This window comes from Camellia sinensis, chromosome 3 (genome assembly GCF_055761805.1).
Source record: "Camellia sinensis isolate YWXY chromosome 3, ASM5576180v1, whole genome shotgun sequence".
Classification (NCBI taxonomy): Eukaryota; Viridiplantae; Streptophyta; class Magnoliopsida; order Ericales; family Theaceae; genus Camellia; species Camellia sinensis.
In genome coordinates, this window is record NC_138963.1 from 110,978,574 (window position 1) to 111,048,297 (window position 69,724).

General features: G+C 35.6%; 3 protein-coding genes across 8 annotated transcripts; 1 reads left to right on the forward strand and 2 right to left on the reverse strand.

Annotated features, from left to right (window-relative positions):
- Positions 1-2,344: 2,344 nt before the first annotated feature.
- Positions 2,345-16,386, forward strand: LOC114280376 (RNA-binding (RRM/RBD/RNP motifs) family protein). 5 transcript variants are annotated; one of them, XR_014364407.1, is made up of 13 exons: positions 2,467-2,838; positions 4,174-4,245; positions 4,589-4,816; positions 5,992-6,073; positions 6,217-6,405; positions 7,826-8,017; positions 8,100-8,270; positions 13,993-14,080; positions 14,280-14,338; positions 14,402-14,486; positions 14,925-14,990; positions 15,643-15,776; positions 15,870-16,386. XR_014364407.1 is itself a non-coding variant. In XM_028222731.2 (12 exons), exons 1-11 carry the CDS (start codon positions 2,627-2,629, stop codon positions 15,727-15,729), a joined length of 1,446 nt encoding a protein of 481 aa, XP_028078532.2. In that variant the 5' UTR covers positions 2,345-2,626; the 3' UTR covers positions 15,730-15,776; positions 15,870-16,386. The 5 variants fall into 5 exon arrangements, 4 of the variants coding, with proteins under 4 accessions (XP_028078532.2, XP_028078533.2, XP_028078534.1 ...); XM_028222731.2 differs by lacking the exon at positions 14,402-14,486 and having other exon boundaries at positions 2,345-2,838; XM_028222732.2 differs by lacking the exon at positions 14,402-14,486 and having other exon boundaries at positions 2,472-2,838; positions 5,992-6,034.
- A 1,940-nt stretch (positions 16,387-18,326) lies between these two features.
- Positions 18,327-53,024, reverse strand: RANBPM (SPla/RYanodine receptor (SPRY) domain-containing protein). 2 transcript variants are annotated; one of them, XM_082920542.1, is made up of 10 exons: positions 52,410-53,024; positions 43,417-43,563; positions 43,123-43,209; positions 41,817-41,862; positions 40,958-41,034; positions 29,926-30,088; positions 28,371-28,439; positions 20,428-20,487; positions 20,093-20,179; positions 18,327-18,855 (listed from the first exon to the last, which is right to left on the reverse strand). In XM_082920542.1, the coding sequence occupies exons 1-10, from the start codon at positions 52,763-52,765 to the stop codon at positions 18,580-18,582; spliced, it is 1,368 nt and encodes a 455-aa protein (XP_082776668.1). In that variant the 5' UTR covers positions 52,766-53,024; the 3' UTR covers positions 18,327-18,579. The 2 variants fall into 2 exon arrangements, with proteins under 2 accessions (XP_082776668.1, XP_082776669.1); XM_082920543.1 differs by lacking the exon at positions 28,371-28,439.
- Positions 53,025-61,494: 8,470 nt separating this feature from the next.
- On the reverse strand, positions 61,495-65,068 carry LOC114297093 (uncharacterized). The gene is made up of 3 exons (XM_082918318.1): positions 64,873-65,068; positions 62,017-62,204; positions 61,495-61,920 (listed from the first exon to the last, which is right to left on the reverse strand). The coding sequence occupies exons 1-3, from the start codon at positions 65,066-65,068 to the stop codon at positions 61,495-61,497; spliced, it is 810 nt and encodes a 269-aa protein (XP_082774444.1).
- Positions 65,069-69,724: the final 4,656 nt, after the last annotated feature.

The window sequence follows — 69,724 nt, forward strand, 5'->3', positions numbered from 1 at the left end:
ACAAAAAACCCTTCTCGCACACAGTCTTAATATAGGAACTCACCAACACTCAACCCAACTTCCTTACACAACAAGGGCTAGCTAAAAACCTGCATAACAAACTGTGAGATAAAGTTTAAATTGCTACAGTCACTCAACCCACAAACTCACAATCTCACTCAATCATTTGTGGAGTAACCTCACATATACTCAACGCACATCCCTAAATAAAGGACTAGCACACCAACCAAAGAGACTTGCAATTAACACCCAGTCAGTAACCACACAAATAAAAGCAGACCACCCCTAGCTAACCTTGACCCGATTTCAGGACAGAGTTTGGAAGAGACCACTTCACCAAAAACCAAGCATTTGTCACCTTCTTTTTGAAACTTGAGATGGACAAGATCCTGTTTCTCAAAAATGCTCTCCTTCTCCACATAAATTTTCAAAAAAAATATTTGTCCCCTAGTTTTTTTGGGAGATCCAAGACATTAGTTAAGGTCTCATTATTGTTGATTGGCGACAACGTATACTTCCTTCTACATGGGAGTCTACATTTAAATCTTCAATTGCATATTTTTCCCATACCTAGCGATTTTGGGCACCATCATAGCCTCCAGCTCGCCCAATGTTATCCCCCTTTGCACATTATACAACCCTTGGCTTCGGTGTGGTATGGCACACCTTCCTGGGAATTTCGCAAAATGTTTTCCCCCTAATAGAATATAATGCCCACAACTTCCATACCTAACCTTGACATTCAAAATAACTCATTTTTTCAAAATCACAAACAAAGAACATATGAAAATTTGATTTAGATGATTGAATTGTTAGTATTTTAAAGAAGAACTATATGGCATTTGAGTAATAGGCTAGGATGTGATTACAATGTCTGATACAAATTAATATAAGATATTTCAAGTGAGCGCCATGTATGGAAGCTAATATCATCAAATCCCAAAACCACAACATTGTTATTTAGATCTTAATCTCACAACCGGGGGAGGGGGGCGACGCATTTCAAAGGCAAAAATCACAAGGAAAAAAAATGAGGCGCTTTTAGCTAATCTTAAGTTTAAAACCTAATCGTATATAAGGATAGACTTCATAAAATATTTCATCACTTTCTATACTAACAAACTAACAAAAATTGGACTACACAATTACAAAATAAATAAATAAATAAATAAAACAAAACAAAACAATGTATCCAATGAGAAAAGTTTAACTCAATAAAAGAAGAAACTTCCAATAAGAACCAAATATAAGAAAAAAAAATAGTAATTGCACAGCTAGAAGATCCAAATGCTAATTCATCATTTCAAAAACAAAAAATATGGATGGAGAAACCCATACATTGACACGCACAAAGAACATTTTACATGAGTAAGTCAATGCGCAAGGGAAATTTTACAAATATAAAATGAATAAGAACTATCAATGAATCAAGGGAATGTAATTATGCTTATTAGATATCCTTTGAAGTGCTGAACGGAACATTCTTGGTCTGTTTGATTGGGTTTTGTTTTGTTCTCATTTCAATTATCACATACCAATCAAATATTGAACCACTGATTATAAAAATTATGTATATGTGCATATTTTACTCTATTCATGAGATATTTGCTGCAGTTTTGAGCATTTGTCAAAGTTCCAATGCCACATTGTACTGTTAATATTCATCATCTCATTCTATAGTTATCAAATTGTTTACCAATGTTAGGTACACATATTCTCAATCAAAATTAAAACCCTAATTTTAAAAATGTGGGTCACTTGAAATCCAAAACAAATGAAAAAAAAAGAAAGTAAAAAACGAGTTTCATAAAATCGTTTTATACGGTCTTTGTAAAGATGTCTTTAGAAAACGATTTTTTGTATAAAAAATATTTTTGCTAAAAAAAAATATTTATATTGAAAATTAATTTTTTTAAAAAAATTAGTGTAAAAATGTATTTATAAAAAAAATTAATTAATTAAGTTTTAAAGATAATTTAATTAAAATTAATTTTTCAAAAGCCCACTTCTGTATTAAATTTTTATTATTATTTTAATCAATTTTGTAAGGTAGATAATGACTTTTAAAAAACTATTTTCCAAAAAATGGTTTTACAAAAATCAATTTATCTTATAATATAAAAAAAAAAAAAAAAACCAACCTAAAATGAAAATAAAGTTTTGGCAGTGTCTTACTTTGATTAATTTTTTTTTTTAGGTTGTGACTTTTTTAATTTGAAATTAAAAAAATCGTTTGATAATTTTTTTTTTAATTTTAACATTAAAAAAAAATAATCATAATTTAAATGTCACATTTCAACATCTTAACTTATTTAATCTATTCTACTTTGGTTTTTTACCAACCATAACTGGCAAACGAAGCCGGAGCTGCTACAGGGCCGAATTTTTCGAGCTCAAACTTGTTGTAATACATCTTACCGATAAAAAAATTTTATTACATATTATCGATAGGAGGAATCCAAAACCACGTCGTTTCGAGTTGGAGCGAATTTCAAGCCGGGGGGCTCAAACATTTTTCCAAACGAAGCCTAGTCGGTGAAATTGGCTTCCCCTCCCCCAACCCTTCAACATACCTCACTGTCTGCCTGTGTATGTTGCTTCCATTCCAACCTTGCAATCGTCATTGATGAATCCTCAAACGACTCCTCCTGGATATGTTGCATATCAAGGAGTACCCACTGAACAACTTTCAGAGGAATCAGCAGCAGCAGCATCAACAACAACAACAGCTTCTACCCTCTTGATTCGTCACCTTCCTGAAGCTATTCCTTCTGACACCCTTTCTCGCCTCTTCTCCCACTATGGTGCTTCCTCTGTCCGTCCTTTCTCTGCTGGAAGGTATTTCTAATTGCAACCATCTCATTCATTCATTTGTGTTTTAGGGTTTTTTTTTTTTTTTTTAATTCTATCATATGATTTTTCTGCTTCAATTTTAACTCTTTTTTTCAATTATTTGTCTGCTTTTCAATTTGACTTGAAGAGCTCAATCAAATTTATTTTCTTAAAAGCTAGGGACTTTACTCATAGAAATTGTTCACTAAACTTTTAGTTTCATATTTGGACTACCACAAACATATTTATGAAACAAATCTCACACTTTTTGAATGAGTGGTGATCTAACATTGTCCATACTTGATTCTAGGTCATATTGATAGCTTCTACCCAGCAAATTCTATACCAATTTGATATTTGAAACTATTCTGGAAGCTCCTTTTGCACCATTAGCTACCCAACACTAAAGGCTTCGTTTGTTTCAATGTAAAATGTTTTTGTCAAAAATATTTTACATTCGATTAAACAATCATTTCCCCAAAAATGATTTACATTTAAAAATTCCGTAAGTCAAATTTTGCAAAGTTCTCACTTACTACCTTTTTAACACATTTAGTTTTTTCAAATAAATATCTTAGCTCACTAAAAAGTCATAAATGACACTTTTTTAAATCAAAATTTACTTTTAGGCAATCAAATATGTTTCAAGTATCAACCAAACACCAAAATACAGTTTTTCAGTGTAAAATATTTTATGCCGAAACAAACAGAGCCTAATTGTTAAGCCTCTTTTTTTATTTATTTATTTTTTTTATATATTAACCTCAATTCAAATTCATCCATCCAAATGCAACCTTAACTCTGTAAAACTTAACCTCATTGCAATTATATATGTAGGCAATATTTTCCATACTTCTGGCAGGATTAAGAGTCCAAAAATAAGAAATTAGGAAATGATAATTATTATTAACATTCCAGATTTCAAATTTCAATAAAGACCACATATATTGACTCCATGATTAACTTGACCCATAATATAACCTAGTGATATTTCAGCAACCATGTCCAGCAAATCTTGTAATTACTAAGGTACCCTAACTACTAAAATCTAAGAAAAACATTGCTATACTAGCTGCAACTGTTTTAAAAAGATATATATAAAATAAGACTTAAAATTTGGCCTAGAAATGATATGATGAAGTTCTAAGCAATGCCCGTGCTAAATTTTTGTTTGCCCTTCTTTATTTTTAGAGTGATTTGCATCACTCACCTTTTCTTTGCATTCTTATTTTGGGAATTGGGGATGTGTGTTTTACATTTAGTAAGCATATTCAAGTGATTTTTTTTACTAATCCTATTAATATGTGTTTATTTACTTGACATATTTTTGGTCGTATACAGGGTGAGAAACTGTGCGTTTGTTGACTTCAAGAGTGAAGCTTTGGCATCTCAAGCACATCGTCAGTTAAATGGGTATTTTTTGCTTATTTTATATCTCATTTGTGCCCTATTTTGTTAATTTATTTATTTATTGTTCACATCTCATTGTGCTGTTTTTTATTTCACATCATATTTTGCCAGAAATGGGTATTCGTTTATTTGGTATCCCAATTATTCATATGAAACTGCAATACGGTTTGATGGTATATCTAAGTAGTATTTCCTGCATATTTAATATCTCATCATGATCTAATTTTTTAATTTTTTTAATTTTTTTTGTTTAATCCGTCTCTTGATCTTTTCATATGCTTCACTTATTCATATTAAACTGATATGAAAAAAGTCACAGAATTGTTTTCTTAATATGGTTGGTCAGGTTGTGTTTTCTGGGGAAAGTCTTGTCAGTGGAAAGAGCTAATAAACCAACAGAGAATAATAAAAATCAACAAGGTGCAGGTCAATCAGGGAAACACTCTTCATCTTTGACGAAGGATTCTACTCCAAACAGAGACCTCAATGAAGGATCCAAATTGGGGTCCTTTTCTGCTAGTGAACCTATTGCTGAAAGACTTGGTGTTGACTATCCCTTTCCTCCTCACCTTGAGTATGTTTTCCTTTTGCCCTTTTTGAATTTTCACATTTAGTAGGGTTATAACGGGGACATCCACTTATTTCTATCATGAGCTTTCCCTTCATGTCCAACATTTGTGTTATGTGATATGTCTATCTAGGCATGTGATAGAAGTGGATTGTTGAGCCTAAATTTGGGATATGGCATGTGAAGTTTCATTACGGAATTCAAGGTAGGTCATATGTGCAATTGAGCCAAACAAAGTTATAGAGACCAAACTTGTCAATTTTATACCATTGCATATTTAGTTGGAATTTGTAGTTGATGTGAATGTGCAACACAAACTCGGCTCATGTGTGTATTGGTACATGAACCATAGACATGCGAAATGAGGGGAGATCTCTTTTCCCCTTCATTTGTAGTATTTAAATCTATTTGCATGCATCCAAGATTTCACCCTAGTGCTGAGGGCCTATGCACCCTTGAGGATTAGTTGGGCTTTGATCCGGACATCCCAATGCCAATTAAAAAAAATGTTTATGTCATTGTGTGTGCGCTCATGTCTCTTTTGCGAGACATTAAGTTCAAAAAGTTATGTGAAAAGAACGCAAGCTTTAAACTAATGTTGCACAAGAAGTGATAGACTTCCTTGTATAAGCACTCACAATGTGTTGCGTGCTTTAAAAGGTTTTACCTGCACAAAGTGTTTCTTTATTGGAAGTTACAGTATCAATATCTGTTGGTTATGCTATAAACATCCGTTCTATTGCATTGATTATTAGCAGTGTATTTGTTGCTAAAATTGAACTTTGAGTGATTTAGCATGAAAATTTGAATCTTTGCATTGTAATATTTAGCTTTGATTAAAAATATTGTGCTTTTTAGACCGTGGTTGTTTGTGTTAGAGTTCTCTCGTCTTCTCTTCCCTTACAGTGCGCTTCATCAATGCCTCTTCTATATATATGTATAACTGAAAATAACTTGAAAGGTTATGTCCCTTAATTATATGCTACAATTTGACTTGTTAAAGGTTATACCCAAGTTGGTTATATGATAATTTCTCTTTGGAAGTCGTTCCACATTTGTAGACAGATGTTTATTGATCAGTTTTGCTTTTAAATAACCTGCTTTAGAAGAAAGTTGTTCCATATTTGTAGACAGATGTTTATTGATCAGTTTTGCTTTTAAATAACCTGCTTGTGATGCAGGTACGCTTACCCTCCACCAGATGGAAATATTCTTACCAACATTGTAAATGCTCTTATTGCTGTTCCTCGATTCTATACACAGGTTATTTATGGACTCATGCAAGGACTTGGGGAAAAAAAATATTCTCTCTTATTCAGCTTCCATAGTTATTTTATGGATCTCAATTCATTTACCCCTAAACATATTGGGCTCTATTTGCTAAAGATTTATTCATTCTATTGCAGGTATTACACTTGATGAATAAAATGAATATTCCTGCTCCATTTCGTATGGCACTTCCCACCCCACCTCTACCGACTTCAGTAGTAGTACCAACTCCACCTCCGCCACCCCCTCTGCCCCCTCCAATAGCTACTAAGCCTCCTACGGCTGATCTGTCTAGTGGTGAGTCAGAATTGGAGTCTTCAGATGAGGTAATCTTCAAATGCTAATTTAATATAATCCTTGAATTATTTTATGTGTGCGTAAATGTATACATTTCTTAATTATATTATCGCTGAAATTCTATAACTTTAAATTGAAATCACTTATTACATACATATTTCAAAAAGTGGTACTTTTTATTCTGAAAGCAGATTTTATATACATATCAAACACACAAACACATACAAAATGCACATAAAAATCATGAGAAAAACATATAAACATGTAAAAGTAGAAAGAGGAATTTGTATGAAAAGAGGCGAACATGAGGACCTTGTGTAATCAAGCTTGGGATAAACTTTTGTGGATGATAGCTGCTGAACTGGTTGGAGGTTTCCTGGAAAAACGGTGGACAATGTAATTGCGGGGAACAACAGAGGAGGAGAGAGAGAGAGAGAGATTGGTTGTAAGTTCGATGCCTTTAGTGTGCATAGGGTCTTCCTTATACTCACTCTTGGATAGATGGTTGGCCCTAATTAGTTATCTTAATCACCGCTGCATTTGTGGATCATACTTTAGGGTTCTGTATCATAAGATGTGTTGAGGCAGGTATGATATTTCGAGAAGAGTATAATGGGAAGGCTCCAGTTGTTAGGTATGATATGTCTTCCAAAATGTTACATGTTCTTGGTCAATGCACCTTAATCCTTTTGACTAGTCAAGTTGGGGTTGGTCCCAAGGAGGGGCAAGCCAAGCAATCTTGTTGAACCCTTAACTCTACTTCCAAAAGGCCACAATCCTCCAATGGTCGTAAGTGATAAGGTTCTTAGGCCTTACTCCTAGCCTAGGTGGCTATGATGATAGTCTTGAATCATATCAGCTATCCTTAGTGGAGGGAGATGGGAGAGATAGGTATGATATCCAAAGCTGAGTATAATGGGAAGGCTGTAGTTGTTAAGTATGATATGTCTTCCAAAATGTCACTTGTTCTTAGTCAATGCCCCTTAATCCTTATGACTAGCCAAGTTAGGGTTCTTTCCACACGGGGGGGGGGGGGGGGGGGGGAACAAGCACACTTGTTGAACCCTTAACTCTACCTCCAAAAAGCCACAATCCTCCGATGATTATGAGTGATAAGGTTCTTAGGCCTTGTTTCTAGCCTAAGTGGCTATGATGATGCCAGTCTTGAATCATATGAGCCATCCTTACTGAAGGGAGAGGGCATTGGGGAGTCGTGATCTAGCAAAGAATGTGTAGTAGTGCAACTTTACCCCACTACTCTTCCCACATTGCTTCTTGGCGAAAAACTAGCATTTTGAATATGCATTTGCCATCAATGTTAAAGATTCATTTCTGTGCAGTATTCTTTTCTTTGTTAACTTTTGCATGTCTTTTTCATTTTTCTTTTTTTTTTTTTCTTTTTTTTTTTTAACCAGATTCTAATTGTTTTGATATTAAATTGTCTTTTAGGAAGTTGATGGCAAGACCCATCCCATTGGAGTTCCACAGGTAGCAAGACCTAAACGAAAGCGCATCAAGCGAGAAGCTATTGTAGGGCCTGCAGTGGATAAATATGTGGCTCACGAGGCTGTTGGATTGAAACCTGCCAACTTGGTCCCAAAAGAGATCCCAATGATAAAAAAGAAGAACCCTGTGTTACAGGTCACTGCTGTTCTTTCTGGATGAACAGTCATAGGATTTTTCTCTCTATTGAAACTAATTGATGTGTGGATTTTGATTGCAGATCAAAATTATGCCTAAACAAGTCCAAAGTGAGCAAACAGAAATTGACATGGAGAAAGAATCAATGGAGCCAGATAAAGAGAATTTAGATTTTAGACCTTATGCAACACCAGAAGAATTGAAGAGTGGAAAGTTGCCTCCAGAGGAAATCTTATCACTTCCAATGTTTAAGGTAGGCAAGAATCAAATTTAATGATTCAATAAACCTAACTCATTTCATGTGCTGGCTTGTTAATCATGTTTATCCACAAGTTGTCATGTTAACACATGCATGTATTGACAAACCTATATGTATGTGTGATGGTAAGATCTTGATATAGTTTGTTGTGACATTAATATTTTGATATAGTTTCTCCTTTTATATTATTTTCTAAGAAGGAAATTGATAACATTGTTGTGTTTCGTACTTCAGTTGTAATGTATTTTTCTGATTAGAAGGTTTTCATGTTAAACTTTTTTTCTTCATCAGTATTCGGTATCTACATGTTGACCTGTTACTTCTTTTATGAGAATCTGTACCATTGTAATTTACTTTTAACTGAATATAAAATTTTCTATCTCACATTTTTATATGATAACAGTTATCCTAATAGGATAGATATATTTTAGAGGGAGGTTATATGAAATTGGAAGACTTGTGCTCCCTTGAAAATACTGGCTGTTTTGGGGTAAATAAGATTATTATATTTTGTTAAATTATCTCTAGGAATATGTCAATTTATGGTAATGTCATAAATATCACTTAAATGTCACCCAATTTAAAGGTTGCCTTAGATCATGGAAGTTTATTGAAATCCTATTCTATTATGCCTTTTTTTTTTTTTTGGCTACAGTGGGGGCCTAAGCCAGCATAACACTTATTCAGGAATAGAAGGGTCTAAGACTCCATGCTAAGAAAGTAGGTTTTAAGCTGTGTAGTCTTATAAAATAATGTTGTTAACTAAGACATCCCTTCCTAACCTAAACATATCCAAGCCAAAATAGGCATACCATTTGGTCCTAAAGCCTTACCTAATTTCATCTTCTCTAGTGCAATTTCCACCTCAAACTTCCTCATTCTATGATAAAAATAGTATTATCTAATTCCATCAAGGCTACTGTATTCCTCTCCTCCTAAACTTTCTAAATATTCTTAATTTAACAGTTTCTCAAAACAAGTCTTAAATAACGCCATCATATCCTCACACTTCATACAATTAACCTAATTAAAATCTCTTGTTTTTCTCTCTCAACTTAGCAACTTAGAAACTTTGTAAATATTCTTTTCTCAACCTTTACTATCTAATCTGGTAAACAGATCAGCATAGGTTTTCAACTTAGCATCTCTCAACTGTCCTTTTAACCTCCTTGTTAGCTCATTTATATCTTTCAATTTTTTTGATCTTTTTTTTTTCTTTTTTTTGGTCATTTTGTCACTTCTCAAAGTTTTATAATTATTTTTCACATGTTAAATGGTGTGCTTTTAATACAATTAAATAGTCTATTTTACCCACTTCATGTAAGTGCTCCTCTCTCTTTTTAAAGGAAGTGTCGATTATATTAAGATTGAATGGTACTGCAAATCCTAAAATACCCTCTTCAACCTTGTTTTGGTCAAAAGAACTGTATCCATCATACATGCTCTCTTACATCTTACCCTTGCGTATCTTTTCTTACATGACAATCGAAATCTTTATCTATAATTATCTTCGCTCCTATAGGTATCTCTTGTATTAACTTATCTATTTAATCCCATCATTTTCCTTTAATATGTTCATCCAATCTTGTTTGCCTACATTGGCACTAACCACATTAATTATATTTTCTCCAACTACGAGTTTCATTAGCATTACTATATTTCCTTTCCTCATATTGTTAGCAATATCTTTAAGGTGTTTAGCTACTATTGTTCCTACACTATTTCTATGTCTATCTTTTCCAGTATAATAAGTTTATAAGAGTCCCTGCGCTTCTCTTGATGCACGTAAGTAAAGATGCTAGGTTTAGATTAGCAACTTGGAATACAGGAAAAACAATGGAATTAGTAGGAATGTTAACTATTCCATGTCAAGGTATCAAATGTTTTGTACTTCGGGGAGAAAAGCACTTACAAGTTACAATGTGGCAAGTTGGCAACTAAAGAGGAATATTTATTGCAATTGAAGTTTTGCATGTGTTACGAAGATAAAGAGGCAGTCACCTAGTGATTTGCTGTAGTGTGGTTAGTGATCTAGTCATTATCTTAGATTTTTGTTGGGGTTTGTTGGGTGTCTACAAGGTTAGCGGTTAATTTATTCAATGCTTGAAGAGGGGGCAGGCAGTTGGAAGGTGGCATAAAATGTGGAAAGGGGCCTGCTTTGTGCATTCAAAAGGAGAGCAATGGTCATTCTTTCTTTTGAGGGCCTGGAAATGCCAGCTCATGACTCGAAGCAAGAATTACTAAGTTGGTTCTTTGGCAGAGAATAAAGGCAGAGAATAAAGTCATCCCTTGACACTATTTTCAACATTGTGGATATAATTTGGATACTCGTGTTGGTTCTTAGCTCCTTGTGTGGATGGTGCTGTTATATTACTACACTCGTACTAGAATGTGTGTCAACTTGCACAACTGAGTCTTGTTCTTTCATTGCCATTGTTCCTGTATGGTTTGAGTAGGCAACTATATCTTCTCTTTCCAAGTCCTTAAATTTATTATTTTTATCATTATCTTGTCTTCCTCTTTTGCTTTTTGATCTTGTCCCTAAAAATCTGCTTCTTTTAGATCTATGTTGAAGGGATGCGACTGATGGGGAATTTTAGGGTCAGAAATGGTGGAACATTAGAATATCATGGTTATAGGATGTGGATGGGGTAGGAGTTTTGTCCCATGGAGGGCCAGGTCAGGATAGGGGGGCTAATGTAGCACCAAGAAGAGAAGAAGAGAACAAAGGAGTGGAAACAGGGAACCAATCACAAGTTAATATCTGACTATTCAAAACCATATCATACTCTAGTGATTTAAGTATGATAAATTAAAGACCTATTTTTAGACTACTAAACTAAATAGCGATCCCACAAGGAAAAAAAATTCCCAACGTTACTAAAATTCCTTAAATAACTAAAATTCCTAAATAAATAAAATTAACAAAATCATCAATTTTCTGTTTATCAAAGCCACTCACGGAGAACACGAACACGAATGCGAACGCGAACACGAGAGAGAGAGAGAGAGAGAGAGAAAGAGAGAGAGAGAGAGAGAGAAGCAGAGAGCAAGAGCAACCTTGCTCGTTCGCAGCTGCGTACCGCCATTGCCAAGGAGTGAAGTGAAGAGCAACCTTGCCTCTCTCTCACATTCGCGATTTCTTCAGTCGTCTTTGATCTCTGTTCACCGATCCGGCGAAGTTCTCCGCAGTACCCACTCTGCTCCCGATCTCCCCTCTCATCTTCTAAGTTAATGGTGCATTAAGGTGGAGAGTTTCCTGTGCAACCGGAGCAAAACCTGAGTGTTTGCTGGCCTTGCCTTCCACCTATTCGACAAAATGCCTAAGTGGACTTCTGTTATTGAGAAGTCATAAGATGATTAAGGAGAAAGAGAGAGAGAGAGACAGGGGGACAAAGAGAGAGACAGGGAGGGCAACAAGCAATCAATGAAGAAGGGCAAACTAGCTAAGAGCAAATTAGCCAAGAGTAAATCAAAATGTAAATCTGTTAAGTGCAAATCAACCAAGGTCTCCTTGAAGAAGTTTGATAATCAGGTGGATGCTCAAATATCTATCGATGAGATGCCTGCTGTACTCCCCCGTAGGTCTACACGCATCCGAGTAGCCCCCAAATCTCTCATATTTGAAGATTTTGTGGGACCATGGCAAGAGCCCTCGAATGAAAACAAAAGGGGATTAAGGGATGTAGAATCGGAGGATAGCTCAATCGAGTGTGATTATATCGATCTATGTTTGTGTGGAAATCTTGGTACACCACGGTTGCAAATGAATGTGGAAATGCAAGTCTCAACTAAACAATCATCAAAGTAGCACCAAACACCTAATGCATGGAACACACCAACTAGAGTGCTAATTGATCTTGAGCAGTGGCCAAAATTGGCCATTGTTTCCCCACTGGCGACAAATGAAATGATAATGTCAAATAAACTTGGCTTACCCAGTGCTGATAATTTGGCTCACCCAGTGCTGATCAAAGGAGAGAAGTAATTGGTACCAAGCACTGGAAGAGTGTTGAAAATGTGCAAGCTTGTAGTAATGAAGATTTCATTGAACTACATATGGAAGACACACAATCTGGCAAGGGTGAATGTCTTGATGGTGATACAACTGCTATATCAGGTAAGCCTCTACAAGCTTGGAGCTCTTTACTTAAAGAAGAGATTAACAAGGTGTCAAAAATGAAGTATAAAGAGATTGAGAACCTAGTCAAAAATGAAGATTTCAAAAATGAAGTATAAAATAGGTGCCCATAAGATTGAGAACCTAATAGATGGCATGTCCAATGTCCATATAGAGATCTCAAAAAAAGGCTTCTCACATTGGGAAAATGCCTTGGTTGGATACTTCATTGATAAAAGATTCTCTTTCCATTATGTGAAAACTTGGGCAGAGAAACTTTGGAAAAATTTGCTTGAGGATGTTGTCTCCATTGATAATGGGTTTTTTTATTTTTAAAGTAAAAAGTGAAGAGGCTATAGACAAAATTTTGGAAAATGGCCCCTATTACGTTGGAGTTAGATTGATTGTTGTTAAAAAATGGCAACCTGGACTAAAACTAACAAAGTGTGAATTTTCAAGTGTGCCGCTGTGGGTGAAGTTGTGTAATGTTCCTTTGGAGCTTTGGACTGAAGAAGGTTTGGGTTATATTGCTAGCATCATGGGAACTCCTCTTTATTTGGATGAGCCCATGTTCAAGAGAAGCAGACTTACGTTTGCGAGAATGTGTATTGAAGTGCCAGCAAATAAAGAGATTCCTGAGTCTTTCAAAATAAATCTTGGTTATGGTGACCCATATGAGATTCAAGTTGAGGTTCCATGGAAGCCTCAAAGGTGTAATGGTTGTAAGACTTTTGGTCATACCACTAATTTGTGTCCTCAGAAGCCAAAGACCTTGAACCCGCCATTTTCCAAACAAGAGTGGAGAGTCAAGGAGACTAACATACAAGTTCCAACTAAATGGGAAGTGGTGAAGAAAAAAGCGAGAGATGGTGGGCAAGGTTCAACGACAGTGATAAACAAAGAGGAAGAGACGCAGCGTTTCACCCCATCAACATCTAATGCTTTTGATGTCCTTGAATCATGTGATATGGGAGAGTTGGGAAATGGAGAATTAAATCAAGAGGAGTTGTGTCAAACAAAGAGCCTACAAAGTAGAGGGGGTCCATCTCCAAGTGATCCCATTAATGAGGAGACTGCAAAGGAGGATAACAGAAAAAAAATCAAAGCGAAACTTCATTACTTGAAGAGTGCTAGAAGAAAATTTTGAATCCTTTGTTGTGTTTGGTGTGTTTGTCGTCTATAGGCTTAGTTTGTTTCTTTTGAGAGAGTAGTTTATTTCTTTGTTTATGTTTGTTCTCCCTACAAAAGATGTGTATTGAACTTCATTGTATATCTATCTTTTTTGGTTATAATGACTTACTTAACCAAAAAAAAACTTCTTTACGTTTCCCATCAGGGGCCCTGTCTTATAAATGCCTGTTGCCATCCCTAGTTTGTGTAGGCAATAAAATTTCATTTTCACAACACTTTTCATACTCCATGCATCTGTGATGGGGTGGCTTGATTTACTTCTTGAGTTTGTATAAATATGCCTTTACCAGCTAATTCATATGCATCCACAGAATTATGAATCATAAAGGACGTATATTTTAAACATGATTCAGTAAGATGCAAATAATATACACTCAATTACTAGTACTCTTAAAATTTATGCAGAATTATATGGCTGGGAATCCTGCTTCTGTGTTGTACGTAAAGAACTTGGCAAAAGATGTGGTTGTTGACGACTTTTATTTCATATTCGGTGAGCTGAAAACCTGCTCTTTATCAATCTCTCTGCTAATCCAGTAACTTCTGTGCGTCAACTTTTATGCTTATCAAAGTGCTTTTTACATTTTACTTATTTAGAGAACTGTTCTTGTTTCTGAAGTACCGACTTTTCTCTTAACATGTTTATCCTGATGACAATTTTGTTTTATCTTATCTCGCTGATTGTGTTGTAGGATCGCTATTCGAAAGCATTGATGCAGCTAAATCTAGTCTAAGTGTTAAACTGATGCAGGTTAGAATTCTTGTTTATTTTCTTGATTCTAAATCCTTGCTTAATAAGAATTCTCTTTTGAAGTTCTTAAGAGGAATTAGACATGGAAAAGATGGAAAGAGCGGAAGAGGAAACATGGAGAAGCTAGGGAAGGGCAGTCTGATCATATGTACTTGCCTAAGTTTGCTTTGTGGTGTTTTGCAAATAATTTAATGGGATTATATTATGTGACAATCCATGTACATTACCATCCTGAGATAGAAAATTTTTTGTTAATTAAATTTTGTTGTTATTAAAAATGGAAAAATCTAAAAAGGTTTCGAACATTCTCTCTAGATGGTATTCTGGGTGGCTTGATTTACGTAGTGAGTTTACTGTCAAAATTATCATTTTTTAGCGCGTCTCTGTAAATATTAAGAAAGATTTCTTCTCTGGGGAAAATTCTTTTAATCAACCTGAACTTAAGGGCATGATCTGATCATGTTGACTTTTGATTATAGTTCCTTGATTGTTCCTCATTTGCATCCAGAATTTCTGATTGAAGTGCCATGGTGGCTTCAGTTTGAATCATGAAAGTAATTATAATTTGTAACCTTTTGGATTCCAGGAGGGACGAATGAGGGGACAAGCTTTTGTGACATTTCCATCCATTGAACTTGCTCATCATGCGTTGGTATGTTTTTCATATGATGATTTTGGGTTAAAATCCCTCAGAGCCAGTGAACAATGCATCTTAATAACTATTTGAAAGCTGCAATATCTGTGTCCTCCCGACAAATGTGTTGTGATGAACTGCACTGCTTTTATGTTATTATATCTGTCATTTAATATTCAGTTTGGTTTTGGATTTCTCAGGGAAACATGAAGGAAAGGAAAAGGGAATGAGAATATAAAAAATTCTTGTTTTTGTTTGGTTGGGTGGGGAAAATGAAAGGAAATTATAGGCATTTCTTAAAGAATTTATCTTTGTTTTTGGCTACCCATAGAAAATAGAATAGTCATGAGTAATTTCTTTTCCCTATTTGTTTCTTCTCCCTCCACAAATCTTTGATCCGAAGTATTTGGGTAGGCTACATTTTTAAGCTGGCAAGATCTTATCGTTGCAATAAGTGATGGCATGCAGTTCACTGGCAAATACATGAGCACAAACATAAAATTTCTTAGCTCCCAACTATTTGGTGCTATGTCTCCATCATATCTTTTTCTCTTTTCCTTGAGTTGATCCGCATTCTTTTATTTTCCTCTTACCTGAAATTTTCCCCTCCAATGTGCTGAATTAGCGCTATAGAGCTCATTGTTTATGTTAGCAAAATTCTTGTTTGCAGAATCTAGTGAATGGGTACGTGTTCAAAGGGAAGCCAATGATCATCCAGTTTGGCCGGAATACCACAACTACTGCCAAAACAAACTAAACAGAATTGATTCGACAACTGGATCTATTTGCCCTATGGCTGCCATGGTTAGTCACTTCCTGTTATTTCCTTACGGTAAATCAGCAAAATTGGATGACAATAATTACATCATTTTGAAATTTGATTTCTTTGGCTTACAGGACCTGACATATAGGACTCGTGCGCTTGCCAGACATGGTTGGCAATTGCTTTTTTGGAGTCTTGTTAACTAACAAGACGCTACGGGATTAGTATGACATTGTTTTGGCCAATGTGTCATTGCTTTCATCTTCCATGTATTTTGAGTAAGACAGTATAGAGCATGCATAATCAGGCGGCAGGCTGCAGAGACACTTGGGGATAATTTTGTTCAATATAGGGCTTACCTTAGCAGTGTCATGCATATCTTGAACTAGTCATTTTTTATTTTTTTTAGTTTCTTATTTTTCCGTTTCATGTGTTAATATTATGTTTTTCTTTTCTTTTCTTTTCTTTCCTTTTATTTTTGGCCTTCATAGCTATAGAGATTGTATTTGGTGCTAGTAGTTGGAATGAAAAGATGTAGAAACAAGAGTCAATAGATTCAATTGTATGTTTTGCAGTTCATTTGCTTCTACTGACATTTTGAGATTTCCGCCTGACTTAACTTTATGAATTGCATTACTCAACTTGCCCCAACTAGTTCACTAGTATCATCTAGTAAAACTTATTTATTTATTTATTTTTGGTTAAAATGAATTATTCATTTAGCTAGTTATATACTTGTAAATAAAGCATCAGGAACATGGCACTTGTTAAATAATTTATGTTGTTAAATAACTTGGTAAATTTTGTTTATGTTTGAATCTGTTGATTTTTTTGAGGAATACAAGAGATAAGGACGTCATTAACTTCGTTGATTCTGAAAAATAGCAAGTGGGTTGAAAGAAAAGAAAAACTTCATAGAAATTCTATTCAACGTGTTTGGTTTGAATTTTATGGATTAGTTTTTTGAGCATTGAGTTTTTTGTTTTTAGTGATTTTTTGTTTTTAGTGAATATTTTTAAAATTTTAAGTATTTTTTTACTTTTTTTAGTTGCACCTTACTTAAATGTATCTAAAAAATAAAAAATATTTTAAAAAATTAACAAATACGTAAAAATAAAAAAAAAATATATTAAATTTTTTTTTTAATTTTTTTTTTATATTTTTGGTATTTATTGAATTTTTAAAAGAGTTTTTCATTGAATATATATTTTTTATGTGTATTTATGTTAAGTGTGTTTAAAAATTAAAAAAAAAAATTGTTTAAAATATTAAAAAAATCAATAAAAACAAAAAAATACGAAAAACAAGAAAGTAGAATTTTTTGAAAATTATTTTCAAAAAAACGAAACCAAACAAGTTGATTAATACCCAAAATTGATTTGTTACAAAGCTTACAACATATTCATAATGGAAAGAAATCCTAATCCCAAATGTAGATCTAAACTAGGTTAAATTGTGAAGAAATTAAAGGCAAACAAAAAAAATTATAAAAATGGTTAAATTTGAGTTGAAAGTACAAAATTTGATATTTTAGAGAGGGGTAAAGGCTTGTCAAAATTAACTGACACTGAGTCGGCTTTAGGTCACGACAAAGGCCCTGTTTGGTACAGTTTAATTTCAACTTATTTCAGCTTTCAACTTAATTTAAATTATTTTAATGTGTTTGATTTAGCTTAACAATACAACTTATAACTTTTTATAAGTCAAAAATCAACTTATTCTTTGAGTGGAGCAGGAAAAACTTAATTTATAAGTCATAAATCAGCTTATGTTCATAATTATAAGCTATAAGTTGTTAAGGTATAAACTATAAGCACTTTTTCACAACTCTACCAAACAGGACCAAAGTGGCAAGTTTTTCACATTGAATTGTCTCTAATTGAACAAGGATCTTTCAAGTTGAATCTGCCAAAAGTAATAAAACAACAAATTTTGCCATCCAATGGTCCAATTATTTAAAATACTTTGGATATGAAGTATTTTCACTCTCACCACCAGTGAATCATCTAAAATATTATTTTCACTCCCAAAAGGTTGGCCAAATTGGTTGGAACATGAAGCTGCTCATGGCTCTTTCCCATTGACTTTCCCTTTCCTTCACTTAATTATTTAGTATAAAAAAAGTTGGCATTTGCCTAAATATATCCAAACCTACAAAAGATGGTCTTAGCACATCGATTCAAGTATTCATGATCAAAATCTCCATACAAAGAGATCAATTTATATGACCGTTGCAAGCACAACCAGCTAGCCAACCAAAGAGCCATACCAAAAGTAGAGATAATCAGTAATCAAGGATTGTTAAGTGCACGAGCTTTGCATGATAAAACTCCGTCAGTCGAAAGTTCATTACTTCAATAACGACGAAAACGAAAAACATCCATCCATCATACCAGTGCCAATGAAGCAGTTTTATCTCAAAAGCCATCTTATGGAGGAGCTAGATGCACTCTCATCAAAAAAGTGAATCATCATTCAGTTCAATATGTATCAAATCACTCTCCAACCCAATGGAATGAACTATGAGAGACAAAACAACTTAAGTACCAAACTAGTTGGTAAGATATAACCATATTATCTGTGCACTATGATTCAGTTCAACTACTAAATTTCATTCAAGGTTGAGTTCATGAGGTTACAATTTATACGAGAGAATAGAGAACACCCCAATTTACCAAAGGGAACAAATATCACGAACACCAATCAAGCAGGGGTCCTCTGCTCAGTATACGGAACAAGAAGAACAATCTCTTTATCACTTCTATGGGGTTCATGAAACACAGTAGGGCCGGACATATATGAACAAGGTGAGAGATGAGGGAGAAAATAATTTCTCAGCTAAAGCTAATCCTTCTTACCACTGTTAAGTACCTTGCGCAGATGGAAAGCCTCGCCTTGATCCCCATTCAAGGACCTCCTCTCCAAGTAGCAAGCAGTCAGTTGTCTGAGTAATCTCTCAAGATATGAATGCAAGCAACCCTGTGAATCTTTCACGTTAGGATTCGTTGACAAGACCATTGCATTGACAGTATCAGCCACCATCTCTCGTTGTGACTCCTCAAGGAGATAACCAACCGAGGAATTCTGTGGTTGTTCATATGCCAACAAAGCAGCACAGTCCTACAAAATAGAGTTCATTCTTCATAAGGATTTTGATCTAAACTTTTCACTGTTCAAAAAGATGCTAGCGTCGTTCAAAGATGAATTTAGAAAACATACTACACATCCCCACTAATTCCAAGGAGAGACAGACACGATAGAACTGCAATTCTAGGCAGAAACCTATTTTGCATTCTATCAAACAGTAGACATCAAGTTTTAAATTTGGAGGATCAGGGTGGGATTTGGATCCTCTATATTTTTGGTGGGAAATTGTGGGTTCCATTTCAAGATCAAATCCAGATCCTCTCCATTTCAACGATGGAGATTTGCATTTGATGATCAATGGTTGTGAAAGATCCATGTCATCAAAATCTTTAATTTTAAATTTTGATTGTGTTGCAATCTTATGAAATGAGATAAGAGATTTTCATTCCATCCTGGAAATGGAGAACAAAATATTCAAGATCAATGGTTGTAAAATAGTCACATCAACAAATATTTATTTTAAATTAAAAATATTGTTAAGGGAGGTTCTAAAATTTATAATGACATGGCAATTACGATTGAATTTGGGTTGTGATGATGTGTTACACAACTTACAACCTCATGCATTGAAATGGAGTTCTCCATTTCCTTCCAGAAATGAGAGGATCAAAATCCGGAAATTATAATCATAGTGACAAATTTAGGGTTCGCAATTTCCATAATTGAAGAGTTAAAAAGGGAAGTATCTTCAGGAAAGATCAAAATGCTAGGAAACAGAAGGGAATACTAGATATGAAAAGGATGAATTTGAGATTCATTCATTAGATAAATGCATAGGGATGAACTAATGAGAATTTAAAAAATTGGAGATTACCTTTTTCTATCAAGTTTGGGTACTTCCAAAAAAGCTAAAAAGCTAAAAAGCCAAAAAGTTACTCAAAAAGTTAAAAAGTTAACACTATTCACCAAAAGTCAACAATTACGGCTGCACAACTCCCAATTCAAATTTTTCCCTACAAATCAATTTTTACAATTTTTTATTACACATTTTTCAATAAAAAGTCAAAAAGTTAACCCAAACATCCATATTTTCAACCTCAATTTTTTAGTCTAAAAAGACAAAAAGTACACTTTTTTAGTCTTCCCAAACTTGGCCTTAGATATAATGAATTTCCTAGCAGTAATTAGCTAAAATTGTGATGTATGTAAATAACACTGAAACTGTAAAGCAGAAGACCTTTTGTGATGCAAACCAAGAAAAGTTCACTACCTTAACTAGCTCTTCATATTCTTTCAGTCTATAAAATTTATCAAATTTCATCCTTCCATATGCCACAGCTTCCTCAAGCCTTCCAGCCTGCAGATGAAATATGGATAAATCAAACTCTTATAATTGTTCCAAGCCTCTTATTTCTTTTCTTTTCTTTTTTTTATATTTGTATTTGTTATAAAATTATTCAATAGACATAGAGGCATGCCTCTTCATATTTATTGTTAATTCCTTCAAAAGAAAAGCAATAACCTTCAATACACAAAACTATTTAACTAGAAATTCTGCATATATTGCCACTGGTAAGCAAAATAAAACAGGAAAGAACCATTTACCCGAACCAATTCAATAAATTTTTGACAATGAAGCAGAAAGCAGGTAGCCGATGCATCATCCTGCATAGAGAAAATCTAATCATCAAAGCTTGGACACTATGAGCAGAGATCTTATACTCTAGTTTGTCGCATTTTAGGTAGATGGAGTACGAGTCATGGTGGGATCCATAATAAACAATCATTGTCGTACCAGGTAACAAAATTATTGTTGCTTTCTGATAGTACACATTACATGGAAAATGAAGTAGACATCATATACAGTGAATTTGACTGTTTTGCTCAACAAGAATCAAGTTAGAGCAAATTCAAAGCATTAGAGAGTATAAAGCAAAATAAAAGTTGTTGAATTTTCAATCACCACAAAATAATAACCTGGCCTAGATGCACAAATATAATGAGCAGCTGCAATATCAACCTAGCCAAGACATAATGAGAATAATGTGACGATGGACGAGCAGTTTTCCTAGTAAATTTGCAACAAAACCATGAAAGGATGGAGAAGATAGTAAAAGAAGGGGAGTCTAGGTGGTCGTTTTACATAGCAGTTTTGCAACTATATCACCATTGTTATTGACATAAATAACTACTAAGCGACACCTTTTTCTATCAGTGCAACAAGTTTTTAATCTAAGATCAGAAGAGATAGGATTTTTGCCTCTGGATTTAAAGAAAAAAGGAAGTTGAAATTCCAACCCCCCCCCCCCCCCCTCGATTTATCTTTTAACCTTTCACTTTTTTCTATAATCAATTAATCAATTAAAAATATGTACTGTAATTAAAGTAGCAAAAAATATAGTCAACGCATTTTCAGGTATCATATCACATGAATACATTTAAAAAAAATATATGCGCGTGAAGAAAACAAATACACAACATAACTCTTCATGATCTATTGTGCATATACAATACAATCCTACGAAGCATGCACACGAGACATGATAATTTCAAAAAAATGGAGACATGGACAATGCCCACAACAATAAAAAAATATATATTTTTATTCACTACACAGATTAATACTACATCCACAAACAATTAAAATTAGCAAAAACTAACACTAACTCAATATATAGAAACCACTCTTAAGTTAAGTTGTCAAAGATAACCAGGCTGGATTTGTGTGAGAGCTGGCCGAGCTGTGAATATTTGAATTTGTATTTAGATTAGTCATATCCCTGATTTATAGGAATTGTATTCTAGGAATCTCATTCCTGATTTGTAGGGATTAGCTAGCTATAATTTGTATATACAGTCTTTCCATGTATATTTCTAAGTAATGAATATTATTCCCATTGTTTATCATGGTATCAGAGCCTCTTGTGCTCTCTGGGAACTAAAACTTTTTGTGGCCTGCATTGCCATAGTTCGTTGTTCCTTCAACCTTTCGTTCTTAGGCCTTCATTGCCAATTGTAGAACCTCTTTGCCTAGAAATTCTTTTTTTTCATTCCATTTTTTATCTTCAACATCATCATGTCTGAAGTAACTCAAACTTCGAACCCATCTGAAATTGAGACAACCGAGACTCCTAGCATGGTTTCAATAGGAGACTTGCAGAATATTCAACCAAGTTACTGGTTGAATGGGAAAAAACTACCTTAAGTGGTCTCAATTTGTTCGAACCTTTCTTAAAGGAAAAGGCAAATTGAGTCATCTTCTCGGAACACGACCAAAACCCGGAGATCCAAAGTTTGATGCCTGGGATGAAGCTGATTCCATGGTAATGTCGTGGCTATGGAACTCGATGATACCTAAAGTGAGTGATACGTGCATGTTTTTGGAAATAGCAAAGGACATCTAGGACACATGTAAATAGACTTATTCGAAGGGTGATGCTGCACAAGTCTATGATATTAAGACCAGAATTTCAGCCACTAAACAGGGTAACCGTTCTATTACTGAATGCTCTAATATCTTGCAAAACTTATGGCAAGAGTTGGATCATTATCAACGTATTGAGATGAAGTGCAGTGAAGATTCTACCATTCTTAAGAGGTATTTTCCTTGCTGGATTGAACGCTGCGTTTGATGCTGTCAGAATTCAAGTTCTTGGAAAAGAAGAGTTTCCATCATTGAATGAGACTATTGGAATAATCTGAGGAGAAGAAAGTCGCAGAGGAGTTATGTTGGAGCCTCAATCTGTGGAAGGTTCTGCCATGGTTGTTAGGGGTGCTAATGCAAGGAATAGGGGAGCAGATCATCCACCAAGCTCTTACTCTGATGAATTGACAATTGAAAATGGAAACAAGGATTCGATTGCGTGTACTTTCTGCAAAAAGCCAAAACACACCAGAAAAAAATGCTGAAAACTTCATGGCAAGCCTGCAAATTTTCAAAATCCTCGAACAACCAACAGAAATTGGACAGTAAAGAGTGGACCAGCACGAGGACAAGGACAAGGACAAGCACATGTGACTACGGTCCAACCAAGAGGCGAAATAGATTCTGTCCACAATCGAGCAAAGTTCAACATGGATGAGATTGAAAAACTAAAAAATTTACTGGGCACTCTAGAAAAACCTACGGGCTCAGGTACTTGTTCCTTAATTTATCCAAGTAATGCCTCTCAATCCTTTACTCCCAATGTCTTGAATATGCCCATAAAAGATTCATGGGTAGTTGATTCCGGGGCTAGAGATCATATGACTAAGTCTTCTCATGAATTTGTCTCTTACAATCCTTGTCCTAGTAATAAAAAGATATCTACTACAGATGGTACTTTGATTACTGTTGCTGGTCAGGGAGATATTGTTATCAATTTGAAAATTGTTTTAAAGAATGTTTTACATGTGCCGAAATTATCCGTAAACCTTGTCTCAATTCATAAACTTGTAAAGGATTTGAATAGTACCATGACCTTCTCTTCTACACATTGTGAATTTCAGGACCAAGGCACGTGGAAGATGATTGGACTTGCTAGAAAGAAACATGGACTCTACTATCTTGAAGAATTCAATGCGCAAAACAGCACTATGAATAATTTTCCTGTCTCATTTCTTTCTGAGTCATCTCTTTCAAATAAAAACAAAATCTAGTTGTATCATCTTCATTTAGATCATCCCTCTTTCAGTGTTCTTAATATTATGTTTCCACATTTGTTTAACAGGATTGATATGGGTATATTTCATTGTGATGTTTGTGAGCTTGCAAAACACAAGCATACTTCTTTTCCAATAAATAATACAAGACTGCCCATTCCGTTTGCTCTTATCCATAGTGATGTCTGGGGGCCTTCTATGGTTTCAAATGTTTCTAGGACTTGCTGGTTTGTGTTGTTTCTTGATGATTGCACTCGTGTGTCATGGGTTTTCTTGTTAAAACATAAGTCTGATGTTAGCTCTACCTTCCAAGCATTCTTTCACATGATTAAAAATCAATTTGGGGCAGAACTTAAGAGGGTACGATCCGATAATGCTAGGGATTATTTCAATCAAACCTTGTCACCATTCTTTCAAGAGAGAAATAATTCATGAGTCTTCGTGTGTTAATACACCACAGCAAAACGGGGTGGTAGAAAGGAAAATTGGTCATCTTCTAGCAATTACTCGTGCCTTTCTATTCCAAACTAATCTTCCAAAACATTACTGGGGGGAAGCTGTTTTAACTGCTGCTCATCTTATAAATAGATCACCCTCTCAAGTCCTTGATCAGAAAACTCCTATGCAACTTTTTTCAACATTCTTCCCAGATTTTCGAACCACAAACCACCTACATCCTAAAGTTTTTGGTTGTGTCCTTTATTCATATTTATTCTCATCAAAGGGGTAAACTTGATCCTAGAGCTCTTAAGTGTCTCTTTGTTGGGTATTCTTCTACCCAAAAAGGATATAAATGTTACCGTCCTCCCACAAAAAAGTTTTTTTTGTCTCCACAGATGTTACATTTGCTGAACGTGAAATCTATTTTTCTAAACCTATCTTCAGGGGAAGACATCATTCATAGAAGATAAGGATAGAGATTTATTTTTACTTGATCTTTCATTCTCCCCATCCCCATCTGTGTCAAATGAGTCTTCTAATCAAACAGATCCAGCCACTCCAAGTCCTATAGGAAAGGATAAATATATTCAAAGTGCTACTCACCCACTGCAAGTCTATTGAAGGAGGAGAGAACCCATTATTCAACCTATGCAGGACCTTCAATCAGAACCAAACCCTGGCACTGATGATAGTATTGATGATGTTGAGGAAATTTTTGATGGTGAAGATAGAAATGATTATGATCTTCCTATTGCTATTAGGAAAGGTGTGAGAAAGTGTACCCAACGTCCACTATACCCATTATCCCACTTGGTGTCTTATGAGAGGTTTTCTAACAATCATAAAAGCTTCCTTACTCACCTAAACACCATAACCATCCCAAAAACTGTTTCTGAAGCATTAGGTCATAAAGAATAGATGGAAGCTATGAAAGTTGAGATGGATGCCCTTAAGAAAAATAAAACTTGGGAATTGGTTAAGTTACCTAAGGAAAAGCAAACAGTGGAATGTAGATGGGTCTTCACTGTAAAGCATAAGGCAGACGGGTCACTTGAAAGGTACAAGGCTAGGTTGGTGGCTCAAGGGTATACCCAAACCTACGGAATAGACTATATTGAAACCTTTGCCCCGGTTGTCAAAATGAACATTGTGAGGATCTTGTTATCTCTAGCTGCCAATCGTGAGTGGAGTATGCAACAATATGATGTCAAGAATGTCTTCTTACATGGCGATCTTGATGAGGAAATCTACATGGAAGTCCCTCCAGGTTTTGAGTCAAAAGGTAATAAGGTGTGTAAATTGAGAAGACCCTCTATGGGTTAAAACAATCCCCTAGAGCTTGGTCTGGTAGATTTACCGGAGTTATGAAAGCTTTGGGATATAAGCAAAGTCAAGATGATCACACACTATTTGTTAAACATTCGGCAATAGGGGGAGTCATTGCTTTGTTGGTTTATGTAGATGATATTATCGTAACAGGAGATGACTTGGAAGGAAGAGAAGCTTTGGAAAGATGCCTAGTTCAAGAGTTTGAAATAAATGAACTTGGCAGATTGAAATACTTTCTTGGCATTGAAGTTGCTCACTCTCAACATGGGATTTTTATATCCCAACAAAGGGATGCACTGGATTTGTTAGCTAAGATAGGGAAGCTTGGGTGTAAACTAGTGGAAACTCCTATCGAACAAAATCACAAGCTTTGTGAAGTTGTTGAAGGCGCGGTGGTAAATAAAGAGTCCTATCAAAAATTGGTTGGTAGATTGATTTACCTCTCACCCACTAGACCAGACATAGCCTATGCAACGGGAGTGGTAAGTCAGTTCATGCATAATCCCAAAGAGATCCATCTCCAAGCAGTACATCAGATTTTATAGTATCTCAAGGGAACTTTAGGAGGAGGGATATTGTTCAAGAAAGGAGGAAAGTTAACACTAGAAGCCTACACAAATGCAGACTATGCAGGATCTATTGATGACAGAAGATCAACATCGGGCTATTGTACATTCCTTGAAGGAAACCTTATAACATGGAGTAGCAAGAAGTAGAACGCGGTTGCTAGATCAAGTGCGGAAGCTAAATTCAGGGCAATGGCATTGGGAGTTTGTGAAATTCTGTGGTTGAAAATAATATTAGAAGATTTGAAAGTTGCGTGGGAAGGACCTATGAAGCTTTATTGTGATAACAAGTCAACAATCAATATTGCACATAATCCTGTGCAACATGATCGAACCAAACACATTGAAGTTGACAGGCACTTCATAAAAAAAAAGCTGGACAGTGGATTAATCTGCACACCGTTTGTACCTTCAGGCAGTCAAGTGGCTGATGTGCTAACTAAAGGGTTAAATGGTTCAGTCTTTTGGACTATTGTTGGCAAGCTGGGAATGGATAATATCCGCTTACCAGCTTGAGAGAAGGGGGGGGGGGGGGGGGGGGGTGTCAAAGATAACTAAGCTGGATCTGTGTGTCAAAGATAACCAAGCTGGATCTGTGCGTGAGTTGGCCAAGCTGTGAATATTTGAATTTGTATTTAGATTAGTCATATCCCTGATTTATAGGGATTGTATTCTAGGAATCTCATTCCTGATTTGTAAGGATTAGCTAGCTATAATTTGTATATGTAGTCTTTCCATGTATATTTCTAAGTAACGAATATTATTCCCATTGTTTATCATAAGTTTTATTGTTTGTCTTTTTTACGAATGAGCTATTAATTATTTAAATCTAAGCAAAAAAGTAATAAACATTCAACATCCAACACTCATAAAAAAACACTTAAGGATACGCGGACTCAACAAAAAAATGTCAAATTTTAAATCAAGTATGTGAGATAGAATGGTGCTATATGTAACTTATAGTGTCAAAAAGATATTTATAGCAATTATACAACAATATGTACATATAATAGTAGTGTTAAATACAATTATACAAGAAGCGTCCGATGAAAAGTATCCGATACATATCTTATACCCTTGTCCGAGTGTTGGGTGTCCGACACGGGTATTTGATTTATTTTGAAGAGTCCGTGTAAAATAAAGGGGAATTAGTTGGTGTGTCCATGTCTTTGTTACACGGTATTGAGTAAAACTCACCCCAAAAAGGTAGATACTAAGGTGAGGGTACTCTCTTATTTATATGCTTAATATTATTTTAGTACTCAGGCAATGTGAGACTTCACTTCACCCTTAAAAACAAATTAATTAAATAAGGGTGTGTCCCACATGTGTCCCCATGTCCGACACCACTACGACAACTATTTTGCAGGTCGGTGCTTCATAGATACAATCATATTCAAATTTGAATATAAAAGAGAGGGAGAGAGAGAGAGAGAGAGAGAGAGAGAATGTCAAATCTATAGGGGGCCATTGATTCAGTGGTTAAAACTCGGCATACTAACCTTGCGGTTGTGGGTTTAAACCTAAGAGCAGCCACTTTGTACAAATTATGTCGAAGGTTAGGGTTGTACCCAATCTACCTCCTCCCGGAGCCCCCGTCAAATGGGGACTAAACTATGTGTAGTTTTTTTTAGTGAATATTAAATCTATTTATTTAACTACCTTAAATTCAAAACAAATATGATTCTAGAACTAACCAGCATTAATAACTCGACACAATTTGTAGTGCAATAAAAAAATTTAAAAAACATATTTTGTCAAATTTTACTGTATACAAATCTTCAAGATGATATGAAAGATGCAAACTAACTTCAAGAATGACAACTCTTGATTTCCATAAAGCATATCCAGGTTACAACAAGAATCTAACCCCAATTGCATGAAAGGATTTTTCTACCACAATAATAATAACAATAACACGTGCAGCAGTAACAATAATAATAATTAGCTAACCAACTGTGAATCTCTTTGTTTATCAGCACTCAAAGCTTGAGTACAAGTTTTGCACTGAAATCTGCAATTTTTGTTGATAAATTTGATAAACTGAATCTAATTCCAAAATTTGTTCTTGAAGGATTTAAAGGGGAAGAAGGAATAATGGAATTTGATTTAAAAAGGAGATTTTTTTATTAACATTCTGGTACATGAGCTATCAGGCTGTTGTGAGTACTACAGATGTGAGATTGCTGGCCTGACAAATCCTTGCCTGTAGCACTTGCGATAAGAATCGTAAGCATTACATTGTGGTTGTGTATGCATAGCAAGTGCTATCCGCCTCAACGTTGTGGAGTAGGTATGAGTCACCGAAACAGCCTCTCCACAAAAGTAGGGGAAAGGCTGCCTACCTACTACTGTTTCCAGACCTTGTTGTAAACAGGAGTGCTATGTGCTAGGTACAGTACAACCTTTTAAAACACCTATCAAGTAATATATATGTTCCTAATCAATAAGTACCAAACACAACTAAAAGCACGATCAAGAGAAAACCTATTTCCATCATACAAGAATGGCTGGATAAGAGATGAATTTTAGAAGTAATAGGAAACCATGTAAAATGGTGAGACTGTCAACCTGAACAATTTGAGGATACCAATCGCGAAGTTTGTCAAATGCATCTTCAATTTTGCCATTCTTGATTAGCTTCATGGGCAGAAAAAAATACATCAGTCAAATTCGTGTCTATTGTCGCAGAAAAAAAAAATGAAGTGCCAGTATTTCAATTTTGTTATGAACAAAAATTGAAGGATGAAATATTCCAGAGCTGCAGTGGTGGTTTCAAATTCATCAATAAATACTACATTGCAAAATATCTGTTTTAGCAAAGCTTCACAAGGAATTCGCCGTAAAGAAATTAGACCCAAAATGTCAAAAATCATTAATTTTATGATGAAACAGCAGTCCGTATGCAATATTAAGCTGCCGTATCTTTAGAACAGGACAAATATAAAGAAAGCATTTTGTGTTGTCATTATTAAAGAAGAAAACTTGTCCCTGAAACCTACTTCAGCCATGTAAAACAAGCAGCTCCTAGCCAATCTATGCCAAAGACAAACCACTTCTGATCACCTCAATATTTATTTCTCAGCCAAAATCATCAAAACAAAAGCCCTTAATGAATAGGATTTCACTCTTTGCTTGTTAACCTTTCCCATATTGCCTATTGGAACTACACCTACATTCTCTCTTATATCCTCATTAGTTATATATGACTTAGGCCTCGTTTGGGAACTCTCCCTTTTAGTCAAAAAGCCAAAAAGTTACTAAGGCCTCGTTTGGGATGCTACCTTTTTAGCCAATTAGTCAAAAAGTTACTAAATTAGCCAATTAGCCAATTAGTCATACCAAAAAGTCAACAATTACGGCTTCTCTCTACTTTTTGCATAGCTTTTCATAATTAGTCAAAAAGTCATCCCAAACATACAAGTTTTTTTTACCTACCATTTTAGCCAATTAGCCAAAAAGTTACTAAATTAGCCTGTTCCTAAACGAGGCCTAAATTAGTCAAAAAGCTAACAACCCATACCAAAAAGTCAAAGATTCTCTTTTCTCTCTACTTTTTCTACATCTTTTCGTAAAAGGCCAAAAAGTTATCCCAAACATACTAGTTTTTTTTAGCTCATATTTTAGCCAAATAGCCAAAAAGTTACTAAATTAGCCTGTTCCCAAACGAGGCCTTAGCCTCCATTTTAGGAGTGAGTCAGTTTGGACGCTGTTATTGTGCAAATCAGCATTGCTTTACGGTTGTCCAGCTGTCAAATAATACTGAATCTTTTCAAAAGGGCTTTCAAACAACCAGAAAGATATATAGATGAGAAGTATAACTTCAGAAATGGTGACACATATACAGATGAGGAGTATAACTTCAGAAATGGTGATAGAATATACATGTTTAGAATGACAAAGAAAGCAAACAATCATACAATTGTAAAACAGCATTAATAATTTTCATTTTCCAATAAAAAGGCTCAGAAATTTGTGTGAAACAAAATAATACAGGCTCCTCAAAGAGGACAAAAATAAGAACACTTTTGCATGTAAAAATCATCTAAAAGCCACTGATCTGTTTACGGCATACCATATTTCCAGCTCTCTATAATAAATCCATTCAAGCTCTGGCAATTCGTACCTGTCGAAGAGCCTTTCTTTGGTTTAATGCATACATGTTGTCTTGCTCATTGAAGCCGTTTTCTTGAGCTAACGGGATGGGAGGAAGAGAACTTTTGCTAGCTATGTCAAATAATTTGAGTGTATCCTCGTACCCATAGTGCAGTAAATAGGAGCGAACTAATCTGGTAACAATAAGTATTACATTAGTATAAACAAAACAAAGTGCTAATATAAGAATAACAGTATTGTACCAGGACCAAGGTAAAAGTTTGCCCTAAAATAGATTAAAGATTTACGGTAAGATTCTAACATAGTTAATGAATAAACAAAATATGAGCTCTGTAGTCTGTAATACCCTAGGTACCATTGCTTCTGCATATTCATGTCTAACATTTCCCTCAACTGTGGTGGATATTTTATGCTACTTGCATGCAAGATGTTATATATGTGCCTCAGTTCAATTATATGCTACTCTTTAATGAGTTGTGCCCAAGGTTTTAAAAAGCAGCCGCAACCGTTACGTAACGGTTTTGGTAGTTACCGCCACCCGTTATGGCCGCTTTTGAAGTGTGATTGAGATTCATAGTTGTGTCAGCCGTAGCGGCTGCCATAGCGGTCGTAACGGTGCCGTAACAGCCGCAACAGCCTATTACGCACCGTTACGTAACGGTTCCAAACTGTTTCTTTCGAAAAAACACACAAAAAAAAGTTGAAAATAGGCGAAGAGGGATAGAGAGAAGAGGGAAGATAAAGAGAGAAAATGGCGGAGCAACAGATAGAGAGAGAAGAGGAAAGATAAAGAACATGTTATTGATTCATTGAAACTGTAAGACCTATGCTATTCTATTCAGCTGCTATCACTCAACCATTTTGTTTGTGTGTCTATCTATATATTGTTTGAAAATAATAATAATAATAATAATAATAATAGTAGTAGTAGTAAGTGTGGTCATTATCTATTTGGCTTGGTTAAAATATATATATATATATATATTTAGACTCTTATTTATTTTCTTACTTTTGTCATTGTTTATCTTATATATAATAGTTAGTGATTGATTTTTTCTATAATATAAAGTTATTAATTATTAGAATAAAATGTAAAAAACTCAGTTTATAGTGATTTAAAAATATGAAATATATTGGATAATACTTAAAAATTTACAAAAATTGATCAATATTTATTTTAAACCCAATAAATATGATCATGGAAAAAAAATATGCGTATCAGTAATTTTTTTTCAAATTGTGCGAAAAATAAAAAAATTCATGGTTCCGGTTACCGCAACCGTTACGCTACGGCCTTTACACCCCGCAACCGCGCTACCGCCACCGTTACAGTGACCGCAACGGCTTTTCAGAACCTTGGTTGTGCCTCTAATTTTATTTACTTATTTTTAATCGGCAAGAAAGAAAATTCATTAAACATTAAAAAGCTCAAATACTAAGGAGGACAAGGGGAAAAGAAAACAAAACAAAACAAAACAAAACAAAACAAAAGATTCTCACACCCTACAAATAGCATTTAAATCCCCAAGAACTAAAAAAAGAGGAATCCCTTTGAAGGAGGGAGCCACCGAACCCCACAAGCTAAAAAACACAACTTCTCCCATATGCTCTCCAAATCTTCTATTTTCTCCTCAAAAACTCTACATTCCTTTCAAGCCATAAAACCAAGAAGACCGTGCAAACCACACGTCTCCATAGAACCTGAGTCCTTCCGTCTAATCCGAATGCTCTAAAATCAATACAACACAAGCTCACAAGAGGGCATAATAATCCCATCGGTCTCCGCCAAATAAAAAACTCCCCATCATAACAATAATGCAAGACTAGATGATCCATACTTTCCTCAGCCTCCCTATACATAGCACACCATTGTGGAAACAAAAGTCAATTTGGTCTTCTCTTTTAAACCATATTGTTAGTATTAAGTTCAAGTGAGCCAAAGTCCATGCAAACTCTTTTAATTTAAGGGCCACGCAAGCATCCCAAATCATCTTGTGAGTAAGAAAGATGAGGATAATTAAATTATCGATGAGATAATAATAATAATAATAATAATAATAATAATAATAATAAAGATTTATAAGTAAATAGCCCAGGTGGATGGAGATTCCACACTCTTACATCAACTAGAAGACAATGAAACATCTCAAGGATTACATTCATTGGTCTCATGATCATTTACGTTTCTAAAGAATTTAAAGTCCCAAGAGATTGGAGATGAATGGGATGAGACCATCAAAGAAATTGAGACATTGTGGGTTGTAGCTAACTGATACAATCACGGAAACAAAAGAGAAAATGGAGTATCCCCCCTCCAAGTATATCCTCCCAAAAGTGAGTAAGCTCCCCATTACTTACAAGAAGATGATTGAATTGAAAGAAGCACTGAAGGCCATGAGAGATGAATTTCCATGAAGAAGGGCAAGTCCCCCTCTCCACCACTGCAGAATCCCATCCATTAGCCTAATTCCAATACTTACTTTTAATCACAGCATGCCAGGAAGATTCAACACTCCCTCAAAAACCTTCATAACCACTTATCAAGCAAAGAAATATTTTATTGACAATGTGGCCCAAACTAAGGCCCCCTTTGCACTTCGAGAGGGAAACAACAACCCATCTAATCAAATGATCCTTTGAGTAAACCTGTGACACATGATCGACTTCCCCCTTTGTCGAGATGCAATCGGTGAAGACATTGATGCTTGGTGGAGAGATTGACGTCCCCCCATTTTGGCGATTTTGTGGACTTGAAATCCCTCTTTGAATAACAATTGTTAACACAGGCTGAGAACAGTGGGCAAGTGCCACCCTCCCTTAACCTTGAGTGCCAACTAACTTGAAGAAGGGTGATGATGTGTCGATGCCAATAGTGAAGCTGGACATATGTACGACAAACTTTAAGTGACACATTTGCTTCCAAATCAACTTACGAGGAACAAAGATTAGAACATCCGGAAACTTTTGTGAATTAATTCTGTGAGTGTATAATTACTCGTTCTTTTAAATGATTTTAGGTGGACAAGGCTTAAGTTCAAAAGATCAAGCTTTTTGTGCAAAATGAACACTGAAGTTTTGTGCATGCCTGTGTAGTAAAGACTTACATTCTGTATGATGAACCAGGATGTATCTTGTTTTAAATGACGTAGGGACTTGTACAAGTCTGTGGTTTAATCAATGGTTCACTTGATCAGTTCTAAGGAGTAAAGTCATCAATTTCAGTCCATGGTTAAAAAGTGATTGCTTCACTCAAAATTGACTACTCTTTAGTCTTCTCCAAAGCAGCTGCTTTTATAAGTGAACAAGTAGTTACTGTTAGAATAATATCTTCGGTTATAGTGTATTGCTTATTCTATTAGTTGTTATTTTCTTATTCCGTTATTTCCGTATTTGTGCCTCCAAGGCTCCCATTGTAAGCTACCTATTATCTATGAAGCACGGGTGCGGGTGCGGGTGTAGGTGCGGGTGCGATATGGGTACGCCAATACGGCAAATTCTTAAAAAAAATAGGGTACAGGTACGGCTGGGGTACGTTAATTTTTTTTTAAATTTTTTTAAAAATTTATAACTGAACATCCAACATACAAATCAAATTTTCAATATCAAAACTAAAAAGAGAATAGTTTGTCTAAAAAGTTATATAATTTTTTCTTTTTCTTTTTCTTTTTTGATTGTTTAAAACAAGATGCAAAAGAGAGCAAAACCAGGCCTCATGGGTAAAAGGTGTTGGAAATAAATTACTTGATGATTTTTGAAGTTGAAAGAAGAATAATAAAGACTGCAACAAATTCTAGCAGCTATAAAAAAAAAAAAAAAAAAATCGCCTCGTCATATCCATGCCGTATCCATGACGTACCCGATAGTATTTGCCGTACCCGACATGTAATCAGCATACCCGGTACATATACCGCCGTACAAGTACGCATACCCTCACCCGGTAAGTACCCGATACTCGTACAGCATCATTTTTGGAGTACCCGTGCTTCATAGCCTATTATCAATATAAAAGGGGATGATTGTCTAATCATTCCCTAAGTTTTGTTCTCTCTTAACAAACATGGTATTAGAGCCAAGTTGCTCCTAAACCATCACCCAACACCACCACATCATCACCCATAACCACCCATACCTAAAAACTCCCATTTCGGCCCTCTCTCAGGCCTGTCAGCCTTCTTGCCAGCTTTTCAAGGCTTACCAAGAGGCCTTTAGGCTCTGTCAGCTGTCTGTGGCATTTAGGGCACTCTCAGCCCTTCACCATCACTGTCAGCAGGTTCTTTAAGCCCCTAAGCCTCTATTGCAGCCTTTCTCCTCACCTATCAGGGCCGAAATACACCCTCATATGATCAAAGAATCTTGTTTTGCCCCTAACTTTTCCGTGATCTGTTTTTGGGTGATTTGGGACATTTATTACACTGTTTTGATCGACCCGTAAGCCTTTTTTTTTTCCCTTTTTTTTTTTATTTATTGGGCCAATATATGGTCCTCTTGCTATTTTTTTTGACTTATTATGCTCCTGTCATGGTCTGCAATTGATATTGCTTGGTTCAGTTGATTTTATACCATCTTCCAACAATTATAATTAGTACAGGCTGTTATTCAGTGTATAGAGTATAAATGGCTGATATTACTAGTGAATCCACTACTACTTCTCAGCCACCTAGAGGGGAGAGTCCCAATATGACAACTAAATCTGAAAACCTAAACACTAGCCTTAAAATTATCACATCTCTATTTAATGGTCAAAACTATCTTGTTTGGTCACAGTTTTTGACCCTTTTCTTGAAGAGTAGAGGGAAGATGGATTATGTTGATGGGAGGATCAAGGCACAAGGTATCACTGATCCAAGTTATAACTAGTGGGAGATTACTAATTCTTTAATTATGGGATGGCTTATTCATTCCATGGTACCTAACATTCGGGAAGGCTACTTGTCTATGGATACCGCTTAGGATATTTGGAATGTTGTAGCCACTACCTATTCCCGGAAGGGGAATTTCTCACAGGCTTTTCGAGTTGTGCTGTTCTATTGAGTGCTCAGTACAAAGGGAGATGACTATCCTTCAGTACTTCACTTTTCTGAATAATGGCTGTAAACGTCTGGATCATCGATAGGATTATAAGTCTATCTGCACAACTGATTCTGTGGGTGACCGGAAGTTTATTGAAAAGGAAAGAGTCTTCAAATTTCTGAAAGGTCTCAACTTAGAGTTTGTTCCTATTTGGAGTCGTGTCCTTGGTATGGATGTTCTACCCTCTCTTCAAGAGGCCTTTGATTATGTACAGAATGAAAAGGGTCGTCACTCTGCTATGCTGCCACCTACTTCTACAGAGCGTTCAGCCTTACTTCCTTCTCCCCCTAAGGATGGTACTGACCTGTCTCATACTGCACCTAGTCTTTCAAAGAAGGATACACTGTTCTGTGATTATTGCCATCAGCCGAGACATACCTATGAGACTTGTTGAAAGCTTCATGGGTTCCTTCTAGTGGTCATGGTGACCGATCTGGTAGTCATGGGGGCCACTTCGAACGGTCTCAAAGATGCAAGTTTAACCAATGTGCACATCATACTAGTGCAGTGGATACTCTTGAAGCCCCTTCAGTTGTCCCTCCTAGTGGTGATATATTTGGTATGTCTTCTTCTGAGTTAGAGGATATTTTATGACACCTACTAGACCGTCGCTCTTCTACTACTCCATCCGATACATCCTCCTCGTCTTTTGCCCACTCAAGTAACTTCACCGCTTCTCCAAATGCTTTTCTTTCTCACTCGTCTTTACCTTGGATTATTAATTCTGGTGCCTTGGATCATATGTCTAGGTCTTCTGATCTGTTCTAGGAATATAAGCCTTCTTCAGGTCAAGACAAAGTTAGGATTGCTGATAGTACTGTTTCTTTTGTTTCTAGGAAAGGTTTAGTCAATGACGCTCCTTCTCTACCACTATCTTATGTTTTTTATGTTCCCAATTTTCCTGTTAATCTTTTATCGTTGAGTCGTCTTACTCATGACTTGAACTGTAGTGTGCCTTTCTTTCCTGATCATTGTCTGTTTCAAGACCTTATCATGAGGAAGACGATTGACAATGGTAGAGTAGAACATGGTCTCTATATCCTGGAGCAAGCAGACAAGCTAGCACTTCATTCCATCAAGTTTTCAACCACCAAGGAAAACTTGTAGTTGTGGCATTAGCATCTTGGGCACCCATCGTTTCTATTACTTAAGCATTTATTTCCTTTTGTTTTTACAAACAATAATGTCTCTGAGTTTTATTGTGAGTCTTGTTAACTTGGAAAACAATACAGAACTTCTTTTGCTCCAAGCTTTAACAAAAGTTTAGAACCTTTTTCCTTAATTCACTCTGATGTTTGGAGTCCATCTCGTGTCGTGTCTTTAAAAGGTTATAAATTGTTTGTTACTTTTATCGATGATTTTTCACGAACTACTTGGGTGTATCTTATGATAGACAAAAGTGAGGTCTTTTCTGTGTTTTATAATTTCCATAAAATGATATGTACTCAATTTGGGGCAATTGTCAAAATATTGTGTTCTGATAATGGAGGTGAGTATATTGATTCTGGTCTAGCAAGCTATTTTTTCACCCATGCCATTATTCATCAGACTTCTTACACCAACACTCCTCAACAAAATGGGGTTGCGGAATGTAAGAATCGTCATCTTCTTGATATAGCTCATTGCGTGTCTTTTTCTATGCATGTGCCTAGATCTTACTTTGGTGGTGGTGGTGGTGGTGGTGGTGGGACACAATTCTCACTGTTGCCTACCTCATCAACCGTCTCCCAACTCAAGTGTTACACAACAAATCTCCTTTCCAAATTTTCTTAGGTTTTGAGTCTGTGTTCTCTATTCCCCCCAAAATCTTTGTCTGTGTCTATTTTGTCTACAATTGTACTTCTTGTGGTAAATTTGATCCCCGCTCTCTCAATGTGTCTTTCTGGGTTACTCTTGTACTCAAAAGGGTTATAAGTGTTAACCATCCTCTATCTCGTAAGTGGTTTGTATCTATGGATGTCACATTCTTTGAGTCACAGTCTTATTTCTAGTCACAATCCTCCTTGGGTCCCAATCCTCCCTCCAGGAGGAGCCTTAGTGTGAAGGGATTCCTGGGTTTGTATCAGTTCCTGAATATCAAGAGACCTTTGCACCAGTGACTAAGATGAATTCATTCAGAGGACTTCTCTCTCTGGCAACTAATCTGGATTGGCCACTTCATGAGTTTGATGTAAAAAATGTTTTTTTACATGGTGATCTAGAAGAAGAGGTATATATGGATATCCTTCCTGGCTTTGATGACCATCAAACAAAAGGCTTGGTTTGAGAGATTCACTCAGGCTATACTCAAATATGGCTTCAAATAGAGTCAGCCTGATCACACTTTGTTTGTGAATCATTCCTCGCATGCTATGAAGCACGGACACCTCTCCGAAGGGAGTGTATGAGTGTTCGACACATGTCAGACACTGACACACACCGGACAAGCGTTGGACACGTGTCAAACACTATGCGAAGTGTCCTAATTTTTTTCGAATTTTTTGCAGTCGAACACGTTTGATACACGTAGAGGCATGTTTTAGACATTTACGGGGTACAAAATGTAATTTCAAAACTTGTAAATGGGGTAAAATGTGTAAAAACACAAAAGTTTGCTTTCCTAAACTAAACCCTAACGTCAACAAAGTGAAAGAGAAGAGATAGAGAAGAGAAACGAGGGTGAAGAAAAACCTCAACCAGTTGAAGCTCAAGAGAGTAAAGAACCAGTCGATCGATCTAGGGCTTCAAGGTATGTCCCTCGTTCTTCTTCTTTTCTTCTTCGCTTCTTTTTTCTTCTTCTTTCTTCAGTTCGTATTAAAATACCTTTTTTTTTTAATAACAAAAACCCTTCTTTTTTCATTTATATACTCATTTTTTTTTCCCTCTTTTTATTTTTTCTATTTTTTTGGGTATTCTTGTTTGCTTAACCTGAACATAAATAGTACTAATTATTTTTATTTGTTGAATGATCTTTTTTTCAATTTTAAACATATAATAAACAAATAAAATTATATATATTGAACGTGTTCCCAACGTGTCGTGTCCCCTGTTTTTTGAAAATTTGAATGTCCACATGTCCGCATCGTGTCTCATGTCCGTATCTGTGTCCGTGCTACATAGCTCACATGGTAAGACTATAACTCTTATTGTTTATGTGGATGACAGTGCTTATAGGAGATGATAGAGAGCAAATACCCCAGTTAAAAAAATATTTGGCAACCGAGTTTGAAATAAAAAACTTAGGGAATCTCAAGTATTTCCTAAGTATTGAGATTGCCCGGTTTACGGATGGAATTTTCATCTGTCAGAGAAAATATGTTATTAGACCTGCTGAAACTTGAAAGAAGACGAGATGCTTGGGAGTAAAGCTTGTGATACACCACTGGAGCCAAACCAGAAACTTAGTGATGACAGTATGGGAGCTATTGTTGACAGGGAGAGTTATCAGAGACTAGTGGGTAAGCTCATTTGCTCATCCCATTCTCGTCCTGACATTACCATGGCAGTTAGTGTGGTTAGCCAATTCATGTATGCTCCTCATGAGACACACTTAGCTGCAATAATGGGCATCCTTAAATACTTAAAATCTTCTCCAGGAAAGGGCCTCTACTTTTCAAAACATGACTATCTTCAGGGTGGAAGCTTATACAGATGTTGATTGGGCAAGATCAATAACTGACAGAAGGTCCATATCTGATTATTGTACCTTTGTTGGAGGTAATTTGGTTACTTGGAAGAGCATGAAACATAATGTAATCACCCGGTCTAGTGCAAAGGCCGAGTGTAGAGCCATGTCACAAGGTATATGTGAACTCTTGTGGATCAAGTTACTACTACTAAGTGATATGGGGATTAGTCATATACTAATTCCATGCGACTGGACTGTGACAATAAGGCTACTATTAACAATCCAGTTCAGCATGACCGAACGAAACATGTGGAGATTGATCGCCACTTCATTAAGGAGAAACTCACCAATGGCACTATATGTACTCCTTTTGTCAAGTCAGTTGAACAACTAGCATACATTCTCACCAAGGGAATTGGAAGCAAACCATTCCATAATGTGAGAGACATCGTCGCACTAGCTTGAGGGCGAGTGTGAGAATAATATCTTTGGTTATTGTGTATTGATTATTCTATTAGTTGTTATTTCCTAATTCTGTTATTTCCGTATTTGTGCCTCCAAGGCTTCCATCGTAAGCTATCTATTATCAATATAAAAGGGGATGATTGTCTAATCATTCCCTAAGTTTTGCTCCCTCTTAACAAACAATTACTCTCCACATTTTCAAAACTAGCATAAAGGGACTTGTAAACGCTATATGATGAGAACGTTTACAATAAATGATGTCACAATTGTCAACAGGAGAAACTAGTGGTGCGAAAAGTAGGTAGAAGCTCGCAAATCTCAAATTATCTAATCCTTTCCTCAATTTGTTCTCCATTTTGTTTCAAATGTTTCCTCTCTCCTCACTCCCCTCTCTAAATTTGTACTACCTATCACATACCTGATTGTACCAAAATCTAAATAAAGCAAACACTTCGTTAACCTACATATCCTACTACTTCTTTGATCAGGAACAAAGAAATTTTACAAAAAATAACAAAAGAAAGCTTACAAGAAGAGGAGGACAAGATGTCCACCAGAAAAACAAAAAGTACAGGGGAAAAAAAAGATTACATATCACACACTGCCCTTCAGTTCCTATTAATAGAAAGGGGAGACTGAAACCCAACATGATGATATATGACAAATCTGATCCCATATCACCTTTAAATACTCAAATTTATCTTCAAAAATCTTTGCAATCTTTTCAAACCAAATCTCCCAAAATATAGCGAAGGTGACACAATCCCATATAACTTGAGCTTTGTTTTTGATAACAAATCCCCAAAATCAAGCAGAAAAATGGACATCTCTCCATTCCTTAGCATGAGACAAATGAAATGTGAAAAATGATCCCCAAGATATGCATTTTCATAGAGCTCTAGAATTTCCTCAAAAAGCCACTTAAAAATCCCAACTATTGGGTTGGATCCCACACTTGCTTTCAATCATGTAATGCCATAACGAATCTATCCTTCTAAAACAGTTCTTACTTGGTCTTATCATATTGCAGAATGTCCATTTTTCCCAGGACAACTCGCATCCTCACACTTCCTACATCAGTAACACCTTACCAAAATTTGAACTCAACAATGCATTTCCAAATGGAAATACAAATTGAACTCAACAATAATATCCAATGAATAACAAGTTTGTGAGACAATTTATACATATATATATATATATATGTAGTATACGAAAATTTAAATAATTAAGTTTTCCAGCAGATAAAGAGCTAATTGGGTGATGCACCATACATTAAATGAATAGCGCTCGCTTAAGTGATACAAGTCACAATGCATATGCCTTCAAATGAAGAGCAGCAAAAAGAAACTAAACTTAAAACTTCAAAATGCCCAACTTGACAACTTTGTAAAAATACAGAAAGGTGCTCATTTTTTGCATGCACCATCTAAAAGGAAATTTTGCGTTTCAATATATTTATTTATTTATTTATTTTGATTGGCACCGGGGTGTCCGGATCAAAGCCCAAATAATTCCCAAGGGTGCATAGGCCATCGGCAAGGAGTTTCCCGCAAGTGCACCACGATTAATTCAAGGGTTTTCCCCCAATCCGATGGCCCTAAGGAATTGTTAGCACCTAAGAGGTTTCGATCCCTAAACCTTAGAGGGAGCACACCCCCAAGCCCTTGCTACCAGGCCAACCCCTTGGGGTTTTTGCATTTCAATTTATGCTTTCACTGTACAAGCAATAATTCTGTTCCTACAACCCTTGTATGCCACAAAGTCAAGTTGACTCATTGTAAGCACAATGGTAAACTTTAATATCAATCTATCAATTTCTTGATGTCTCCTACTACTACTATAATTATTAGACAAGTTGGGAGAAAAAAAAAAAAACTAAAATCCAATGTAAACTTACCCGTAACTGACATTCTGTGGTATAGACATTTTCTCAATCATTGTCTGTTGCTTCGCTCTTTCCTGCGCTTCAAATACCTAATCATAAGATGCAAGAACCCAAAACAAAGGGCATCAATTTCCATGGGAAGCATAAAGCTAAAACCTTTCTAGTTACTACTTTTAGAATTAATTCTACGATATTCATGTAAGAAACGGTCCTTTACTATATCTAACATCTTGACAAATTAAAAGAAAAGTAGCGACTAGAATGTGAAAACTACGAACACAATGAGTTGACACTCAAGATCATCACTTCTAACATTGAAAGAAAGTTATTCAGTGCCCTGCAATTGCTAAATAGAAATAACCACCAAAACTAATCAGTAACTAGCGCCAGGAGACACGACCATAAAAGCTCAGCTTACAACTCCACAAATTTAACTACTATTCAATTCCCACATAATGTATGATTCAGGGATCAACTAATGTTCCAGTATAGCAGTAGCTGCAGTACCAGAAATTTGATTAGCATCACATTAGCATGCACAAAGTGATGACAAATTTAAATTTTAAAATCAAATCTATGAAAAGAAGAGGCAGTTCTCCATCTCAATAAATAACAATTGAACCTAGACTACATTTTCAGAGGATAAACAGAGAAGGATTCACCATAAGATTTGAAAATATGCTTACTTTTATAACAAAACAATCAAAATTATCATTGTTACTTGAAAGTGAATATAAAAATACAGAAGTTAAAGCAATGCGTATACTGCATGCGTAAGCAGAGTGATGAACAATAAATATAAACATAGCAAACTGAGCTAAAGACAATTAACAGAGAAAAGATGATGATGAAAAAAAAGGAATTATCTTACCTTGAGATTAAACTGAAAGGGTTCATTCCCAAAGTTGACATGGACCCTACAGCATCAAAATCAAACATACAACTAAAAGGCATCACAACCTCTTTGACTTTGATGAGAATAAAACAGTACAGAGGTTTCCTGCTGTACGAAACAAATAATAGCAGAAATAGTAAGTGAAAAGAGAAACTTGAGAAGTGATCCATGCAAAAACTCAAGAAGATCAGAGCCATAATCTTTCTTCACAAGTGTATTAGAAAACCCATATATAGGGGGCATAATCTCTCCCTTTGGAAGGAGGTTATTGGATAACAAAGTTTCAGATTGGAGTATTTTCTTACATTATTATTCCTCTTACTCATCATGGTTTAGATTTGGGCCCCAAGCTTGTTGAATTCAAGTTTGCCTTGTTGGAAACTGCATCAATCAATCAGCTTTAAAATCTGAATTTATCAAATTTTCAGCCTTGATTAGAGTTATACTTAAGTCTACCTCTAATTGCAAACATTGGAGCCTCGAACTAAACACATCAAACAGCCACCTCTGTTTCTACCAAATACACCAACAAACAAAAATTGAAGCTATATTCCCTGGGAGACTAACTCTTCTAAGAGGACATTCCCCACGCCAAATATGAAAATGTTGTCATGCCTAATGAGTGGCTAAATGATATGATAGGCTTTGGAACCTAAAATGAAGGCCGTCTGTTGGGGCCCACAATCTTTTATCTACACAGATATTTTCATAATATTTTAGGTATACATAGATTTTTGTATACGTATTGATTTCTGATTTCGGTATTGTAGTTTGTTAATTCCTTGGTGCATTAGTTATCTCAACTTACATAAATATAGCCCGTGAGAAAACATTACTTGTAAAATATTCACCATTCAATTTTTAACATGTACTAGATATAAACTCAGCCAATCCAGCTTATTTTATTGGAAAACAACAACATTCACTTGTTGAATTTTGTCGTTGGAATGGTGAATCACAAAAACTGCTTCTTGGTAAACAGCTCCCTTTCACCAAGGTATTGTTTAATAAACTTTGACATTAAAGGTTCTATGGATCAAAAGGCTAAGTTTGTCATATGCAAATTTCAACCATATTCATGCAAACAAAAGCGACCATCAAACCAAATAGTAGAATCTTAATGTAATTAATCACTCTCAAATAGGTGAACTAAAGTAACTGGTATTTTAACTTTTTGAGCATGCACCATCAAATACAAACACAACTGTCCTGTTAAATTAGATAAATGGCAGAAGTAATAAAGTAGTGAGTGAGTAGAGGAGGGTTAGGAGGCATAACATACTCCTCATATTGGCTGTGAACGGCAATAGTAGGAAATAAGGGACCCTTCACATCGTTAGACACTGTTCCCACTACCTCCCCATTTTTACTGGCATCAACAATATAAAACAGAGATTTATAAGAATTCTAATAAGAGTCAAAGAAACACCAAAAATAAATTAAATTAAATCAAATTAAATATAACTACACAAGAGTGAAACCACACTGCAGGTTCTCACGGTCATCAACAATCAAACCACTTACATACAAGACTAATTTCATGCAAAAGCAAGTTGAATGTCAAATATTGTCTTACGTGAAAAAGAATTCCTGTGAAGCATAGTTGATACCACTACCAACTGTATCACCAGTTGTAAATGTTGGGCCAAATGACTCTCCCTTTCCTTGCCCACGATAAAGAAATCCATCATCTCCATGATATCCATAACTGTTTGCTTCCCACCTGTTATTTAGAAGAATAGGACAGCAATTCAATTCACACCCACAGATTCTGGCTGCAAAATTTTAGTAAAAAGGAATTTAAAGGCGGAAGAAAAGGACAGCAAGTTCAATTCACACCCACCAATTCTGGCCACAATTTTAGCAGAAAAAAATTTTAAGGGACACTAGACAGCATTTGCAGCCATTCTCTCATATAATTTTGTCAAATAACAAGTATATTTAAAACTTAATTCCCAATATAATTTGACATCGAAAAGCTAGGAACGTAAACCACCAAATCTCATTTAATTTTCCATGATTTTTTATGCAGCCTCTTCGTGATGAGTTGGAGCCAGGCTCTTGGCTGTATAGCTCAACAAATGATCAATAAAGGGAAGTAGGGTTCCTGTGATAGACAGAACGAAATGTCCCTCGCATGATCAATAAATGATCAAGATGGAGTGACTTGAATGGAGAGACAGGGAACAAACACCAATGTATATGTAGGTTGAATCCAAGAACCCCCCCCCCCCTCAACTCAATTTAAGCTTTGATACCACGTTAAGTCATCAATTGTCCCAAAAGCTCAATTTGTTAACAAATGGATTCAACAATGTAAATAACAAGATGGCATCTTCTAAGCCATCTACTATAATAAAAAGGTTCTGATGGGGCATGATAGCATCTTGAGAGCAATAGTTCAATTAGTACCAAAAGAAAGAAAGAAAAATAAAATAAAATAAAATATCACTTCCTTTTAAAATGGTAATGATTAGTCATCCATCCTCCTGATTGGTTTGGAAGAATAAAGTTCCCTGTCTCATCCGAAAAAAGAAAAGAAAAAGAAATGTGCTTATTGTCAAAGGATTGCATTTTTGCTCTCTTTCTACATGAGAGACACTATATGTAAAAAATTATGGATATTATGTTATTATCTTGTAAGATAGCATGAAAAGTGCGAGGTTGAGAGTATATGGCGGGGGAGCTTTAGAGTTACGAATCGAACAAAAGCTTATTACCATTCAGATGGATGTTGAATCCAGAGGAGGTTCACTGGTGATCATTGAGAGGAATCGTCTCAGGAGTTACACTATGAAGATAGATTTGGGGGTGTTTCTTGGGCCATACAAGCTTTGCAATAGGTTTGGGGCCAACGCAATGATCGAACTTTCTTCTCCAAATACATGAGCAGTTCAGCAATTTTTTGGGTCCAGAAATTTTGTAACAAGGGTGGTGTCTTTGTTGAGATGTCAAAATGGGAAGCTGGGGCAAAACGAAACAACATTATCATTCCAGCAGTGGTTGATGGTTAGGGGTGGGAGGCAATGGCTAAGATGTTGGAACGAGTTATCTATGGAGACTCCAGGGTTACGAATGATGAAAGGGAGATAAGGACTACAGCCAAAGGAGGCCATAATAGAAGTAATCATTCTGTATTTAGTTCTTGCAGAAGAAACACAAATGGGAATAGATTTATTTCCCAAAAAAAAGGGACAAACAGAGGAGCTTCATATGCTGATGTGCTAAAGTCTAAATCAAGTAGTTTGGGTGGCTATAACTTCTTTTTGGAGATGCGCAAGGTGGTGGTGTGCACCAGAACTAACTTTTTCGATGGGTGGGCTCAGATTGAGAAGGAATTAAATCGATCGTTTAAAGCCTTAATTGTTCTAAGGCCTTTTCAATTAAACAAGGCTCTGTTTCTTGCATAAAGTACATAGGAGGCTGACTACTATGGTGCTCAAGGAGTATGTTTCTTTCATAAAAGCATTGCTGTGCGACTGGAAAGCTGGTTGGAGGAGATGTTCAGTAAGGATAATGTCATCGCCTCAAATGGAGGTTGGATCTCTGTCTGCAACTTGCCTTTTAACCTCTAGAATGATAGGGTTTTCGAATGGATTGGGTCAAAGTGTGGAGGGTTGATAGAAGTGGATCGTAGAACCAGAAATTTCGAAAATCTTTTTGAGGCTAGATTGAAGGTTAAAGGCTATGGCAATGGGTTCTTTCCTGCGAATGTTCATGTTCAGCTTGAGGAGATTTCTGTGGTTGTTCGATTGAAGGCTCTATCAAAGCCTGTCGGAAGAAGGGAGGTTCATCGGCAATGGAGGTTTTTAGGCGACTTTCAGTGCCGGAGAAGTGGAAGGTGAGGCGTCTCAGGGGACAAGCTTGACACGTGGCAGGATGGAGATGAGAAGGCAGTTGGGTGATATGCTCGAGGGGGGCACAGGTAATGGAGGAAGAGCAAGGGACGATAGGGGCAGTCAGTCTGGAGGTCTTAATTCTAATGGACCTGGTCTTAATTCTAATGGGCTTGGTCATGATGTAGGCTCATCTCATGATTTGTTAGTCTGTAGCAAGACTAATGATGCTGGTGGACTGGACCTTTTAAGCCCAAGTGATAGACAATTTTTTAAGGATAAGGATCCAGCTCTCACTGGGAGTCCAAATGCTGGTAAACATATCGACAGGGGCCCAAATTTTATTATAGGCCCAAGGGCTGCTCTTTCCAACCCGACTGAGGATTTGGGGCTGGAGTCCAATCGGGTTAATGGTTATGAAGAAGAGGAGGGTCTTCGACGATGCTTAGCGATGAAGGAGCCAAGTCGATTACCACCATGCGACATCCCAGAATCAGACGATCGTGATGTACAAGTTTTTGTCCCCCATTTATAGAGACCTGGATACAGAGGAAGCCCTATTAGGGTTGGCAGATGTGGTTGACAGGTCCAATGGAGATTTTCATAAATTAAATGGGACGTCAAAGGAAGGGATTGAGGATTTAATGGAGGTTATAAGGGCCTCGGAAAAGCAGATTCATGAGGTGGATGAGGGCCATTTCGAGATACACGAGGTATTGCAAAATCTAGAGGAGTATGGATCATCTGCGAGTTCAGAAATGAAGTCAGATGTGGAAATTAGTGAGGGTGAGCAAGATGATAATGGCTGGGATCTCAATCGTTTTTTTAATGCAGATTGTACCATTGGGGGTGAGGATATCAGTAAGGTTTCTGAAGCTCTATATCAGGTCAGTCCTTCCTTAACCCAAGGTTTAATAGTTTCATCTTTGCAGGAGAGGATACAAGCTATTCCAAACTCTTCCTTTGCTGGGGATAGGGCTCAGGGTGGGCTATATGTGGTTCATCAGTCCAATTCCTTTTGTCCTATTCATGAAGTTTCATTAGTTGACACTGTTGTACAAGGGGTGCCAGCTGAAATCCCAAGGGCCACTGTGAATGAGTCTATCATAGTGTCTGAGTCCTTACATGCTAATATATCTCAAGGTTAGGTGAATGATAATCAGTGTGGGAGTCTCGAAAATCATTCTGACAAGAGGGGCCAAGTTTTTAGTGAAGGGAAGGAGGAAACGGAGGGATGGCTACATGAGTTGAGCAAATATGAGACGTGCCCAATTGAGGAGAGTGAGATTCCTCATTTTTTGCAATTACTTCAGGTCATGGGGTTGTCATTGGTTAAAATTAAGGGCACGTTTGGGCCTTTTAGGATGAGTAAAAGGTACACGAGTGAGAATAGTAAAAAGGGGGTAAGAGAATTAAAGAATTTAGCAAGTTCAGTTAATTATGAGAGGAGACGAGAGGCGGTTAGGGGAGGAAATGTTTCCCAATGAAGATCATTAGTTGGAATGTGAGGGGCTTGGGTTCTCGAAAAAAGAGGAGTGTTATCAAGGATTTTCTTAGGAGTCATCAACCGGACATAGTTGTTTTGCAGGAATTTAAAGTAGATGTGTGTGAGAGGAGGTTTATGCAAAGTCTTTGGGGTGCTAGACATAGGAGATGGGTGTGTTTGCCTGCAATTGGTAGATCAGGGGGAGTTGTGATAGTGTGGGATGACAGAGTGGTTTCTAAGTGTGAAACAATAATGGGGGAGTTTTCGCTATCAGTTAGGTTTAGGAACTTAGACAATTCGAAGTGGTGGTTGACAGGGGTTTATGGCCCTAACAGGCCTTCTAGGAGAAAGGATTTTTGGGAGGAGTTATTTGGATTATTTGGGTTGTGTTCACCAAACTAGTGTTTAGGAGGGGATTTTAATGTGGTTAGGACGATCTCAGGAAAACTTAATGGGATTAGAATCACTAGGGGGATGAGAGATTTTGATTCGTTTATACGAGAGTGTGAGCTGGTGGATCCTCCTTTGTGTAATACTAGATTTACTTGGTCAAATCTTCAAGAGAATTTGGTGTGTTGCAGATTGGATAGATTTTTATAATCTTTGAGGTGGGACGGGGTTTTTCCCAATTTAAGACAAGAATCACTACCTAGATTAGTTTCAGATCACTGTCCTATTGTGCTTGAAAGTTGTCCATTAAAATGGGGTCCGGTGCCTTTTAGATTTGAGAACATGTGGCTGGAGCATGCATGTTTTAAGCAAAATTTTGAGGAATGGTGGACCAATGCTAGTTGTCATGAATGGGAGGGTTTTAAATTTATGAGAAAGTTGAAGATTGTCAAGGAGAAGATGAAGTGCTGGAATAGGGAGGTGTTTGGAATTTTGGAATCTTCAAAGAAAGAGGTGATGAGCAGAATTATTGAGTTTAGATGAATTGGAGGCGCTAGGGGGTTTAGTTGAGTCATTAAGGAGAGAAAGATTCGAGTTTAGATTGAAATTGGAGGAGTTGACTTTTAGGGAGCAAGTTTCTTGGGCTCAAAAAGTAAAGATCAAATGGTTAAAGGAAGGAGATGTTAGTTCAAAATTTTTTCACAAGGTTGCAGACGGGAAAAGGAAGAAGAAGTTCATCAAGAGATTGGAGGTAAGCCCAGGGGTTGTGGAGGACAGGGAGAATCAGATTGTCAGTAGCATTTATGATTTTTATTCTCAACTTTATTCGAAGGAAGAGGTGAGTAGACTGGGGATTGAAGGACTAGAATGGGGAATCATTGAACCGGAAATTGCAACATGGCTTGAAAGGCCTTTTGATGAAACAGAAATTCGAGAGGCGGTCTTTGAATGTGAAAGAGACAAAGCTCTAAGCCCGAATGGTTTTTTTATGGCCATCTTTCAGGATTGCTGGGCGGTGGTGAAAGGGGATTTGTTGAGGGTGTTTTTGGAATTTCACGAGTCGGGGGTGGTTAATTTGAGTTCAAATGCCACATTCATTTGTTTAATTCCTAAGAAAGAGAATGCTATCAGAATTAGAGATTTTAGGCCTATTAGTTTGGTAACATCACTATATAAGATTTTGGGGAAGGTTATATCAAAACGACTAAGGATGTCTTTAGGGGATACCGTGTCTAGGGCGCAGGGGGCTTTTGTGAAAGGAAAACAAATTTTAGATGTTGCCTTAGTGGCAAATGAAGTTGTGGAGGAATATAGAAGTTCAGGGAGGGTGGGTCTTATTTTTAAGATAGATTTTGAAAAGGCATATGACCATGTGGATTGGCAATTTTTAGATTTTGTAATGGACAAGAAAGGATAAGGTGGGTGGTGGAGATCTTGGATTAGGGGTTGTTTGTCAACTTGCAATATGTCAATCATAGTTAATGGTAAGCCAGGGGAATGCTTTAGGGCTTCGCGGGGACTTCGACAATGGGACCCACTCTCTCCCTTTCTTTTTATCTTGGTGGCTGATGTACTGGGTAGGATGGTCGATAGAGCTAAAGTAACAGGTATTTTTGAGGGATTGGAGGTGGAGAGGGATAGAGTTAGTGTAACTCATTTACAATATGCGGATGATACTATATTTTTTTCTTCAAGAGATGATAATCAGATAGTTAATCTTTATTCGATTTTGAGAATTTTTGGTTGCTTTCGGGGCTCAAGATTAATTTGGAAAAAAATAGCGCGGTGGGAATTAATATGCAGCAAGATCAACTTCAGAATAAGACGTCTCTTTTAGGATGTGGTATAGAGGCACTTCCGTTTAAGTATTTAGGTCTTCCATTGGGGGGTAATCCTAGGAGTGAAGTTTTTTGGTCTCCAGTGGTGGAAAAGATTGGCAAGAGATTGGAAGGATGGAGTAAGGCTTTACTATCACGAGGGGATAAATACACTTTGGTTAAGACTGTTTTGAGTGGAATTCCTATTTATTATTTATCTTTGTTTAAGGTTCTGATTAAGGTGGCAAGGTTAATAGAAAAGTTGATGAGGGATTTTCTTTGGAAAGGTAAGGATGAGGGGAAAAAGGATCACTTGGTGAATTGGGAGGTAATGTCGTTACCTAAGGAGAACGGGGGTTTGGCTATAGGTAATATTGTGGCTAGGAACTTGGCCCTTCTTGGCAAGTGGTTATGGAGATTTCCACTTGAAACTAATTCACTATGGCATTCGGTTATAAGAAGCAAATATGGGACTCAAGACAATGAAAGGGATTCACGAGTGGTTTTGAGGGGTAGCTGTCGTGCTCCTTAGAAGTCAATTTCTCAAATTTTCACATGCTGGTCCCGACATCATTCTGTAAGGGTGGGCAATGGGGAAATTGTTCGATTTTGGGAGGATGTTTGGATGGGTCAATCTTCTTTTGAAGCCGATTTCCCGCATCTATATCGAGTGGCTCGTTCTCATAATTCTTCAATTGCTTCCATAGCTTGCTCACTTTTGACTCCAATCTCTTGGAATTTTGATTTTTCTAGGAATCTTAATGATAGGGAGGCTTCACAACTGATCTCTTTATTATCCAGAATTGATCAATTTTCTTTATCTCCTCTTTTGGAGGATAAGAGGATTTGGACTCTTCATTCGTCCGGAATATTTTCTTGTAAGTCTTTTTTTGATTACATCATTGATAATCCTCAAGCTCCATAGTTTTCTTTTTGCAAAAGAGTTTGGAAGGCTTCTGCTCCCTTAAAGGTGAAGGTGTTCATGTGGGCCTTAGTTCATGGAGACATTTTGACAAATGATACATTGCAGAAAAGGAGACCTAATCGAGTTCTAAATCCTCAGTGGTACATTCTGTGTTGTAAGAACGGGAAGTCCGTGGATCATTTATTCTTGCATTGTCCAATAGCTTTGAATTTATGGCATAGATTATTTTCTTTGGGAAATGTTACGTGGGTTGCCCTAAAAGGGAGTGCGCATATGCTCCTTGTTAATTTTCGCACATTTGGAGGATCGAAGATAGCCAAAATTTTATGGTGTTGTGCCGTCTTTGCAATTTTTTGGGTTCTATGAATGGAGCGAAATCAGAGGCTGTTTGAAGAGAAGTTTCGGGAGGTAGGCTGTTTGCGGGATCATATTTGTCACTTATCTTCTTTTTGGGCGTCAGGGAACTCTTTATTTAAAGGAGTCCCACTTTTTTTGTTAGCTAGAGATTGGTTGGCAGTGTGTGCTATGTAGGCTTTTGCCCATGTTTAGCTTGTTACGGGTTCTTTTTGTGTTTGTATTCTCTTTGTCCTTTGTAAAAGGATGCCTTATCCTCTTTTCCTTTTTTGATTTATCAATAAAGCTTTTGTTGTTGATGAAAAAAAATAAATAAAAAAAGTTCCCTGTCTGAAATGTCAATAGGGCCCATTAGAGAGTGAATAGAATAGAAATTTGTCAAGCTATCAAACTCTATAAAACCCACTACCAAATATTATGTTCTGTAAATTTAATAGCAATAAGGATTGATCGTACATTTATTGTAGAATTTCCTATTATGTATGCAAAAGCTTTACAGTTTTTGTGGCCATTAATTTGGTGGCTCCTTCAGAAACACAGCTCTTAGAAATACTTTTTGGCTCATCCCACGACCCACAAATTAATAGGGACCAGCAATAAGGAATGGTCTCTTACTTAGCTATAGACCTCTTCACCGATGAATTCTAAGGAGTTACACATAAATCGACACACATGATTGGGCCCCATTTTGATCTTGTTCTATTCAAGTTGTGGAAGTTTTTTTATGTTGGAGCAACCTGCTCTGCATAGAGTTGATCTCAACTTTGAAGATTGGTGCTAGGGAAACACGAAAAGATAATACTCGGGGAATCTTAAAAGAACATGATAACCTCACTTTTTTCAGACAAGTAGTGGCAAGTTTTGTCACTTAAGCAAAGATGTATTCCAGGTCACAGAGCTACCAAGAAGTCACTTTGAATGGGATTCAACCTTGTTGAGGTTAAATGTTTCATTGTCATAGAATGGCTGAAATCCAATTCTCCACATCCTTGCCATTATGGCAATTCAGAGGTGAAGTTTTTATATCTCTGTCAATCTACCTCTTTTGAGAAGGAGATAAGAGTTGGGTCCACAATCTGGCTAAGAAAGAGATGATTCCTCAACCACAAGGTTGGTGAACACCTTATAATCCTTCTATGGGCCATCTTTATAGCGTGTTGAACTAGTTTGCCATTGTCTTTGCACTCTATTGAGTTTAAATTTGCCTCTGATAAGGATTGCCTTCCCTCATTTTTTTCCCCCCTCCTTTTTGCTCATCTTGCAAAGCATGCCTCATTCTTAAAAAGGGCCATTGACTAGCTGGTTTGCTAGGGCATTCTATATTTGGCAAAATAAAAAGTTCAATGCACATAAACAAAAACTTAGAGATGCATAATATGCTTATGCAATTAACAAAAGAAAATTGGAAACTCAACTAAAGCAGCTAAATTCCAAATGTGGGTGGTTTGGTAGGACAAGTCTAGTCTAGGTTTGCCAGAGCCAATTTAAGTTTTAAACTGAATTTTCAAATATAAAAATGCCAATTGATTAAGCTTTCAAAGTTAAAAATCTTGTATCAATATTATCGAAATTTAACTTCCAAAACTGGTTTGCATTGTGTTGCGTCCGTATACACTAATGCAATGTAAAGTAATGAAATGCAACAAAACTAGAGTTTATTAAAAAAATAATAATAATAAATAAATAAACCAATACTTGGTAGAAATTGAATTTCATTGAATTGAAGAATTGGGACAGGTGTGAAGAAGAATATGGTTTTACCCGGGTTGCCTGCGCATCTTGAAACCCTCGGTGGTGAATCCGATGGCAGTCTGGCCCTTGGCGCCAGCGTTCTTGACGTAAATCTCGAAGTAGTAGACAAGGCGCTTCACAGGGGCGGGACGATTGGCCTGGACAACTCCAACATCATGACCGTGCAAGTTCACATTTGTGTAGTGCACAGAGAGCTTGTCTGGAAACACATTCAAGAAACCACCGTAGGTGTTGATTGTGTTGAGCTCCGTCGGAGACTCCTCCTCGGCCTCCTCCTCGACCTCCATCTCCATCGAAGCCTTGGAATTGTGCTTCCATAGCTCCAGAAAGTAGGAGCCTATGCGGTCTTGATGATTGTTCACCATTTATGCCTACACCAAGAACCCTAGATTTTGATTAGAAGAAAGTGAAGGTGTAAGTAAAAGCCCTAGAGATCGATTTGAAAAGCTTTTAACAAGTTTGTTCGTGTGTTTGAGAGAGTTCGTGATTGATGAGCATTTGATTTGATGCGGAGAGAGAGAAAGAGAGAGAGAGAGAGATGCAACTTGAGGGTTGAGTGAACGGTGATGATTATTATTTAACTACACGTTAACATGCCAGCTCCATTTCGTCCAACCCCTAATTGGGGCTTTTCTCAAATAAATTAGTAATTTATTTTTCAAAGTAGATCTAGTTTGATCGAAATATGTAAATTAGGTTAAAATATTATTACAAATCATACTTTTACTGTTTTTCAGGTTTCTCCCGCGAAAAATTTGTGAAATAGTAAAAGCGTGATTACAAACCACGCTTTTAATTAAGAAGACGTGGTTACAAACTACGCTTTTAAGTTAATCATAAAACGTGATTTCAAACCACGCTTTTAAATATACATATTTTTTTTTTCAGAAAACGTGGTTTCTAACCACGCTTTCACTGTGTTATGAAGAAAGCGTGGTTAGAAAGCACGCTTTCAAACACACACACTCACAAACACTCACTCACTCTGTCTCTCACTCTGACACAAACACACACGCTCACACTCACACTCAATATATATATAAATTTTAATATATATTTATAATTTAATATATATATATATTTTATTCCATAAAATTGAAATCAATATTAAATATATATAATAATAATTTATAATAGCAAATAATAATCAATTATATAAAATGATTACTTTTTTATTTTAATTCTTAATTTTTTTTATTTTACTGTTTAGGGATAAAATTTATTTTTTTTATTTTAGGGTTTGAGGTTTAATTTTTAAATTTTTTTTTTATTTTAGGGTTTAGAATTTAGGGTTTAGGATTTATAAAAAAATAAATAAATTTTAAGAATTAAATTCTAAATTCTAAACCCTAAATCCTAAACTCTAAAATAAAAATATATAAATTTTAAGAATTAAACCCTAAACCCTAAAATAAAAAATAAGTAAATTTTAAGAATTAAACCCTAAGGTAGCGTTTGGTAACATTTACGTTTTTTGTTTATATTTATAAAAATTTTATAAACTGGTTTCTGTTTATTTTTTAAAAAAAAAACATAAATTATAAACGTGTTTGGTTTGAACAAAATGTTTAAAAAAAATTTAAAACATAAATTAAAAAATATGTTTGTTCAAGCCTAAAATATTTATATTTATATTTATTATTTATGACAATGAGATCACACATATTATAAGTGAAAAAAAATTAATTAAAAAAAATATTTGAAAAAAATTTAATTGGAAAAAACGTGATTTGTAAAAATTATAGAGGAACAGTTAAATAATAATCATCACCTTTTGAGATTTGCATAAATTACAGATTAGCTCCTGTGGTTTGAAAAATTACAAATACTTCCTTACTAAAATCTTTCATTTAACATAATTAATTAAAAAAATAAAATTCATTATTGCTTTCTTATACAATAATAAAATTACCTAAATTATTAATTGAAACATTAAAAACCGTTAATTGACTTAATGATTTATTAATAGAAGGGCAAATTACATATGCCCCTTAAGGTTTGGCTAAATTACAAATACCCCTAAGGTTTCAAAAATTACATCATGTACCTGAAAGTTTATATTTACATAACAATTTGACCCCCTGCCGTGAACTAAACCGTTACAGAAGTATACTAACATCACCAAAATATATGTTGATGGACTATATTACCCGTAGGACCTTTCAGAGTGCCAAACAGTCCCCTTTATTTATTTATTTATTTATTATTTTTAAACACAACTAGACAACGTGATTTAACATGTACCAAAGCTCCAAACAACTTTTTTTTTTTCTTTTATTTTTTTTTTTTTTTGTTGAACACAACGAAACAACCTGATTTAACCTAAAGTGCCTTTGGTTTGTTGTTTAAAAAAAAATTTCAAACTTTTTTTTTAAATAAAAACTAATATAATAAAAATAAATATGAAGAAATATATTTAATTTGTAAAAAATTATTTCTAGTAACTCGAAAGATAAAATTATATAAAAATAATAGTTATTTTTTATTTTCTATTTCTTAACCAAATTAATTTTTAATTTTTTAAAAAAATTTCTAAAATAAATTTCTAAAAATCAAATCATACATAGTATAAGAATCTTTTGATAAATCATTTCGTACGTTGGTGTAGACGCGCCCCGAGGGGCTTTATGCTGTGCTACAGTTCGGACTCAAATGTCACGGTTCTTAATCTGATCTCACAATGTGCAATGTGAGATTTATAAATCATCAAAGAGTCCAAATCTAGCAAATCGTTTTGGAAAATTAATTTTTATAAAAAAGTGTCAAACATGGACTGCTTTGCCAGATATAGAGTCGCTACCTAAATATTTTATTTTGAGGAAATTAGGAAACCCTGACTCATGCCTAAGGCCACGTGTCCGTCATCACCAAAGTTGCCTCGGCCTGGGAACTTGGGTACGAGAGGGGAAGGTCATGCAATGAGCACCCTCGCTCGCCCGATCAAAGATCGGCCTTTACTAAGCATGATATTTCATTTTTAAAAACACATGTGTTCTTATTCCAGTTATTAGCTTATAATTACTATGTGATGCGCACAACACAGAAATATAGACTAGATCGCCTAAGTTGGAACAAAACATCTCATGTTTGTTTGAAAATGGTTTGAAGGTGCTACTCGCAAGTAGGCTAAGACGTGGATTTGCCACCCTCAAGTGGGCTTAGAAAAACATGATTTTGCCACTCTCAAGTGGGCTTCAAAACGCGCATTTCGATGAATTGTTCCAATTCAAGTAATCCAGCATTCACCCACAGGCATTCAGGCAGTTATATCACTTAAGCACATAGCCTCATGGCGAGCATGCTAAATATGGCAACACTTACACGCATGCAAGATGCTAAAGCATAAAAGCTTACCTAGTACTCCAAGCCAAAACAATAGCTAGTTAGTAATCAATGCATGATCCTAGTTTATGTTAAGATAGCTAATACAACACATGCAAAATGCAACTAGAAATAGGCTCGGCTATTCTAAAATGGCATATGAAATGCAACTGGATAATCATGTATTCAAGTTAGTGTTGAAATATAATGCAGTTAGTATGATGCGCCGAGCTCGATGCATGCAATACAGATGAATGAATGCAAACATGCTATCATAAGTATGCTAATCAAAACATGACCTAGAACTAACCATCGTAAACGGTTAAGTAAAAGGAAGAAAGACGTGGGGTTGGAAGACATTCACACACTCATGCACACTTATTACAAAATTCGCCCTCTCGACGGAGGTCCGAATAAATAATACAAATCAACTAATTAATTAACTACCCTAGCTAATTAATTATTACATAACTCTTAACTAATTAAACAAATTAATTAAGCTATGAAGAATAGGAAAGCGGTCTCGGGAAGAGAGACGAATGCATGCTCGGTCGCCTCGCTCTGAAACCGTTTTCATGCCACATGTTGCCTCTGTTTGCACTGTTCTGCACCTCTGAAAACTGCAATAGTCCCAAGGATGCTTCTGAATCACTCCCTGAGCACTGTGAGATGTCACCGGCCAAAACATAGGAACACCGCCCATGTGGAATTGGTCACCGACCATTTGTGAGGATCTCGGCCAATAATTTTTAGTCGATCGGCACTAAAGATGGTCGGCCGGCCATATCTTCCTGCAGAATGCTGTTTTGCTGCAGCAGAGGACAAACAGAGCATGGCAATGCATTTCCAAGGCAATGTGTGCACAAACACTCTCCCTATCATGTCATGAGCTCAAGGGAGTGTAGTACTCGACCCTCGAGCCATCAATCACGCATGTCGATGCATGATGGCCAAATGAGCCAAGTGTGCGATTCAATATGGAATGAATGCAAAAAAACACATGTATGCCTAGAGCTCTATCACGTTGGATCAAGAGTGTCGGCGACCGAGGATCGAGGCACATTTCGTCACTTCAAGTACGAACGTCCCTCGGTCCTCATGTTTGATTTGACACCCCAAACCAAACATAATGCAATTCAAGTATGCCAAATACAATGCAATCATGGAAATGCGATACAACGCAACATGAGCTCGCCAAAGGCAATACAACGCAACCTAACATGTAAACAACATGGCATGCAACAAGTATGCAACAATACTATGCAACCTAAACATGCAAATGTACAATGTACGAAGCATGCAAAAATGCAATGTACCAAGTATGCAATAACGACGAAATGGAACAAGCATGCAACAATATGCAAGGATCATGCAAGATGGACTTAAACTGAAATGGGCAGACCTCAGCCATGCCCAAATTAGTGGCCAAAACACTAAAACTAAGGCACCAACATGCAAAACAAACATGTACACATATTGGTCCATCACTTAGGCACAAAGAGGACAATTCTCGAAAGCACTCAAAGAGTGAAAAGCATACAAGCGTGACAACACTACATGCTCTGAAATGATGCCAAGGATGATGCCAAATCATACACACAAGTCAAGCATAACATGCAAGAAAGCTCAAGGCTTAAGGCTAACCAAGGAGCTTGTACTAAGGCCACATGAAACAAGCTCCAAAGAGCCAAGGACAACCAAAATAGTCTTATATCATGCTAAAGGGAGTCTAAAACATGCAAGGGCCAAAGCTAAAACAAGCCAAAATGAAGGGCCGAAGGCAAGATGCAAGTAAGGCCAACAAAGGGGATTACACTACACCTACCAGGACCAAGCATAGCATGACTTAACCAATAAAAATCATAGCTATGGCATGTCAAAACAATACCAAAAATGGGCTAAAACCAAGTCAAAACATGCTAGAACAATAAGCTCACTCATTAGGCATGCAAGACTATCAAAGAGGACTTACACTACAAGTGTAAGAAGCAAATGGGAAATGCTCTAACCAAACAAAAACAAAGTTATATCATGGCAAAATAGGACCAAACACACACTGAAATGGTGGCCCCAAAGTCCTAGATATGATGGCATGCATAATGACCCATTCTTAAGGCATTAAACACCAACTCTTCAAAGCATTGAAAGAGTGACAAATATGAAGGCATGGTAATGAAACATACTCTGAAATTACATAAAAAAATGATGCCAAATCATTCAAATAGGTCAAGCAATGCATGCTAGTGGACTTGATACACAAAGCTAACAAGCTAGGATGAACCATAGCTATATAAATCATGGCATGTATGACCAAAACAACAAAAATCAGAGCTTAAGTATGCTAAAACATGACCAAAAGCTTCTTAGAGTTAAGCCAAAATCATGCTAGAATGACATGTTAAAGCATGATACACATTGGGCTAATTCATAGAATTGCACTACAAGTGCATGGAGCATGCAAGGGCCAACCAAACCAAACCTTAACAGAGGTATGACATGGCAAAAAAATCACCAAAAGCATGCTGAAATAGAATCAAATCATGCTAGAAAGGCATGCTACTTCATGAAGCATACAAGACTAGTTTGTGAGAAATACACTACAAGTGTATAAACCATGCAAGGAGTGAGCCCACCAATCAAAATCAGAGTTATAACATGTCCTAAAAGTCACAAAAACATGCTTGAAAAGAGTTAACACAAGCCACAAAAGCATGCTACTTTGTAAGGCTAACAAGGCTAGCAAAGAGAATTTACACTACAAGTGTAATAAGCATGCAAGAGGTGACCAAGACAGCCAAAAACAGAGTTATGGCAGGTCTAATAAGTCACAAAAATGAGCCTAAACAAAGCCATAAAAAAGTAAAAACACATGCTCATTTGGTTGGTCATCAACACTAGCAAGCAAGATAAGAGAAGAGGGGACCACCCTCCTCTCTCCTATTTGGGCCCTCAAAACAGGGTTTTTACCACTAAAAATCCTCTGGATTTCAGTGGTTTTAAGGCCAAAAATAAGTTGTTTCAAAAGCTTAGGAAGTTGGCTCAAAAGGGTTTACAAGCCAAAGAGCAAAGGGAAAGACAACCCCCTAACACAAAATAGGCCTAAACCATCACTTTTAGGACTGAAAAATAGAGTTTTCTTTAGTTCAAAACCAAGCCAAAAACAGTTTACAAAGGTGGTAAAACAAGCATGCAAAGCGAAGGTTTAAAGGAGCAAGTGTTTACCCTTGAAAAACCTTGAAGGACAGCAGCAAAACCAGCCAAAATCTGAGCCAAACAACCTTCAATCAGCCCAAAAATAGGTTCTAAGGGACCTCAAGCCAATGGTGATCAACTCTTCTTAAGGGTTGATGGGTTGAAGATGGTTGTATGCAAGCTTTCTAGCACAAATGCACAAGAGAGAATTGTAGAGAGAGAGAGAGGTTCTAGTGTGAGAAGCTCCCAAACCTTTTTCCAAAAATGTTCTAACCCTTGAAAATAAGATATACGGCTTCATTATATAGCAAAATATCAAGTTTGGTCGAAAATATCTCAATTGGAAATATCTGATGCAGTGTATAACAACTGAAGAAGAAATATTTGTCAATTTTGGGCTTTCTGGACACTTTTGGCCGACCGGCCATCTTTTGTGCCGACCGGCCATCATTTTTGGCTGATAAGGTTCACTTTTGGCCGACTCATAGCTGCTGAGGTCAAATTGTGGCCGATGGACCTCCATAGAGGCCGATGGAAAAAATCAACCCTAGTCCCTGACTTGAAGCAAGCCTAATTTCTTCATCTGGACTCCTTTTCAGGTCATTCTTGAGCCTAACCTATAGCCCCGGAAGTCTTCTTTCCAAATTTGGAAGCCTCACCTAAAAATTCCATGTGTTCTAAGAGATATCCCTCTTTTAGTGAAGGCTACTCAGTTTCAGTCCAAACGGAATGATGCCCAACTTCAACCAATCATATGTCCCCCATCCAGACTCGGCTTTGGGAGATTCTTAAGTGAAAAATGAAGCCCCGGAAGTCTTCTTTCTAATAGTGGTGGCCTCATAGCTTAAATCCAAATATACAAAAGGATAGGCCCGATTTAGCGAGGGTTACCCGACTCTCTCTTAACGGTTCACGCCCATCTTTTTTTCCAACTTGGTTTCTTCCCTCTTCTCCTCTTTTCTTCAACTCCAAACCCCTAAACAAGGTGTTTTGAAATATTTTTTAAAGATTTCATCTCTCTTTCATTCATTTCCACTTTGTCCTTGCTCGGTTTACCGAAAAGTGCAACATTTGACAAAATGCGAGCCTCGGAACATCGTAGGAATTCATTTTCAAAAATGTTTTGAAAGAGAGGGTGTTAAAGTCTAAAAACCATCCAAAATAGCTTTGGTCCAAAATGGGGTGTGAGGTTAGGATTTGACTCTCCTCTTGCCGAAGAAATCGAACCTTTGCCCTGCACATCTTTCATCACCAAGTAAACAATTAGTAGTGCCCAAGTCTTAAGGGCGGTCAAAAATGGGGTGTCTACAGTTGGTAACTTATTTAATTATTTATTAATTTTATGACATTTTTAGCATCTGATAAGTGTTTTTCCATTTTACTTTTGCATTCCATAAATTATTAAATTAATTAATTTTGTATTCACAACTTATTCAGTTAATTTGTTATTTTTGAGTTTTTTTTGGGTGAATAGTTATTTTTTGGGTAATAAATAAATACCATGAAATCCTCTTCAACATGGAAGGAATGAAGAAATAGCACTCAAGTAACTTGAAATTGAAATATTAGCTTAAAAATTTAGATACGCAAGTTTGATATATTAACTTAATTACATATTCGTGTCCACCAAAATAAACCATGCAAAACTATATCTTAGTTACAAATTCTTGTCCAACAAAAACTTTGCAAGTCAATAAAAGAGTAGTAGCCCACCCAATTCAAAAACCTGTGGTGAGCAAGGATGCATGCATTCCGATATGTACTAATATGAAGACATTGTTAGAAAAGTATACCCACTAATTGCACAAAAAAAGTATACCTTAGTCTTTTATTCCTTCCAACATCCCCTATACAAAAAGCATACCCTGTACTAAAAGCATCACTTGAAAAATAAAAAAACAAAGAACAACAAATTACTAAACACAAATGAATATATTTGAAGTGTTATGCATTATGCAATTACATGCAAACCTATGGTTCAAGTCATGCTCCACTGAGTTGGAAGCACCCCATCTTGTCCTTGATCCTAAAAAATGAATTGGATTAGTTGGCCTCAAATTCCATGTAGAAAAATAAAATAAAATAACATAATCATTTGTCATTCACACTTACATCAACAGTGCTCCTCTTAGTAGTAGTGGACCTTTCAATAGTGCTTCGTTCAACAACAATACCAATTCCTCTCTAAGCATACTCATTTGTTCCCATTTCCCAACCCCTAATAGGTGCCCTCTGGCATGTCCTCTTATTGTGCACAATTCCCCTTGCAAATGATGCACTTCACAATGCATGACCTTTTTTATGGTGCAGCCTCATCAATTTCTCTTCTACTACTTTTCCTAGGTCTTCCAGGCATCTTCTTAAGAGGTAGAGGCTTCAACTCTTCTCTAAGAACTGGACCCCGTAAACTCTCATCATGCATTGGATGTATAATTTCCCCATATGCCTTAAAATAAATGTGTTTGTATTATATTGTGTCACAATAGGTCTCCAAGTTCATCCTCTTATGAGTAATGCAAGCTGTTGCATGCTTGCAAGGGACTCCACTTATGCCTCATATCCTGTAACAACATGACCTTCTTTATAGGTTCGCAATATAAGACATCACATCGTCAACCACTTGATACTCCTCTTGTCCCGCAAAAGTCACTTTACAAAGCCTAGACTGAAAAACCACTTCGTCCAATTTCTTCTTAATGTTAGTGGTTACCAAAGATTGCCATGAAGCTGCCTCTTCAAACCTCCAATGTAACTTGTTTATCAGTTTCAATCTGATATTTTCCAACAATGTCACGATAGGTTTACCCCTAACATTACCAATCCAATTATTAAATGACTCCACCATGTTGCTAGTAACATGTTCAATCTTCACCCTATGATCAAATGTGTGTCTTGCCCATATTTCAACTGGAAATTTAGAAAGCCAGCTATGTGCTTCAGAAGATAACTCCAACATCTGTCCCATTGCAATGTTAAAATCCTTGACATTGTAAGCTATAGCTGCAACCTAAAAGGCTATTTTCATCTTTAAACCAGGGAATTTGCCCTTCAAGTTGTTGAAAATGTGTCTACAGCACCACCTATGTGTTGTTTGGGGTATTACTTGTCGCATGGCTGGCTCAATGCCCTTTTGACCATCAGACATGATTGCCAATGGCATATTTTGGGGGCCATTACCAAAAATGGTGTTCAAGTGGTAAAGGAAAAAAGCCCAACTATCCTTACATTCACTCTCCACCACAGCAATTGCAATAAGATAAAGACCATTATTTCCATCAAGACCAACTGCAGCTAACAATATGCCCCCAAATTGTCAAGCCCTAAAATTTGGACAATTAAATATTAAATTAGGACTAAATCCCAATAATATTCCATCATCCAAATTCTAGGGGTGAAACAAAAAAAACTAAATGTCAACTAAACCATTCACCATAATTCCATAACTAACCAATACCTCCAACATTAAAGTAACAACACAAAGTCAAAATAACTTAAATAATGTACGGTTACAAACCGTGCCAAATTATTCCAATACTAAAGTCATAAAGAGAATAATAAATATATAGACTAATATCAATCCTAAGCTCAAGAAAAATAAAAGAACTCCAAACGACATGTCCTACGATCACAGTTATTTCTTGTCACCACCAAAGCCTCTACTAATCCTGCAAAGGAAGCTCGGCTGCGCTCAAACAGAACGCACCCGAGTTGTCAAGAGACAAAACGGGTTAGTATATAGGTATACTGGTATGAGTACAATATTTAACACCCACGTGTCCACCAGACATAGACAAGAATACATTTAATTCTTATCACAGGACAAGACAAGTAGTTCCAACCGCACCGAGACGAATGGGTAGTTTCCCGAGATACGGTGGCATTTAGTTTCTTGTCCGTACACAACGAAATATAAATTGATTATAAAATAGACAAAATAGAAATAAAAATATGGTGGTTCAGCCCTGCATAAAAAAAAGTTAGTAAGACCCACCATCCTGCAAAACAAATAAAGTTAGTATAATTTAATCATAAGTAACTTGTTGAAAAAAATATAAAATCATACCGTTTCATACTTAAATAATTCGAATTGATCAAAACTCAAAGAACGAAAGTTGTACAGAATCAAATTTCCTAAAAGACAGCGTGAACGAATTTAACAGAAACTGAACAGGTAAAGAGAAAAACTTGATATAAAAATCTAGACGGAATTCAATAGAAAAATCTGAAGTTGAAAACGAACAAAAAATGCCCTAAGATGATTTTTTTCAAAAAATTTCAAAACATGAAAAGTGTGCAGAATAATATTTTACTTCAGTTTACACGAAACCAATAAAAATGAGCTCGTTTCGTGGGTTAAAACAGCCTCTAAAATCTGCCTTGCTAAAATGAATCAAACCGACAATAATCAAAACCATCCGATTATAAGTTCTAATCGATCTTTTTAATAAAAAGTTAAAACACAAAAGTTGTCTAGAATCACGTATACATGCTTCTGCTCAAATTTCATAATTTATCAAAATCGTTTACTATTTTTTTTATCATGTACATATCAGTACCATTCACTCTATACTAATAAATTCATAATTAAATTATTTGTTCCTTAACTCCACCACTTCGGCCCTCCCCTTCCGGCCTACACATATATCCCATGTGCCTCCCGTATACCTAACACCGCTTCGAAGCCAAACTTGCACGGGGATATCGTCCCGAGTTTGACAAACACTCCCCGGATGGTTAGCATATACGTACGCGCGCAAATCAAAACATTCGTGTACTCATGAGAACGAGGCAACAATATATATATATATACACAACTTCTCACACATGAGAATAAACATAACAATGCCAAGCCTAAGGCATTCAAATAAATCTCATAATCCTCACTTTTTTTTATACACTCTTTCTCACCATCACTCAAATAAAATAACAATCCATGGAGTCATGGTGGAGTATAAAGAATTTATCTATGGGTTCTTAATTAATTTTAAATTTCATATAACCATGAGTGTGATCACAACAATAAAATAAATTCATATAAAAACCCTAAATTTGACATACCCAACTACTCAAAATAATCAAAATCAATCAATCAACTAAAAACCCTAAACCTTACATACACAACTAAACAAAATAATTAAAATCAATCAATCATCTTTATATAAATACAAATTCGAACTAACATCAAATAAATAAAATAAAAATAAAAATAAAAACAATGAATTAAACATAAATCAAGGAAAGTGGATTTTGTACTCACAATATTATTTTGAAAATCAAAGAATTATTTGAAGAACTAATAGAACCACCAAAATAAAATCCTAATCTTTTCTTCTTTTTCTTTTTTTTTTCTTCTCTCTTTCCATGCCACACACAGAGCACTCTTTCTTTCTTCTTTGATGATCAATCTCTCTCCCCCTCTCTCTCTCTCTCTCTCGCTTGCCGCCACACAACACTTCTCTTTTCTTTCTTTTGTTTATAACCTAATAATTATTATATTACATAACCTAATCCTATTCTAACCCTAATAAACTATTATAATATATTATATTATATAATACACATAATTATAATATATATAAATATAAGATTAAATATATATATATAAAACACTTCTTTTTTTTTTATAACAAAAATAAATATATAAATATATGAATTAATTGAATAACACATTAAATTTATTGATTACAACATTAAATTCATTAAATATCACATTAACTAAACAACACATTAAATTCTCATGTAAACCACACAATTAATAAAGCCAAAAATAAAATAAGATAATAAAAATAATAAGTAATGACTTAAGAAAATTAGGGTCGCTACACAAATGGCCCCTTCAAATGACACACATCCACAACTATGAAAGGTCTGCAACCTTCTTTAAAGCCATGTTGTATGGTTGCAAATGAAAGAAAAATTCTTTTGAATGTTGGTAAGGGATGAGGTAAGTTTGGCTTACATAGTGGCTTTCTTTCCCTTTCAATTTTGGCCAAACTACCAGGATTGGTCCTCAACACTTCTGCAGCATACATTGGAAGTTTGGGGTAAGCCTTTGCATGATTACCCTCAATTGCCTCCACGGCTTTCCTCTGTTCTCTGTACAGTTGCATCCTTGTAGTCTCCAATCCATAATTTTCAGCTATTTCATCATGCATTGCCTCTAAAGTGATCCTACGATTCCTCTAAGAGTTTTTGCAAACTTCTTAGCAATCCAAGATGTTATTACTTCCGTATTCCTTATATACTCTAACGCATGTATGGTCAGGGCCCAATGTCTTAATCTTATATGTCACCCCATCAGGTAATGGAGAAGCATGAATTCTCCATTCACACATCGAGGAAGCGCATATGCAAGTCACTCTTTCTTGTCATTTTGTATTTTAATCAATTTAACCTCTTTCAATTGCAAATTCCTGGAGCACAGTCCTGAAGTGATACACATCATCAATTATCATTCCCTTCTCTAATGTTATTTTCTCCTCTTCCTTTATTTCAAACATTTTCCCCCTCATATATTTGTCAACATTAACACCTTGCACATCTTCTTCATCAGTAGAATATTTCCCTCTTATATCATCAGATTCATAGTCTGATATCCCCTCATCATTAGCCTCAATTGGTTCATCTGACCCATTACTACCCTCATCATTATCTGAAGTGTCCTCATCATCCTCATCAGTAATGATATTAGCATTTTCTTCATCAGCATCTACTTCACTAAATTCAAAATCCCTTAGCTTAGTCCAATCAACATCATTGTAGTCATCCACATTGCTAACTAAATCATCAAATACTACCGATCTGTTTCCAATGTTACTACTCACACCACCTCTCGTACTTGTGCCACTACTACTCACGTGTCCCTCTCCACTAGTAGAAGTATCAGTTACGATAAATGAAGGTAAAAGTCAATCAAGTTCCAGAAAAATATTAATCACCTCAGTACCATAATTTGAACTAAACATTTCAATGACATCCTGATTAGATTTAAGCTTCGTTTTACTCTTAGTGTGTGTATTTGTAAAGTACAAATTTAATCCCACACCAAAATTCCCAGGTACATTAGTGAGTGCAGCTTCACAAGCATCAGCCAACAATTGCATGTAGTTATACTTGTAAGGATTAACATTCAAAATGTGACTTACAGAACCATTAAAGTGTACTAGTATGTCATGAAGCATGGGATCAGCAATTGTCCTAAATACAATAAATTCATCACAAAATTCATAAATATCAGAAGGCATCTACACAACAAGCTTACATTATAACATCAAAATTTTAGTAAATATAAGAGTAGAAAATAAACCCAAAAAAACCACCTAAATCCAAATTTTAGAAAAAAAAAAAAAAGAGTAGAAAACAAACCAAATAAATTCCCAAAAATACTAATTGAAACTGACTCAAAATTTTAGTAAAAGAAAGAGTAGAAAACAAATATAAAAAAAAATTCCCTAAAATACTAATTGAAAACAAACCCCATAACCCCAAGGTTTTAATTAAAAAAAAAAGGTAGAAAGAAACCCAAAAAAACCCCTAAAATAGATTGAAAACAAACCTTTAAACCCTAATTTTTTTTTAACAAGGTAAAATACAGACCCAAAAAAAATCAATTAAAGACAAACTCACAAAATTTTGTAAGCAAATAATCCTAAAACAAATTTTATAAAAAAAAATTCATGAACAAAGAATCCTAAACCCTCAAATTTTAGTGCTTAGTATGAGAGAGTAAAAATGGATCACTTACAGTTTTTCAAAGCAATATAGACATACAAATTTCAGTTTTTTCTTCAATCAACGATCTAAACTTCTTTGTGTTGTCTCTTCTTCTTGTATATCTACGCATCCAATGATAAACAACGATACTCTCACTTTCCCCTTTGCGTTGCCTTTTCCATCTCTCTTTCAGATGAAGAAATGGAGAGTAAAATTGTAAACTTGTAAAGAAACGAAAAAAATTTGTTGTCATATTTTTAAGAGTAAAATTGTAAACTTAATCAATTTAATAGCTTGACCTCAACTAATTCAATAAAAATTTTGTCAAAAACTTTAACATCGTTGTCACTTGGATTAAATTTAATCAAAATTTAAAATTAAGGATCAAAATTAAACCAATTATCATTATAAAAATTAAAATGACACAAACGATAAAATATACGGACTACCAATATGATTTAACTTATAATTTTTTTTTTGTACAAATATATCTATATTGTTACTAATAGACTTTACTTTAAATTTAATTTGAAAAAAAAAACAAAATTATGGTTTTTAATTACGTTTTTTGAAAATATTTGCTCTTTTAGTAATTACACTTTGATTTAGTTTGACAATAAAATACAAATTCTTAAATTTTTGAATAACTTCTAGAAAATGCATATTAATTAATCAATATATGTCGTTAAAAGTGATGATATGCCCTTTAATCTTGGGATTTTTATTTCAAGATCTCTCATATTAGGATTTGATAAAATAAATATCAACAAATATTATAGTAGTAGCAAAGATTTATGGGAAACGAATTCCAGCACTAACAGATATACACTGTTTTAGCATTCAACATCTTTCACTTTTTGAAAATTTTTAAAACTTCAAAATTCAATAACTCCTCATTTATATATCCAATTTCAATAAAATTTATATTTTTAGAATGCTATTGTCAAGATCTATCAAACAAAATCTATAATGAATATGAAATTTCATAAGAAGAAAAATTGACAAAATTTCACTAAGTTTGCTATCTTCAGTCAATGAAATTTCTCTAACTTTTAATTAGAGAAATTTCATTAAGGGGTGGAGAGAAGAAGAAAGAGATATTGAGGGGTGGAGAGAGCAAAGAAAGAAAGAAAGATATGAGGCACTTAAGCTCAAAATAAAGCCAAACCCCTTGGCTCAAAGTAAATTTTTTTGAAATTTTATAAATTTCTGTAAGTGAAAATTCTAAAATTTCTCTCAAAAATTGAAAGTTTAGAAATTTCTCTCAGTAATTCTAAACTTTCTATAAGAGAAAACAAGCAATTATGAAATTTCTTTGAGTGAAACTTTTGAAATTTCTCTCAGAAAAACTACTGGACGATCTCCTGAACATCCACCCTCCATACGTCAATCTTTACATTTAACAAATATAAAAATCTAAATGAAAGGCAAAAAAAGAACTGGGAAAAAAACAGCGTTTAAAGAGGTCCTAAACAACTAATTTCAAAACACAAAGGGACCTTTCCTCTACAAATCTCCTCATAATCCTTCAACTGCTACATAAGGAGATCTGTGCCTAATTTTCTCTTACTCTCATTATTATTTTTAGTAATCTCATCACGTTTAATTTTATTAAAAATAATTTGACAATCAAACATGACCTATGTGTACAAGTATTCATATATTACAATTACTCGGTTTTGATAATGTTAAAGCTCTATAATTAATACAATTGAAATTTTAAAATTAAAATAAAATTTAATTGGGTGGAAAGTGTTAGCATTTATTATAAGATGGAAAGTGGTGACATGCCTAAGTTTTTAGTATCTACTTTAATTATAATGGTAGATTGTACTCCTCTTTCATGAAATTTTTGAAGGCATTGTTTGGTAACCATTTTATTTTCAGTTTTAAGTTTATATTTACAAAAATTTTAAAAATTATCATAAAAACTTGTTTGGTAAATTTTTTGGTTTATAATAATAGTTCTTAGTTTGTAAATTTGACCAAAAAAATGTGTTTTCATTGGTTTATAAACAGAAAAATGGAAGTCACTGTAGCGGAGCTACAGTAAATGAGTTGTGGGCATAACGACCACAGTTCAAATCTTTGGAGCACCACAATTCAATTTATTTTCTCCAACGGTAATAAAACTTGTATCTAACCTTATCATCTTCATCTTCTTCCTCTACTTTGAAGATCAGGTCAGTCTCTCTCTTCTCTCTCTCTCCCCTCTCTTATTTGTGTTTCACCGAGCTTCCATGTTTTTTTTTTCTTTTCTAAAACATTACTAATGTTGCAAATTTGCAAATCTTTGTAGATCTTCCAACCAAATTGATGTCAAGTCTCTCTCTCTCTCTTCTCTGTGTTTCACCGATTTTTTTTTTTCTAAAACAACAAATCTGTTGCAAATCTGCAGATCTTTTGCAAATTTCTAAACCAAATCGATTTCAGGTCACTTTCTCTCTTTCTTTCCCCATCTCTTCCTTCTCTCCTCTTTTGCTCTCTGTTTCACAGAGAGCTTGAGCTTCTGTTTTTTTTTTTTAACAACATATCTACTATTTTTTTTTATATATAAATATTGTTGGTGGTTGTTTGTAGATCTGTTGTAGATCTGTGCTGTCACTACAACAAAACTAACTATTCACGGCATCATGTTTACGACATGCATTAAATGCATATCGTAGTTAGTACATTCTACGGCATTTTTTTTTTTTGCAAGCCGTTAATGTTTTGTCAATAATAGCATACATACCATGTAAGTCATTGATTCATATATTTATAGCATGCAAAAGTATGCCGTAAAAAATGTATGTTTTTACGACTTACAAAAATATGTCGTAAAATATTTGCACTTAAGACGACATACACTTCATGTTATAAAATATTATAACTTTACATGGCATGCATTAATATGTCATGAAAACTTTTGCAAAAAAAAAAAAATTCAATCCGGAATTTTTTTTATGGCATGCAAAAGCATGCCGTAAAAAATGTATATTTTCACGGCATACAAAAATATGTCATAAAATATTTGTACTTAAGACGACATACATTTCATGTCGTAAAATATTATAACTTTACACGGCATGCATTAGCATGTCGTGAAAACTTTTATT

What these genes read in the sequence shown, in the direction of transcription:
- LOC114280376 (XM_028222731.2), top strand. Translation starts at nt 2,627, where the DNA reads ATGAATCCTCAAACGACTCCTCCTGGATATGTTGCATATCAAGGAGTA. An exon ending in GCACATCGTCAGTTAAATGG is followed by an intron (nt 4,246 to 4,588) that starts GTATTTTTTGCT and finishes ATGGTTGGTCAG; the next exon opens with GTTGTGTTTTCTGGGGAAAG. An exon ending in CCCTTTCCTCCTCACCTTGA is followed by an intron (nt 4,817 to 5,991) that starts GTATGTTTTCCT and finishes CTTGTGATGCAG; the next exon opens with GTACGCTTACCCTCCACCAG.
- RANBPM (XM_082920542.1), bottom strand. Translation starts at nt 52,765, where the DNA reads ATGGTGAACAATCATCAAGACCGCATAGGCTCCTACTTTCTGGAGCTA. An exon ending in AAGATGCGCAGGCAACCCGG is followed by an intron (nt 43,564 to 52,409) that starts GTAAAACCATAT and finishes TCTAAATAACAG; the next exon opens with GTGGGAAGCAAACAGTTATG. An exon ending in GTTCACAGCCAATATGAGGA is followed by an intron (nt 41,863 to 43,122) that starts GTATGTTATGCC and finishes TTGATGCTGTAG; the next exon opens with GGTCCATGTCAACTTTGGGA.
- LOC114297093 (XM_082918318.1), bottom strand. Translation starts at nt 65,068, where the DNA reads ATGCATGATGAAATAGCTGAAAATTATGGATTGGAGACTACAAGGATG. An exon ending in AAGGGAAAGAAAGCCACTAT is followed by an intron (nt 62,205 to 64,872) that starts GTAAGCCAAACT and finishes GCATATTGTTAG; the next exon opens with CTGCAGTTGGTCTTGATGGA. An exon ending in TTGAGCCAGCCATGCGACAA is followed by an intron (nt 61,921 to 62,016) that starts GTAATACCCCAA and finishes ATAGCCTTTTAG; the next exon opens with GTTGCAGCTATAGCTTACAA.